We start from the raw sequence: 72,089 nt of genomic DNA, 5'->3' as shown, positions 1-72,089 counted from the left end.
TACAGTCAAATATGAATATCTATATGTGTATATATATTATTATACAAAATGAATTCAAGCTTTAATGTTGTTGTTGTTGTGTTGTTGTTGTTGTTGTTGATGCTGTTATTTATTAAACACCTCAGTACATGCCGGAGTTGTTGTGTCATTTCTATAGCCAGTGTTATTAACCCATTTTGGGCGGGAACCCCTTTTGGTGTTAGCATTATGTTATGCTTTAGCTATTGAAAAATAGCAGATCTACAAGCTCATAGCGCGCCACTCGCTAGGTGAGCGCGAGCTTGCAGGTCTGCTATTTTAGAAAAATCAAAGAACGACTGACATAGAAACATAGCTTTTTCAGAAAACTGTCAGGATGTAGAAGACGTTTTTAGAATCTGATCTCATGTCAAAATGGGTTTTTGACCTGGTTTTTGCACCACTCAGGCCTGCAGGTCCGGCTCCGCTGAACTCTTAACGCTGACGGAAACAGATGGACGGCTGGCTCCAGTGAGGTCCAGACAGTGTCCTTGGAACATGTACAGTATTGTGGAGCTGAGGGGGAATGTTAGGCTGGGCCTGACCTCGAACTTAAAAAAAAAACTCTTCTAAATCCTCCAGTTTTCTGAAATAAATATTTTCACGATTTTTCAAAAATAGAAGACCTACAAGCTCATAGCGCGCCACCGAGTGGCGCGCTATGAGCTTGTAGATCTGCTATTTTTCAATAGCTAAATTATAACATAATGTTTAAAACACCAAAAGGGGTTCCCGCCCAAAACGGGTTAAGTAATTTTGTTCACTAAAACTATGGCGAACAAAGTTCGCCGACTAACGTTTTTCAACTGACAAAAAAATAAATAAAAACTAAGCTATGATGACTAAAACTGAGACTAAATATATTGACAAGTTCATCGACAAAGCTAGACTACTGTAGAAGAGATCCAGCAGAAGTAAAAGACAAGTCATTTTTATGTTTGGTCGTGCTTGGGTGTTCGTGCTCTGAAAATAGCAGAATTACAAGCTCACAAGCAGAATTGTGCAAATCTTTGACTACATAATATATGAGCAAACATTTTTAACTTGAATCTTTGCTTCAGGGGTTCCCTGGAACAAAATATTTTGGAGATGGGAGGTCTGCGCCGTCAAATACATATAATTTGGGGGGGTCCTTTTGACATGAAAAAGTTTGAGCACCACTATATAGCAACATAAGCAACATTTTTAGAATCGGCCTCAGGTCTTAAGGGGTTAAAACGATCATGTGACCGAGGGGGCCTTGGGAAGGGACCTGATTTACAACCTCTGTGACCACGGAAGGGAGGGACCATAGACATATATACATAGACGCCCCTTCCGGCTCTGAGGCGTGTGTCAAAATTGAAGGCACTATTTTCCCGACATTCCTTGCGAAGAATAGCGGAAGCAAAGCGGAAGCTTGTCAAGCTTCCGCGTGCGTAACATAAGTCCCGGAAAAGACGCGCTGTGATTGGCCAGTAGTCACTTGAGTGACAGCGAGAGACATGGAGGATTCACATGAGTGACGTCACTCGGGCAGCGACGCAGTCGCATTCAGCAAATGCCTTCAGCACTTCTAAATAAGAAAGCTGCGGAGAACTGTTGCTTTGTGTTCACTCTTTTAATGTTTTCTGTTAGTAATCTAATCCCCCCTGGCTCTGATGTTGTATTGTTAATAACTTTGTTGTTTGTGTTTGTTTGTTTGTCTTGTTTTGTAATGTATATTGTCATGACTGTTATAAAGATTTGTTAAAAAAAAAAAAGCCTTCAGCACTGCACTTCCGCCTTCATTGGGATACACGTCGCTCCAATGAACTGCAGCGGCAAATGAGGCGTCTATGTATATATGTCTATGGGAGGGACAGCCAATTCCAGGGCTCAAGACAATGCTACCCTCTTGTGGTCATATAAGAAACAACACTACACACTAGACAGTAGACTAGAGTGTGGTTGAAATCAAGTCATATTGCAGAGTAGGAATCTCTCTCTCTGTGTCTGTCCTCCTAAGTAAAATGCTGTTCCGTGCCAGTGCTCTCATCGTCGGTCACACTTCTCTCTAGAACAGGAGTCCCCAACGTTTCTCAGGCCAAGGACCCCTTAGCTGAGAGGGAGATGAAGCAGAGACCACCCCCACTGCATTGTGTTGTGTTTAGGTTTATTAGGTTTATTTATTTAGCACAAAAAATAGACAATAACATATCGAAGAACAAAAATACAATGCAAGGAAAGGAAGAAGCCAGCTGGCTTATTTGGAATCCTTTCCTGTATGGAAGAGGGAATTGATTTAAACAGATTAAAAGTGCATTAAGAACAATACAAAAGTCTACAAGTTGGCAAAGGGGGGCAGCTGTGCAATAAAGAAACAAAAACACAGACTGCACAAAAAAGGGAAATAAACAATACAACAACAAACACACAAAAGAAAATATAACACATCAAAGTAAATCATGTAATCTACAGAGAGGAAGAAATAAGATATGTCTTTAGATGTTATATTATATAGAATATTGGCAAGGATAATGAGGATTTAAGTGAAGCATCTAGGGAATTCCATAGACGAGGGCCTCTAAATTTGATGAAAGATTGATGTTTGGAAGTGTGACAATAGTGTAATTCAAAATCATCTCTTTGCCTTGTGGGGTAGGAGTGAATGTCAGAAGTAACATGGGAAAAAATGTGAAAAGAAGAGGGAATGTCTTGTTTGCATTTTTGAGTGGTGTAAACCACTCCTACAACTGGCTTTTGTGTGCAGAAAAAATGAGCATGGTTGCTATGTTCAAAATAATTTCTGACGTAATTAAATCACACCCGGGTGAACTGGATGACCGTAGCAACCATGCTAATTTTTTCTGCACAAAAAAAGCCAGTTGTGAAATCACATCCGGGTGTGATTTCATTACGTCAGATCAGAGCTGATCAGGCTATATAATACCTTACCTTATATAATACCTCACATCGGACAAAAACTCCAGCTGAATCAACTTCATGGTCACAAATCATCACATCAGAAGACGACCCTACCTAGCCAAAGATCATGCTATATAAAACCTTACACCACTCAGTTCACACGGGTGTGATTTTTTAAATGTAAACAGGTCTGAAAAACGTTTACTTTATAGTGAATATTTAATAAAGAGCGGGGCAGACGGCTCATACCGATTTGAATGTGAAATCATCCTCAGAAACCTTTTTTGAATGATCAGTAATTTAGTGAGATATGTTGAATATGTAGCAGCCCAGACAATATTACAGTAATTAATATGAGGGAAAATTAAGCTATAATAGAGTGTTAAATGACATGAAGGAAGAACAAATGGGCAGATTGTTCTCAATATACCAAGCATCTTCATAGACTTCATACATACAGTATCAATGTGTTGTTTCCAATTTAAATGTTGCAGATTAGTATAACTTTAAATTACTATAATTTAAACATAGACTTATTTGAAGCAGCACTGTCATCAGTGTATGTTGGAGTCATACACTGGCAGAAATAGTAACCACTTGAACCATCAATACTTAGTAAACTGTACTTGGTCTGTTCCCTCCTCACCAAACCTCTTTGCAAAATAATGGCGATTTAGAATGCCAATTTACAAGCAAGAATATTCCTTTACAGCGACGTACAACGCCTCGCAGCGTGAGGCGTTGTAGAGCTTGTATAGATCGGCTATTTTTCGGCTAAAGTTCTCCTCAGAATTCTAGGGGAACGCTAGGGATGCTCAAGTGGTTAAATGTCAAGGTTAAGTTATTCTCAATCTGTCGTAATGGAAACTACTATTCTGTGACACATGCAAGGGGGACGTACATTTAAGGTTCTATCTATAAAGCAATGTAATTCAGGGGTGCCTTGGATGAAAAGGTTATTTACAGGCATGACCTGAGCCAGTTTGAGAACCACACTGCTCTAGACCAGTGGTTTTCAACCCTTTTCATATCAAGGCCCATTATTTATTCTGCATTTGAGCCAAAAAACACCATTTGAAGAGATTTAGCCTCTCAGACCCAAAACTAAAGAATCTTTTGTTGTCGTTGGATAATACTTTGTCTACAATTCCATGCTTTTTTTGGCAAACGTTGACCAAAATAACAATTATTTTACATTCTCTAATTGTGTAGACTTCTTGTAAATGATCGTAATGCAGATGTTTAACAATAATGTAACTCTTGAGAGTGTAAAATGAAACCAAATGGACCGGTACAAGTCCATTTGGTTTAATTTGACACTGTCGAGAGTTTTGGGAACCCCTTTTGGTGTTTTAAACATTATGTTATAATTTAGCTATTGAAAAATAGCAGATCTACAAGCTCATAGCGCGCCACTGAGTGGCGCGCTACGAGCTTGTAGGTCTGCTATTTTTGAAAAATCGTGAAAATATTTATTTCAGAAAACTGGAGGATTTAGAAGAATTTCGAGGTCAGGCCAAAATGAAATTCTTCCAGGGGCCACAAGGGGGCGCTCCGCGGGCCGCAAATGGCCCGCGGGCCGCCTATTGGAGAACCCTTAACTGAAACATACACTAATAATAAATACACTAATATAAACAGGTAGGTTAATTACTTTATTCTTTTTTTGTGTGTGTTTGTTGTTATTGTACTTTTTTTAGGCCCTCTTACAACTGAGTCACTAAGACTTGGGTTGGACATCATTTTGACCAGCAGATGGTGATATTGAGCTGTCATCAGTATTAATGGCTTACATTTCTCTTTTCAAACGTGGCACCTGCTGCATGCATGGCTGCCTGCAGTATTAATTTGGAGAATCTCATGAATTACCATAGCTAGAACAAACCTATCATTCATATATACAGTTGGGTGCCACCGATATTGTCCCTTATCATTTGACCCATTTAGGCCTGACCTCAAAATTTTAAAAAATCCTTCTAAATCCTCCAGTTTTCTGAAATAAATATTTTCACGATTTTTCAAAAATAGCAGACCTACAAAGCTCATAGCGCGCCACTCGGTGGCGCGCTATGAGCTTGTAGATCTGCTATTTTTCAATAGCTAAATTATAATGTTTAAAACACCAAAAGGGGTTCCCGCCCAAAATGGGTTAACTGTCCTTTTGCGCAGATCACGCAAACCTCAGCAAAAAGAAAAGGACAATATCGATGGCCTCCAACTGTATACAGTAATTACAAGTTGTGTACATGGCAACAATACTGTGCACCAGCCCTACTGCCCGGCTTCTAATGACATAACGTGAGAAAACAAAATCTCCCAGACAGCATTTCTTTAGATTCTGCCTCCAATAATGAGCTCAGAAAACAGAAAGGGCCAAGGCTCTGACCAGACTATGGTTGTGACTGACAGACAAATAACAACGGGTTCCACCCATTAACCACTTCAACGGGCGTCTCGCCCGTTCTCTGAGGCAAAAACATTTGGTGAAATCAGTAGATCTACAGGCTCATCACAACGCATCGTGACATAATATTATTGTGAGCTTGTAGATCAGCTTTTTGGAGAGAAAAAAGAGAGACCTAAAATAAGTACAGTATGGGTTAATGATGCATGGAGTTACAGATGGTTTGACAGTTTACAGACTAGATTTTACAATCTAGTCAGTGTAATATGGCATAGTGATTACATCTGTATCGTTGTTTTTACAGACATACAGTACTCCTGTTTTTTTCTTCACAAACTAATACGCTATATTGACAAGCCTATATATGTTGGATCAGTGGTATAACTGTATAAATACTGTATAAGCCTAAATACTGTATATGGACATTAAGGCCTATTTAAGAGTGGACCCTGTTTTAAACAAGTGTAATGATTAATCATGGTGTCGTCCACAGTAATAGTTTTTGTATTGACTTGAAATGCACCCATTCTGCATACTGTGAAATGAAAATTTCAATCAATCAATCACATATTGGTCGGATTCAAATCGGCGGTTCTGGACAAATTAATATCCAAACTACCCTTGAGCTACCCTTGAGTCTTTGCCACTGCGTACACAGAGTTGAAGTCAGTCGGTCCCATATGATAATACACATGGCCATCTATGGGCAATTGGGCACAGCGGTCAGATTATGTGTCTCTGGACAACCGGATCTCCTATATATTATGCCTGTCTTGTCTCACCTAATGCACCTTGTGATTACTGTTACTTTGAGTCACCTGGGACCTGTTTGCCCCAGCCAATCCCTGTGTTGTGTTGATTGTCTTTGAGTTCCACCTGTGTCTTGTTTAGTTCCCTCAACTTCCCTGTCTATATAAACCTGTTTGTTCTGAGAATGCAGGTTGACTCCTGTATATTTAACCCATGGTTGCAGTCATTAGTTGCACCATAAGTTTTGAATCATGGACTGGAGAGGAAAAGCTTAGTTTGTCACTTCACAACTTGGACTCAAGAGTTTTCCTGCATTTGGGTCAAGCTTACAAAAAACTAACAATCGTCCCATGTAAAATATGATATATTGCTTTAAATGCCATCTAAAAAACACTTGTGTGAAGTGAGGGGAGCCCACCGGGGCTGCCACGTCGTGTCACTGCTTAAAGCAAACATTAAAAGTCAGTAGACTTGGCTGCCACATGACATCATGTCTGAAAGCCAGACGTGGGAGGGGATAGCGCCCCTCAAACAATGTCATCCTACACTATGTCGAGTGTCGACCAATGTAGAAACTATTTGAAAAATGCCTTGCTACACTATCGCATGTGTATGTCCTTACAGGTACGTGGGCGTACAATTTACAATTTAGGCATTTAGCAGACACTCAATCCAGAGCGATTTACAGTAAGCAAGAACAAAAAACATAAAAATAGTCATCATGAATCCTACATGGAATATCTATCTAAGGAAACTGTATACACTATAGAGTGATATGTGTACATAAAGTGTTATTTAAGTTACATATTTGAGACTATGCCTGTAGGTCGGAGGTCGAGGCTAGGACAAGTACTACAGCAAGTGCTATGGGCTAAGATGGAGTCTGAAGAGGTGTGTTTTCAGACTGCGGCAGAAGATTGGGAGTGAATCTGCAGTTCTGATTGCAATGGGAAGTACATTCCATAGTTTTGGAGCCAGAAGGGAGAAGAGTCTGGGAGACATGTGGAGCGTTGTCCCGGCGTTTTTTAGCGAAGGTACTTCCAGCTTCCCTGCTGATTCCCTGGTTGATCTGAGTGCTCGGGAGGGCTTGTAGCGTGCGATCAGACTTGCAAGATATGGCAGTGCCATACCTTTGGCTGCTTTGAATGCCAGTATCAGAGTTTTGTACTTTTGTGCGGGCAGCGACCGGGAGCCAATGGAGGGAGCGGAAAAGGGGAGTGCTGTGACGTGAGAATGTTGGCTGGTTAAAAACCAGACGAGCTGCGGCATTTTGGATCAATTGGAGAGGCTTAAGTACGCATGCCAGTAGGCCAGTAAGGAGGGAGTTACAATCAAGTTTTGACATGACTGATGTCTGGATAAGGAGCTGGGCTGACTCCTGGGTGAGGAAGGGTCTGATTCGCTCTGAACGAGAGCTGACTGTCCAGGACAACGCCAAGATTCCTGGCTGTTGGGACAAACGTTACCCAGGCGTAGTCTATGGAAATAGTTAGCTCCCGCAGGCGGCAGGACTTAGCCACAAAATAAATGTGCAGGGGTGCAAGCAGGTACTGGCGATCTAGCCAGATGTATGGAGGATGGAGATGACTGGAGAAGCTGCTGGAGGGCTGGTCCAAAGATGACCTAGACTAGAGAAATTCTGTTAATTGGCGCTCAGCCTCACAGTCACAACTCACATTTTACCCATTGATACCGGGAAAGCAGTCATTTTAGATTTCTTTGGCTGTGTCACTTTTGTGCCACGCAATGAACTTGTGAAAGTGAAAATTTGTGCAAATAATTCAACGTGTATATTTTCAAAGCAAACATTTTTAACTCAAATCTTTGCTTCTTGGGGTCCCTGGAACAAAATATTTTGAGAGGTGAAATATTTTCAACAATCTATAAAACAATATGTTTTTTGCCTGCTGGCAGTGTGCACAAGAAAGTTGGCACTGCTTGGCCTAGTGGTTTATTGGGAGATTAGCTCCGGACGGACAGATGCAGCGCACGCACGTGCGCGCGCACACACACACACACACACACACACACACACACACACACACACACACACACACACACACACACACACACACACACACATGATTCCTAAGTTCATTTCAAAGAATGTAGCCATTTAACATAATTTGTCCGCTTGCTTGACAAACTCCATTAGTCAACTGGAAATCTTTAATTCTATTACATTACTGCTACTTGGAAGGCATCATTCATCAATCATAGGCCGAAGCTTCATCCAAGAACAAACAACCTACATCCTAATATACTGCTAATGACCTGGAAAGAGCACTCATTATGGTCATGGCATCCAGATGACTTTTGGCTCCCTCTCCTCTGTATCTCAAAACAAACCCCTGGCTGCTTGTCGTCACGTATTGTGTTAAAGCAACTCGAGCCAGCACCATGTTGAGCATAAATATTTTCCGTACGGCCATGGCGAGGAGAAGGGACATGCAAATAGCCGGTCATTTCAGAAATGCCCATATACAGGCACCGAGTGGTCTGCTAGGCCATCAAGGGGGGAAATCGAAGGGGGGAAGTGTGGGTACAGTGGGAAAATAAAAACGACGTGTTTGTGTGTGTGTGTGTGTGTGTGTGTGTGTGTGTGTGTGTGTGTGTGTGTGTGTGTGTGTGTGTGTGTGTGTGTGTGTGTGTGTGTGTGTATATTTTTTTTGCTACTTTTAAACTTGAATCCTGAAAAGTAACATTTTGGGATACCCGACACGGATGATTTAATAGCATTCAGACCTCTTCAACCAATGCATTTAATGCAATGTCACCCATTTTTTCACCCACGCAGTGTCAATTATCTAATGTAATCATGGGCGCTATACACTTCCTCTGCCTTATCTAATGTAATCCTGGGCGCTATACACTTCCTCTGCCAACCTGGGAAGTGGCAGCGGACTGACCTCATGCTTACTTCTATGCATGCTGCTTCTTTTCACCTGACAGGGAGGAGTTTCCCCGGCCGGACGTAGCGTGTGGAAGGAACACGTTATTCCGACCAGTTCCTTTCCCCTCCATCAGGCGCCCCGGCGGAGGTAGGGGGAGGTATAGAGACCAGGATTACTGCATGTTTTTTGTGAGGGTACAGTTCCGTGACCACGGAGAGAAAAGGTCCGTTTCTCAATGGATTTGTCATCTAGGAGGGTTATTAAACAAATTGAGCCCCCATGTAATTCGCAAAAATGCAGGGGAAATTCATGAGAGCCTCAAATCTATATGGCCACCATCAAAAACATGTTAAGGCACAATAAGACAAAATGACCTAAAATGTATTCTGCTTTCAGTAGCATGTGACGTGTCAAACTAGGGGGCACAAAAAACACTCCTTGGGCTAAAAACAGCCATAGCTGTCATCACAAGCTGCCGGGCGTGGCTGCACTAATAACTTTGGGGCGTGCCCGTCTAGAGTTTGAATGGACAGGTATCAGTCAAAAGGGAGACATCGAAGAGGAAGAACGGGTGGGGTTTGAGTTGCTGGCCGGCTCCATATATGCAGATCTAGGTGATGATCCAGTCTTCTCCATGTATAGCTATCCAGTTTGATGAGGTCTGTGTCGTGATCTTCATATATGGAGACGGCCATATATGGTGGTGTGACGTCACGAGGCGTGACCATATATGGAATTGGAGGCGTGTGACGAACAAATGGGAGATGCAGGTTTTCATAGTAAACTGCGACCTAACAGTCACAATAATCTGATCATTATTATACGTGCGGATATGTAGGCCTATCTTTTAAGATACAGTCTGTATTTCTAGGCGGCCTTGTATTTTCGGATTCTTTGGTAAATCTGTACTTTTCTGGGATCAGCTTTTGCTTGGTAACGATCATGTTTTTGAGTGGTGCAACCACTCCGAACAGCAATGTCTGTGACGTTAACCTATGTTTGTGACTATGTTTGTGTGTGACTCATGTGTGACTCATGAGTACCAGTAGGGGCGCTGTTGTGCCAGAAACAGAGAGAGAGAGAGAGATAGTGCTGCACTGTTGCCTGCTAATGAGAGAGAGAGAGGGGGGGGGAAGGGGAGTCACTCAGTTCACACGGGTGTGATTTTTTTTTAGAACACAGTTCTTATAAAAGTCATTTTTTGATTTGGAAAATGTCTATGTCCCTGAGGGTTGTATTGTGGCTTTGACGTCAGGACTTTGGTTACTCTGTGATGTGGTTCAGTTTCGCCCTCTGGGACTCATTAGGGGAATCGAGGAAGATTCAGAGAAAAGACCAGGTTTGCTTTGGACTCCAGCCAGCAGAAGACAGAACAATAGTGAATGAAAAGTTGGCTAAAAGACAGACACGGACAAGATAATGTGTTCTCACTTGTTTGTTTCCAACGCCTCTGTGGGGATGAATCTAAAATAGCTCAATAACTCTCGTACAGTACCATGTTTTTGAAAAAACTAAATAACAAGATGAATACACTTGTCTTATAGTGTATTTGAGAAGACATTAAACCCTTGGAGAAACAATCAGTTGAGATCAGTGTCAGACAATTTCGACTAATCTAGACAGTCTTGTGCTGCCCTGCAGGTTTAAAGGGCAATAAGTAAATACAAAGCCTTGGTTTATGTTATGCTTACTGTATATAGCTTGGATTTATTAAACTACAAAGTAACTAAAGTTGCAACTCCTTAAGTTGTATGTAATGTAGCCTATTTTTGAGTGGTGCAAACCACTCCAATGACCAGCTTTGTCTGTATGTTTGTGTACCTGTGTACGTGTCCGTGCAATGTTTGTGTACCTGTGTACGTGTCCGTGCACAGGTGAGCATGGTTGCTATGGTTAGTGTGTGACGTCACTCAGTGCACCACTCAGTTCACACGGGTGTGATTTTTACTGAATATTTTAACAATTGTAATTTGACTTTATAGTTTTTCAGTACTGTAGCTGTAATAGAATACAATCACACAGATTAGAATTGAATAACAAGCGCCTGGACCTGTACAAAGCTTAAGTGTAGTAGTAACACGTTTTTGGACACTGATTTATTTGTGTATCCCAAATGTCAAATTAGCCTTTGTGTGGTAAACTATTACCTCAAGAACAGATATACAATTAGATTTCAAGGATTTATATTTAAAAAAAAAGAAGATGTCTCTGCTTTCTGTTCCCAGACAGTGTTTTTGGTGAAAACAAGCTATATTCATTCCAGTAATTAAAGAACGGAACATCGTGGTGACACACCTTTTTCCCTGATGAAAGCAGAGACTCATCTCTTTATATACGCGGTCATGGAGCGAAATATTCTGTGGGTCTTGAAAGATTAGTAAAAAATGCTCAAAAACATATAAATAGAAAAGAGGTGAATTGTGATATAGTATGGAAGAGTTAAAGGTACCCCCAAGTAAAGGTTCTAACTGAGTATACTATATTTTGTAATTTAATTGATATGATTCGGGTTTTTTGTGTTTTATTTTGTTTTATTTTCTGTGTTTGTGAAACTAAACTCTGGCAGTTAATAACATCCAGCACCCTCCCATATCCATACCTACCCTCAGCCAGACCTAAACCATGCCTCTCTAAACTACCCTCAACCACACCTATCTTGTACCATGGACCATGGACTAAACACAGCTGTCTCTGACTGCTTATGCAACGAATATTTTCCTGTAAACTGCGGGTCAAAGTGCTAACATTACAGATCTGACGGTGTCAGGGACGGATTAACCCCCACCTGGGCCGCTAATTCTCGCAGGGCCCCCATAGCGTGCGTGCGTGAGACATTTTCGTGTTTTTATCATCTTTTTTACCTAAATTTAACAAAATCAATGGCCAATGAAGGGCCCCAGATGCCCTTTTCAGGGTGTCAAACCTAGTACCGCACGGTCCAATTTCCCCGAAGGGCCCCTGAGAGCCAAGGGCCCCTGGGCCACGGCCCCACTGGCCCAATGGCTAATTTGTCCCTGGACGGTGTACAGTACATACAACAACAATATGGAAGGCAACATTATCGCCTCTGTCGGGTGGAAACCTCTTGTCAAAAACTGTTACTTTTCAGGATTCCCCAGGATTCCCCCCCCCCCTCTCTCTCTCTCTCTCTCTCTCTCTCTCATTAGCAGGCAACAGTGCAATACTCTCTCTCTGTCTCTGGCACAACAGCGCCCCTACTGGTACTCATGAGTCACACATGAGTCACACACATTAACACGAGTCACATAGGTGAACACGGACATTGCTGTTCCTTGGAGTGGTTGCACCACTCAAAAACTGTAGATCTACAAGCTACTTTTGATGCTTTTGTGTGATGCTGTAGAGTCTGCTGGGAGTCCCGCTCCCCCTCCCTCTCTCTTTCTGCAGGATTCCTGCACTGTCTGCACGCACTTTAAAAGCGTGCGCGCGCGCGTGTGTGTGTGTTTGGCCGTTTCTGAGCCTATGCATGTCATTTTATTTTTCGTGTGGTGTATTTTTATTTATTTTCTGTAATTGTGGGCTCGTTAAAGTGAGTAATCCGAATGTATAATGTTTACTTGCATGGTGTCATTTTATTCTTTATTTTATTCCAAAAAAATATTGTGAATCATGTCATGTGAAAGCTCATATATATATATAGGTCTACTTAACTTTCATGTGTGCTCTGAAATAAACGGGGTGCTAATTGGCTCTTCAAAGAGGAATACATCTCTATCTTCTCTGCCTGCACCTGTGTTGCTTTTTTATGTTGGGCATTTTCTTTTTTTTTGGGGGGGGGGGGGCGAAATAGGGCGTTAGCATTTGTTTTGAATTTGAAACAAGGCAGTCCTGGCACCGCAGGGCGATGTGAAGTCATCGTTGGAGTTGCATACCGACAGGCCTGGAATCGTAAATCATCATGACGTCCTTATTAATTGTCATTGTCAACATGCAACATCACACAACACAACATCACACTGTCAGTACCTGCTATTGTACCCATCAGTACCATCATAGTACTTATACGCTAGCCTACTTTGTTTTGTATTGTAGTATGGCATGAAATTGATAAATAGACGCAATAGGGTGTGCACATGCATAAAGTGAGTGGCAAAGTGAGTTTAACGTTGTTTATCTCCATATATGGACAGACAGACAGACAGACAGACAGACAGACAGACAGAGATTCAATGCATTTACTTAGATGTGGCTGCGTGCGTGCGTGTGACACACACACACACACACACACACACACTTGGTCTATTCATTTATTAATTAGATTATTCATTTATTTATGTTTGTTTGTTGTGTGTGTGTGTGTGTGTGTGTGTGTGTGTGTGTGTGTGTGTGTGTGTGTGTGTGTGTGTGTGTGTGTGTGTGTGTGTGTGCGTGCGTGCGTGCGTGCGTGCGTGCGTGCGTGCGTGCGTGCGTGCGTGTGTGTGTGTGTGTGTGTGTGTGTGTGTGTGTGTGTGTGTGTGTGTGTGTGTGCGTGTGTGTGTTTGTTTGTTTGTTTGTTTGTTGTTTGTTGTTTGTTAACAACATTATCTCCGTCAACGCTGCTTGTAGGCTTGGCCAGTTGGAAAAGGAAGGAGTCGGAGGCGGCCTTCCTTGATCATTTTCAATGAAACTCGTCGTCACTGCGTTGGAGTGAAGTTCCAATCGTGTTGTCCCGAGTCCCCTTGAGCCCCCCCCCCCCTCCCTCCCTACATTATTGAAATGGGCGGTCTGGAAAGACTCGCTGTTGTGTGCTTGTGTGTACGCGCGCGCGCGTGTGCGTGTGTGTGTGAGTGTGTGAGTGACTGTTTGCCCCAACTGACAGCGCTTCATGCTCTCAGTGTGACACGAGCGGACCGTTATTATTGCTGTTGACTGGAGGAGGCAATCATAACTACAAGCAATCACTGCTTCTTTCTTTCGTGTGATTAATTGATTGATCACTTCGGCGGTAGGAGAATTAATTAACGCAACAACAACAAACAAACAGCCGAGAGAGAAGATGGGGAAAGTGGAAGGAGGGATGAAATGTGTCAAATACCTTTTGTTCGTCTTCAACTTCATATTCTGGGTAAGTGCGCACGTGTGCTGCATTATCATGATGATGCTGATTGTACGAAATTAATATAGGCCTAGTGCAATGTGCATGAATGAAGTGCAGAAAGAGCAAGTGCATGCCGTCCATCATCCTCTCTCTGTAAGGCAGCTCCAATCGGATTCAGAACCCAAAGCTTTAGAGCTCCGAGATGAGTTAGTTGAGTGATGAGTTGAACATGAAAAAAGGCGATTTAAACGCTTGTTTTCAATTCAACCCGTTGGTTACATTTAATTGCTTGGCCGCTAAACATGTAAAACATCTGAGAGCAAGGGGGAATATCCTTACTTTTTGAATACGATGTGCGGAAAAGGGTAAAAAATCTACGAATACGATATTGGCCAAATATTGGCCGGTGTCGTCATCCAACTGCCGGCAGGCGAGGCATCCCACGCTGTAGGACCTGACCTCATCTCAGCGGAGAAATCTACCTCTGCTCTGCAAGTCTGCATGCATGTGCTCTCTCTCACACACACACACAGAGAGAGAGAGAGAGGACCACGCGTTCTTCCACCTGCCGCAATGAGTGATATACATAACATACTTGCAGACAATGTTTACATTGTCGCCGACTTGTCGGGTTCTTTATTTAGCAGCACGCGGCGGCTGTCTTGGATCTGTGTGGCGCGGAAAGGGTGACAGCCAGGCCAGGCCCAGAGACTAGAGGAGAGGAGAGGCTGAGTTTTTGGCTCGCAGAGCTCAAATCAGATTTTCCACAAGAGGAAAAATCCGCCCCTTCTTTCCCTCACTCTCCTGGTCGAAGCGTGTTTTTGAAAGGAAGGCTGGAGTGAGAGAGAGAGAGAGAGAGAGAGAGAGGAAAAGTGCATGGAAACATAGCCCAGCAGCACTTGGCTCTCCACTCATTAAACGACATTTCAGAAATGAATGACCGATAAAACTATTAGTTATACCTCGGCCCTTCAAACGGGAACCATGGGAATTCTTTGGTATTGCAACAACTGCTGCCTACCCCTGGGCCACTATAGATATAGTGCTGCTGCCTGTCTTAACAAACAGCTCTATTAATGATTAGGTAGGCTATACCAGTGGTGGAAGAAGTACTGACATATTTGACTCAAGTATTGAGGCTACTCAATTCAATACTCACTCAATTAATGCCACTATATACTACTCTGTTTACAAGTAAAAGGCCAGAATTCAAAATGTACTTGAGTAAAAGTATTGGCATCAAGACATACTTGCAGAATGTCTCATTTCAAAAGTTAAATTAGTGACTGGCTATTTTCAAGTAGCCTGAAATGGTTAATGTATGTTTTGTAATAATACTACTAGTAAATAATCAACATCTACAAAGTAACTAAAGTTTTCAAATAATTGTTAGTAGTGGAGTAAAAAGTACAATATTTGCCTCTGAGATGTAGTGGAGTAGAAGTAAAAGTATTGGAAATTGGAAATATGCCAGTAAAGTTTTAAAAATAAGAAGTAGGCCTACAGTATAGGCCTACAGCTTTTATGTCAAAAGGACATCCACATTAAATGATTCTTGTCAGGGACCCCCATACAAGCTGTGCATTGTTCACACTTTTCAAAATCAATTCAAATTGATCTACAAGCTCACAACATGCCAACATGAGTGAGCTTGTAGATCGTCTATTTTTAGAGATGTTATGGTTAAAGTAAGGACGCTGATTTTGATGGTATATTAATTCATTTTGCTGGGGACCCACTGGAACCCCCTCAATGACCCCCTTGGGGGTCCCCTGACCCCACTTTGAGAACCACTGCTCTATCAGGGGCCGGGGACACTGTCAGGTGGATGTGAAAGGTGTGTGTGTGTGTGTGTGTGTGTGCGTGTGTGCGTGCGTGCGTGCGTGCGTGCGTGCGTGCGCGCGCCAGTATGTACAACAGAGTTGTTGTTGCACAGTATGTACAGTAGCTCCAGTATATATCTTTTATATATCTACAGTATATTTATTTTTGAGGGGCACTAGCCCCCCTCCTATGCCCAGCTTTGAGTGTTTTTTGTCGGCGACGGATTTAGAAGGCATTTTTAGAATCGGCCTCTGGTCGAAATGGTTAAGTTGTGGGTAAGGTGTATGTCACACACAGATGCACTAGTGCACATGTGCTCTTTGCTATCGTATTCTATTGACACCATCACTCCGAAAGCTCTGCACAGATCTCAGTGTCCATTGGTTTAAATTAAATCAGGGAGGTAGTCCATGCACCCAGTGGCGCCGTCAGGACGTAAAAAGTGGGGGGGTCATTATTATAATTCTTTTGGGGGGGGACGTCATGACTCACATTGTTGTGTCTTAGCCCGTCTGACACCTTGATCGAGTTGAGGTTAAGAGCAACAGCAGTTACTGCACGTACGTATGCAGCCAATACACGAGTATTGAGCAGCAAAATGGAAACGGTGCTAGACCATGGCATGCACCAGCACCGGTCGGGGAAAATAGATACTGTAGACCAGGCATCCCCCGAGTGCAGGGACATTCAGACCCAAATGACCCCCCCTCCAGCGCCTATCCATGCACCCCCATCCAATAGGGAATGCAAGGCTGACGTCACGGTAGGCTGTCACGCCTACCGGCGCCATTGTGATTGTGATGGCCTACAAGTCCTACTACATATTAGATCTGCATCAAGTGTATAAAGTTGGTGTTTGAGTGTTTAGTGCAGAGTGCTAGAGCTCTTTCAGTTCGCCAAAATGGGATTATTAAGCCTACTTGAGTAGCCTACTGTTGTGTGAAATACAACAAGTAGGCTTCTCACCATAAACAAGGTCAGAATAAAGGGGATACAATAGATAATGGACTAACAACGTTTCACCGGCGCATTCATCTCACTGCCACCTGAGTGTGACTCTCTCTCTCTCGCTATATTATGGATATATAACTATTCTCTCCCTCTCTCTCTCTCTCTCTCTGTCTCTCTCTCTCTCTCTCTCTCTTTCTCTCTCTCATATATGACTGAAGTTTAGCCTCTCCTTACATCGCAAACCTGTTCTCTCACTCTCTCTGTGTCTTTTTGTGTGTGTGTGCGTGCGTGCGTGTGCGTGTGTCCGTGAGAGAGAGAGAAAGAGTGTGAGCACTCCTGTGAGTGGCTGTGCACTCTCCTGTCTGTGCCGTCTGCGTTCTGTGTGCCACTGTGCTGCTCTCTCACTCTCGCTCCTCTGAAGGGAAGTTCCTTTGTGTGTGCGTGAGACTTTCCAACACAGCATCTGCCCAGTGGATCAGGCGCTGAGTGGCGTGAATGGCTCCATTGTGACACCAGGACAATGGCATAACTTCAGTCTGCTACGCTACCCCTGCCCGGCTGAGCAGAGCCCACTGGAGCGACCCACGCCGGCCCGTAGCCACCCGGACCCCCCCCCTCCTCCTTCCCCTCACCAGGATTATGCTATGCTAACATTAGCGCGGCAACAACCACCCAAGGGTGGGTGGTGGTGGGTGTGGGAGAGAGGTGTAGTTGAGGGAAAGGGGAAAGGGAGGGTTGACCGATGCACATGAGCTAACACTGTAGCATAGACCAGGCTACATGGTAAATGGTGCATTTATAATATATAGCGCTTTTATCCAATTCGCTTTACATAGATTGTGCATTACATTCACACACCGATGGCGGAGGAAACCATGCAGGTCACCAACCTGCTCATCGGGAGCAATTAGGGGTACAGAGTCTTGCTCAAGGACACTTCGACACTAAATGTGACAATATTGACACTAACATGACATCTAAAGGGAAGGCGAGGACAGCAGCCACTCTGGCTGAGGGAAACAAGGGTCAGTGGGAGATTGAGGGGATATCCACAGTGGCTGAATGCGTCGTCGACCGCGCATGTTTAAGCACCCGCGCGCGTGCGTTGTTAAGGCAAAAGGGAGACAGTTGGCTGGGGGAACCACCTGACCTAGATAAAAGGGAAAATAGATGGGTATGGATAGTGTGGGATATCAGGTGACCGCGTATACACAACAGAGCAATGGCGGTGTATTGTTCCTAGTATATGGTCTCTTCCGTCCACATCAAGCAGACCCCTCGACCTCGCCACCGATACCTGTCAGACGGTCACACTCACAAAGACAAAACCCCTCCTCCTCCGCCGTTCGGCAGTCCACATACTGTGTATAGCATCGAATGAAGGCCTTCAAGGTTGGACTGTCCGTAAAGTAAACCCTCTGCATGCTGTTGCCTGCGGTTTATGCGTGGTTGCGTTGCACGTGGGTGTAGCGCACAGAAAACTGCAAGTATCCAACTCAGGCTTAAGTGTTCATGATGTGTGGGTGGACAGACGTGGTGTGGGCTGCACTTTACTTGTCATCTGATCTGAGCCTCTGCTCTTTCAGCCGCAAGCGAACACTGATCCCCCCCCCAACCCCCACTGCCCATCCCATCGCGCCCTCCTGACCCCCCTCTCTCCTAATCACTTCATCTCTGTCTCAGCCGTCCGTCCCCCCAGCCCAACCCCACCCCACCCTACCCGCTGCTGGGATAATGAGACAGGGTGCGGGGGGGGTGGGGGGGTGAGGAGGGACAGATATGGTTCCCGTCAAATCCGCTCTGCGAGCGAGCCCTCCTGACATGGCAGGACTTCTGTATGTCGTTCATCATGCCCGGCCTAAGGCCCCTACTGTAAACTGTCAACAGATGAGAGACTTCACACAACCAAACCACACACACACACACACACACACACACACACTCAACTCACACAGAGGAGCAGAGACAATATGCTCTTACATTTGACAGACTCAGATATGTGTTCAAGAGCAGTAGCAGAAGTAGTTTTTGCCACGTGGAAAAATGATGGCCAGTGTGGTGTCTGGTCTTATACCTTCAGCAGCACACACGCAACATTTTGTCCTTCAACACAATGTTTCTCCTGTGTTTACAAATGCTTTAAATTTCCCGTCACTTGGTCACTGGTATCTTGATATAGTGAAATTCCTCCCGGACTCTGTTTCTATAACTGTCACTGACATAATCCAGGCAAAGGCTTGTGTGTACATTCATCTCAACAGCAGTCAACACCAAGGGTTTGTCTGAACTGTGCTAGTATGATTCTCTAGTAGTTAAACTAATGAAATGAAAAATATGTTTTTCACTTTAGATCATATCCGTGGTCATCATAGGGCATACCCAACCTTGCTGACAACATGCTGCGTGATGACATATGTCTTCTCTCATGAATATAAATTAATCTTAATTTCATTCATCCGTTTGATTCCCATAGACGCACGTTCATTCAAACACACCTGATTTTAATTACAGAGTCAATTTAAAGCATAAATAACAATGCTTATTTCTAAAGAATAGTGTGTAACAGCCTCGTCTATTTATTATTTTAATGTTGAATTTCATAATGCCATATTTCGAATCTTTATCTTACCTTTCGATATGCCATAACATTTATATAATGATATCAAATATGCTGCAGGGCCTGGTACTCATCCCTGAGGAATGCCCCGACAGTATATGTCTACTACATCCTCCCCATGCTCCCTCCCACCCTGCTATCCTCCACCACACTACAACACAATGGGGTTAACCCCACCCATAATAATTACCTTGCTCCTATTTTGCCTTTCACTCTTTCCCTAAGATGACACTAAAGCGTTCCCCCTTTCCCTATTCTGAAATTAAGCCTGTTTCTAACTCCCTAAAACACCCACTCCACCCGCTAATTAGTGTGCATGCGTCTTCAATGTGTATATGTGAAATTCATACAATGATAGCCTAGCCAATACCATAGCTCTATCATTATTAATCCATAATTAGTCCATTATAACGGGTTTGCTCTCACCAAGTAAGAAGTATTTGCATGAGGCCCTAGCCGCTGGGATAACGGAACAATCCCTATCCTCATGGAAATTCTCTTAAAAAAGCAGCCTTTTTTAACTGCACTGTTAAAAACGTAGGGGCTTTACACTGTAAAGGAACCTCAATAAAGCCATGGACCCAGAGAGTTCCATCTAATCCATGTCCATGCAAATAACCAGACTTATAAAGTAACCTCAGAGCAGTTGGGAGAGAGAGCAGGCAAATGAAGACATGTGTACTACACACACCCTCGTCACGGCAAACTCTGCTATTCTCATTTCCATCAACGTTATTCGAGTCGACGCATATAGGCGCCGGTGAGGAGGTCATTTGGGTCTGAATGTCCCCACACTATTGGGGAATTATTATTATTTTTCTTCCCGACCGACGCTCGTGGTCTCTCTAGCACCGTTTGTTGCGCAATTGTCATTGTGTATTGGCTGCCGCTGCTTGCCTCGCTGCAATGACCATTCTGGCTATACCTACAGTTGGGTGCCACCGATATTGTCCCTTATCATTTGACCCATTTAGGCCTGACCTCAAAATTTTAAAAAATCCTTCTAAATCCTCCAGTTTTCTGAAATAAATATTTTCACGATTTTTCAAAAATAGCAGACCTACAAGCTTGTAGCGCTATGAGCTTGTAGATCTGCTATTTTTCAATAGCTAAATTATAACAATGTTTAAAACACCAAAAGGGGTTCCCGCCCAAAATGGGTTAACTGTCCTTTTGCGCAGATCACGCAAACCTCAGCAAAAAGAAAAGGACAATATCGATGGCCTCCAACTGTATACATGCAGTAACTGCAGTTGCTCTCTAGTCTCAACTCTCGATCTCGAATATTGTCCCCCCCCACTGTTACGTCACGACGGCGCCACTGATTCGAGGAGTGCAAAGGCTGGCAGATTGTTTTTCTTTGTCACCGAACAAGATGCCACGCAGACTATACTCCGTAGAGTTCTTTGTCACCGACAACACAAAAAGACGTTTGGTCTCCCCCCTTATATTATCCTAATGACTTTGGTCTCTTATTCTCTCGTTTCTTCGCTCCCTTCCCTCTTTCATTCTCTCCTCCATTGTTGCATCTCTGTTCCCCTCCTATTGTGTGCCAACAGCGTAGGATCACAAGGACACAGTGGGCCTTTGTCCCCCTTGAGGGTGAGGTACGTGGGGACTGGGGAGAGAGGGGGTGCAATGGAGTAGAGAGGAGGGGTGAAACAAACAGGCGGAGGTGGAGGCTTGGAGCTGAAGGAGGAGGGTGTAGTAGTGAGTTAGGAGATAGAGAGAGGCAGCAGGGGAGTTGGGTGGTGTAGGGTGGGGGTGGGGTGGGGTGTGTCTGTCTGCATGGTGTCAGTCGGGGGATATAATGGCGACAGGCAGGCAAAGTGGTGGTGGAGTGAAACAAGAGGGGAAGGTAAAATATAGTAATGGAGGCTAATGGGACCGTTGGGAGAACCGTGGGGGTCTCTGTGGTGCTGTCACTGAGGTGAGGATGTACTTAGCACGGCGGCTGCTTGCTGCGCTTTGGGATTTTAGCCCAGCCACCAGGCAGGCAGTAACCTGTGTGCTCTGGTGAGAGGTTGAAGTTTGGCGTTGTTGGTATAGCAGCAGGGAGGATCTGTCCAGACATCACCCGTTCTGCAGTCCTTTAATATACAGATCGATACTAGACTTTGTTTTTTTATCCACATGAACCCTATAGCGTCCCTGTTTACTTTCAGTAAAAATAGTTGATCTACAAGCTCACAATGTGTTGCAAAGTGGTGCGTCGTGAGTTTGTGGATCAGGTATTTTTGACGAAGATATTTGGTGTTGATAGAAAAAAAGAAAAAGAAAAAAAAAGGAGCAGACCTGCTATTATAGAGCCCTGGGGGTTTAAGTGGTTAAAAGCATCCACAATAGTACTTGGGATTGGCCGAAAGCAGGAACAGCCCTCAACCTTATTCAGTTATCATAAACCACCTGCTCCTCCATATACTCACCACCAGACACACACGCATGCACGCGCGCACACGCACACACACACACACACACACACACACACACACACACACACACACACACACACACACACACACACACACACACACACACACACACGTATGCACTATTCACCCTGCCTCCACCCTCCTTCATTTGCCCGCTGCACCACCGTCCGGCACGCCATCAGGTGTTCCGGACAAATACCAGCGTTAACTGGATCCAGAGTTTTGTTCTCTGGCCCGGCCAGCAGGTCCAGTCCGTCTGCACAGTGCATACCCCGCAGCCAGGCCCGGCCAGCAGGTCCAGTCCGTCTGCACAGTGCATACCCCCGCAGCCTTCAGTCGGTCATGCTTTTCAACTCTGGATGGACTGGCTAATGCGGCATCTCCCCCACCTGCTCGGCTGTCCCATACATCATGGTCCATGACACTAAATCCTCCGGTTCTGGAGGAGGCCTGCCTCCAATGCCCCGTCGTGTTCTCATGCTTTACTGCCTGGCTACTGGCTCGTCTTCAGGACCATGCGCCGAGTAAAATATTGACTATGAGTTCCTTTGGACCTGCAGGAGAGGAGAGAAGAGGAGGAGAGGAGAGAAGTAGAAGAGGAGAGGAGAGAAGAGGAGGAGAGGAGAGAAGTAGAAGAGGAGAGGAGAGAAGAGGAGGAGAGGAGAGGAATGGAAGAGGAGGGGAGGGGAGAGGAGAGGAGAGGAGAGGAGAGGAGAGGAGAGGAATGGAAGAGGAGGGGAGGGGAGAGGAGAGGAGAGGAGGGGAGGGGAGGGGAGAGGAGAGGAGAGGAGAGGAGAGGAGAGGAGAGGAGAGGAGAGGAGAGGAGAGGAGGGGAGAGAATGAGAGAAATCAGAAGATAAGGCCAGAGAGAGTTGAAGTAAAGGAGAATGGAAGAGAAAGGATGGAAACAGGAAGCGCTGTAGAGCTCTCAAAATGGAAAGAAATATAAAACAGCTTTACAATGTCAACAGATTATTTTAACAGCGCGTAGCGTAGTAGGTGAGGGGCACGTCGTACATGCTGCACACAAGTAAACATTCGCAGGCTGACTGCATAAATACTGAAAAGTAGGACAGAAGGCGACCATGTGACATGAAGCACTGTCACCCAAATGCTCTCTCTCTCTCTGTCTCTCTCCCTAGATCTCTCCATTTGGATGAATCATTTCATTTTCTGCACACGCACACACATTAAACAGGGTGTTGTTTGGTCGCTCTAGCTGCCCTGAACCTCTTCAGACTGGATTATCCTCAGGGGGCATGATGGGAACAGCTCGCTGATCACTAATACCTCTCAGCATTGATCTGTTATATATAGTGGAGACAGTCCGTGGGCCTTATTCAGCAAGCCTCTGTGTCCCCGAGAGAATCTCATGTCTCAAGCCGTCGTCTGACATTCGCGGTCGGTCGTCTCGGGCTACACGGCTAGAGGCCGAAAAACATTTGCTTCAAGGTCCATCGATCAGTCTCTATAAGATCATATATACTGGCCTGGTTTTAGCAGACGTTGTCCTCGTCAGGGGCACATTGCAATGTCATGTGGTTGGGTGGTGGATCTTGTGTGTTTAAAATTGCGCTGGGACGTATTGGCGTAGTGCCCTTAAAAAGTCTGTAGCCTATACCAAAATTTGGTATAGGCTACAGACTTTTTAATGCACCGTAGGGCCCGGTTTTGACAAGCCTGAAGGTTGTGGTAACAATTTGCGCGAAACTTCAAAGTGATCTGTAATGGTTTTGAGTGTTTGGACAACAGACGAGTGATGTAGTTCCCTCAGAGTCCTTATTTGACTTAAGCAGGTCTTATTGAAAATAGTATTGCTTAAGTGGAAAGGGCAGAGGGCCAGTGTGGAAACTCCATGCCGCCACCGGTTACTTTTATGTGGAAAGAAAAACTTTTAGAGAGAGCGGGAGAGACTCAAACAGGAATCCTGCAGGCTCTCTCTCTCTCTCTCTCTCTCTATAGGCCTGAATAAGATGTTCCTTCCACTGTGCTTGTTTTTAGATGAATAGATTGCAGCCCTTTATGATCAAAGCTTCATTCAAATTAACCGCAGTCCCAGCACGCGCTGACAGACATGCTCTATGGGAAACATGACATTTTATTATGAAACCCCACACACATTTTTCACAGTGCTATTAATCAATGAATTCATTATAACAGCTAATTCCAGAGATTGCGTCCTCAAAATGCATCGTCCGCTTCTCCTCGGTGGCTAGAGCAATTGATCTGAATTTGAACACAGGCAGTGATCATTAGCTGTCATTAGCTAACCTCATAACTCCATTTTTGAAAGTAGTAAAAAAAAACATTGGACAAAACCTCTTAACTCCATTGGACCCTCAAACTGTCTGCTAAAACAGCTAACTCCACCACCTCTCTCCTTCTCATGCAAGTAATTGAATGCCACAGACGAATAACAGTCTAAGTCCACACTATTGATCCATAATGTATAAATGATAGATAAGGGGTCAGGACAACGAGGCCTTTTCGTGGAGGGGTCAGTGACAATAGCTAAAGTCACAACACCAACTTTGATGAGGCAGTATTGCATAGTTTAAAAAATAAACTTAAAAACGTATATTTTTCATTTCCTGAAAAATGAACATTTTGGAGTTATGATGAGGTTTCCTCCGGACAGCAGAGATATACATATACGTGATGTCACCGTATATTGTCCAATCATATGAAGGCAATTATATGCAGGGGCGTGTAATCGTTGTCCAATCAGACGATAGAACAAAAACATACTTTTGGTATGTCCCCGCACGGGTATATGGACTAGTTTAATAAATTCCTGTTTTTCTGTATAATTAACTCACTCACTGTGGTTCTGTGTGTGTAGTTGATGGGTTCTCTGGTGCTGGCGGTGGGACTATGGCTGCGCTTCGACCCGGAGACGGTCTCTCTGCTCAACGGCGACGGCGCTCCTGACACCTTCTTCATTGGTGAGTATCAAAGCACACCTCGGCCAGATTGACTGTTGTATTTTCGGTACAACACCATCCTTCGTACAACAAAGTATAAAATAGGGCTTCAGTGCTTAACCCCAGTGGTCGTTATAAGACATGAGACCGATGCAGAAATCATCCATTGAGAAAGTGCTGAAAGTGATATACATATTAAAAGATTTCAAGGAGATAATCGATTATGACCACAGTTAGTTGACCTCAACTGTGACTCCTGACATGATCGGACACACTCATGTCCGACCCCTGTTTTATATGATCCAGTTAGGAACGGCGCATTATCGCAGAGAAACGTCCTTACAGTTGGAGGCCATCGATATTGTCGTTTTCTTTTTGCAGAGTTTTGCGTGATCTGCGCAAAAGGACAGTTAACCCATTTTGGGCGGGAACCCCTTTTGGTGTTTTAAACATTATGTTATAATTTAGCTATTGAAAAATAGCAGATCTACAAGCTCATAGCGCGCCACCGAGTGGCGCACTACGAGCTTGTAGGTCTGCTATTTTTGAAAAATCGTGAAAATATTCATTTCAGAAAACTGGAGGATTTAGAAGAATTTTTAAAAATGTTGAGGTCAGGCCTAAATGGGTCAAATGATAAGGGACAATATCGTTGGCACCCAACTGTATGTGTTCCTCGCTCCTCTCCTTTATCGTTCTTTGTGTTCCCATGCATGCATGCATGCATCGATTGGCGGCAAAACAAGGCTTATTCATGCTCCAGTTTTTGATGAGGTGACCACCGTCCGAAACGGTGTTCAGTAAAAACAGAGAGATGTGTTTGGGTGAGCGGTGAGTCGTTTATCACCGAAACGGTGTTCTGTAAAAAAAGAGAGTCGTTTACCACCAAAACGGTGTTCAGTAAAAACAGAGAGATGTGTTTGGGTGAGCAGTGAGTCGTTTATCACCGAAACGGTGTTCAGTAAAAACAGAGAGATGTGTTTGGGTGAGCGGTGAGTCGTTTAATATCACCGAAACGGTGTTCAGTAAAAACAGAGAGATGTGTTTGGCTGAGCGGTGAGTCGTTTACCACCGAAACGGTGTTCAGTAAAAACAGAGAGATGCGTTTGGGTGAGCGGTGAGTCGTTTATCACCGAAACGGTGTTCAGTAAAAACAGAGAGATGTGTTTGGCTGAGCGGTGAGTCGTTTACCACCGAAACGGTGTTCAGTAAAAACAGAGAGATGCGTTTGGGTGAGCGGTGAGTCGTTTATCACCGAAACGGTGTTCAGTAAAAACAGAAAGATGTGTTTGGGTGAGCGGTGAGTCGTTTACCACCGAAACGGTGTTCAGTAAAAACAGAGAGATGTGTTTGGGTGAGCGGTGAGTCGTTTATACCACCGAAACGGTGTTCAGTAAAAACAGAGAGATGTGTTTGGGTGAGCGGTGAGTCGTTTACCACCGAAACGGTGTTCAGTAAAAACAGAGAGATGTGTTTGGGTGAGCGGTGAGTCGTTTACCACCGAAACGGTGTTCAGTAAAAACAGAGAGATGCGTTTGGGTGAGCGGTGAGTCGTTTATCACCGAAACGGTGTTCAGTAAAAACAGAGAGATGTGTTTGGGTGAGCGGTGAGTCGTTTACCACCGAAACGGTGTTCAGTAAAAACAGAGAGATGCGTTTTGGGTGAGCGGTGAGTCGTTTATCACCGAAACGGTGTTCAGTAAAAACAGAGAGATGTGTTTGGGTGAGCGGTGAGTCGTTTACCACCGAAACGGTGTTCAGTAAAAACAGAGAGATGTGTTTGGCTGAGCGGTGAGTCGTTTATCACCGAAACGGTGTTCAGTAAAAACAGAGAGATGTGTTTGGGTGAGCGGTGAGTCGTTTACCACCGAAACGGTGTTCAGTAAAAACAGAGAGATGTGTTTGGGTGAGCGGTGAGTCGTTTACCACCGCGGCGTGACGTCAAGTTGTTGGTGGTATGAATAGAACGAAGGGAATATTCCTCACAGTATATGGTCTCATCCCATGCAGTGTGCGCGTGTGTGTGCTTGTGTGCACGCGTGCGTGCGTGCGCGTGTCGTGCACGTGTGTGCATGTGTCATTATGATGAGTTAGTAGGCTCTATGGCATTATACAAACAGGATGGGTGTCTCAACGTGCAGATAAATGTTGCATGTCTGTGTTGATCATGACTTCAGTTCAGTTCTTCCACTGTGGGTGTGGCTCTGAACCAACGGCAGGAAAACTAAATACGTGCAGGGAGAGACCACAGCGGCACTAAACACCTTTCAATCATTCACACACACACACACACACACACACACACACACACACACACACACACACACACACACACACACACACACGTGCGTGCGTGCACACACACACACACACACACACACACACACACACACACACACACACACACACACACACACACACACACCACCCAGCTGGAAAGTGCGAGTGGAGAGAAAGAGAGAGAGAGGGAAAAGAGTGCAGCGTCCGTTAGGAACCGTGCCATTTCTCTATTCTCGTTGTGTTTTCTAGTGGTGTTTGTTGGTTGTTGTGTTCCTGAGATCTTTGTGTATTCCTTGTATCTTAGTTCACCTACAGTATATACCTTTATGTTATGTCTCCTGGTTTCCTCTTGTTGCTTCTGTTCCCTGTCTTGTCTCACCAGTCCTGTGATTAGCCTAGATGTTATGCACCTGTCATTTTAGTTCTATAGCCTATCCACCCCACGAAAAAAGGGCTCCATGTGTTTGATCTGTCGTACTAATAGTCCAACAGGCATTAGTCCGACACACTATCACAAACCCTAACCTAACCCTAACCTAGCTCTGGTCCATAGCATTCTACTGCTTCTACGATTCTGCCCTGCAGTATAAGGCTATGGGACTTTCAGTTTTAAATCTCAAATCGAAATCAGACCAGCCTCTCCTCTTTAGCGTATTTTAAAAGAACGTTTTTGCTACTCACCAAAACAAAGGCGGGTTGTGTCATTAGAAAGCCTACTTTCCGTAGTGGACGCACTCTGAGCCCCCCACCACACGTATAAACGGTACTTTTTGGCCAGAAAGGGATTTTTTTTCACCGGAGGAAAAATATTCTCTATGAGGCAATTCTCTGGGCAGTATCGGTAGAGGGCGCATTGGAGTAACTAAAAGTATTTTTTCCCCGGTGGAAACAAAATCCCCTTTTGGCCAAAAAGTACCGTTTTTACGTGTGGTGGGGTGCTTAGAGTGCTTCCACTAAGGAAAGTAGGCTTTCTAATGACACAATCCGTCTTTGTATTGGTGAGTAGGTCAAACGTTCGTGAGATTTCCACTAAAGAGGAGAGGCTGGTCTGATTTCGATTTGAGATTTAAAACTGAAAGTCCCATAGCCTTATACTGCAGGGCAGAATCGTAGAAGCAGTAGAAGGCTATGGACCAGAGCTAACCCTAACCTCACAGGGAAGCCGGGTGAGTCTTAAAGGTATATTCAGTGATTTCGCTTCATTCAAATATCACTTAATTTTTATTTGTATTTGGATAATCCTCCCTATTATAGAGTATGCTGACCATATAAGGAGTTCCTCCCTGTCCCCAGTGAGCCCCTGGGGTCAAAAAACCCTAGTTTCAGTTTTGGTGGCGGGTGGCAAAGCCTTTATCCAATCAGGATGAGAGGGGCCTTCCTCCAATCATGTGTGGGGGCGGGCCATGGTGCACATGCTGTTGCACTTCCCCCCACTGTAGAGCGTGTGCATGTGCACATTTTGTTACCGGGGCGGACTGGGTGGTTTTCCAAATCACCCAAATCACTGAATGCTCCTTTAACCGGCCACGCATGTGTCGGACTGTTGCATGTCGGAATGTTAGTATACGTCGGACCAGTGTATACGCCCCCCACGAAGAGAGGGGCTGGAAGGAGTGCCACGGAGCGATCCGTTGTGTTCTCATTGTAGGCCGACGAGGATTTACTATGCTCTGCCTATACCGGGTCCAAACTCGAACGGGCCTGAGGTGCCTCAAGCAAACTGTGCAACGTTAGGTATAGAAAACTGGGTAGCATCAAAGGTCAGACAACAAGGTCAGACCATGCGGGCATCACTCACTCTATAGCTGCTAGAGTGATCTGCTACTTCGGTGGCAGCTAATGGGCATCCAGATGAATAAAGAATAAAGCCCATGCAATACTAATGGTTCCCAAAGGTTTGCCCCGGACTCAAACTGGTGAAAATAGCTGATCTACTTAAGCCGCCGCGTTGTGAGCTTGTAGATGTGCTATGTTCACTACTTCTTAAACATTTGTTTTCTAATTTGTGGAATTTCTTTGATTTATCTTTGATTTCTTCATGAAATTACTGGCAAAAAAATAAAGGAAAATAAATAATTGAATTTGTTTTTAATTCATGGAAAATGTTGCTTTCTAAAAAAAAAACTAAAAACATATACACATAGCTTATAGCTAAAAATCTAAAGTGACTCTCCCAGATGGAATTGGGCTATAGCCAGAGAGCTGTCTGTAAATCCATCCTACTGTACTAGTACCACAACCACTCCCAGCTGTCTGTCTGCCTGACAGCATCTGATAGTGTCAGTTATGTTAATCGCTCTGCATTAATGCTAAAGTTAGACCTCCTCATCCCCTGCTTAATACTTGATGTCTGAGTTCAGCCAGTTCACCATCTTCTTCTGTGATGGATGGATGGGTGGATGGATGGATTAATGGATGGATGGATGGATGGATGGATGGGCCTGTTAACGTTGTAGTAACTTCATTATCTGTGCATGCTGCGCATTGCTGTGCAGGATGTGTGTGTGAGAGAGAGAGAGAGAGAGAGAGAGAGAGAGAGAGAGTGTGTTTGCGTGTGTGTTTGCGTGCGTGCGTGCGTGCGTGCGTGCGTGCGTGCGTGCGTGCGTGCGTGTGCACTGTCCACGCTGTATGTGTATAATGGTTGTTTGTGTCCAAGCGAGGGCTTAGATGTCTATGTGGTTTCAGCTGAAAGGGAAGTGGTCTTGGTCAGGGTCCTCAGAGAGAGAGGAGCTATACACATGGCTTTGACAGGCAGAGCCATCACCCACCCCTCATACAGCTCTGCCTTGGGAAGCACATCTGAGAGCACTCAGCTCTCTTACCATAGCTGTCTGACTCCTGTGGCATTAACCCATTAACTCCAGTTTTCTGAAATAAATATTTTCACGATTTTTCGAAAATAGCAGACCTACAAGCTCGTAGCGCGCCACTCGGTGGCGCGCTATGAGCTTGTAGATCTGCTATTTTTCAATAGCTAAATTATAACATAATGTTTAAAACACCAAAAGGGGTTCCCACACAAAATGGGTTAAGACCATTTTGACCATTTGGCTATGAAAACATAGCAGATAGACAAGCTCATAGAGAGTCATAGCGCATATACTTCTTTTTGTAATCGTGAAGATTTGTGCACTTTTGTAAAGCAATCATTTTTAAAGGTATATTCAGTGATTTCACTTAATTCAAATATCACTTATTCTTTCTTATTTTCTTGGATAATCCTCCCTACTATAAAGTGCGCTGACCATATAAGGAGTTCCTCCCTGTCCCCAGTTAACCCCTGGGGTCAAAAAACCCTAGTTTCGGTTTGGGCTTTGGGTGGCAAAGCCTTCATCCAATCAGGATGAGAGGGGCCTTCCTCCAATCATGATCGAATGGGGCGGGCCTTGGTGCACGTGCTGTTGGTCTGTTGTACTTCCCCCACTGTAGAGCGTGTGCATGTGCACATCTTGTTACCGGGTGGACCGTTTTTTTCCCCCAAATCACCCAAATCACTGAATGCTCCTAAAATCTATATCTAAAATCTATATCTGGGGGGGGGGTCCCTGGAACAACATATTTTGAGATGAGGGATCTGCGGCCAAATACAGAGGTCCTTGACATGAAATGGTTTGAGCACCACTGATATATAGAAAGAAACAGAGACATGTTGTAGAATCAGTCTGAGCTCTAAATGGGTTAAGCCTATAGTAGTTGCCTGAAAATAAAGTTATTTTATGTTAACATGCACTGCAATACATTCATTGTAAAAATGGCTCAAATATCTTTGTGTATTTTAAATTATTACACTACAAAACAATGCATAACTATTCTACACGTTAAAGCTTTTAAGGTTTTAAATGTCACATTAGTACCGTAGCTTCATAAGTTCATAGCTAAATCTTAGTCTTCTTTATCCATAAAATTAAAAGGAATTAAGAAGAAAAAAAAGCCGTGTGATGTTTATCGCTATAGGCTGTCAGTCTGTCTGTCAGTTACTGGGATGAGATAAGCTCACCGGAAACGTACGTCAACAGTTGTAGGAAGAATTTTAACTATTTTAAATGTCCAGCGAAACTAAAGTGAGAAGCAATGTGATGCTTCTCACCAGGATTGTCAGCATTGTTGGAAGCAGTTTGTACTTGCAATGTAGAAATACTCTATTCTTACTCTAACCCTTTTGGTGTTAGCATTATGTTGTGCTTTAGCTATTGAAAAATAGCAGATCTACAAGCTCATAGCGCGCCACCGAGTGGCGCGCTACGAGCTTGTAGGTCTGCTATTTTTGAAAAATCGAAGAACGACTGACATAGAAACATAGCTTTTTCAGAAAACTGTCAGGATGTAGAAGACATTTTTATGTGTTTACAGACAATATTTATATATAGGGTCGTCATTCACATCGATAGCTGCAGGCGTGTGTCGCACAGAGAGCGCACATTAACGGAGAATGTTTTTTAGCAGAGCCAGAGATCGCTTCCTCCGTGGCGTAACTAAAAACTCCCCTTCTTCCACACAATGACAGGAGTGGCAGGAGTTTTCACAGCTCTGGGGTCATCCATTATAGACGCTATACGCCATGAAATCAAGCTCTGCAGCGACAAGAACATCTTTGTGTCGATTTTTTTTTTTTTAAAAAGGCCCTGTATTGCTTTGTCTTTGTCTGTCTGTCTCTCTCCATTTCACCCAAGAGGCCACGATCACCTGGGGAGACGATATGCACTCTCTAACCCCTATCCTCTGCAGAGCCTTTTGCCTAGCAACAGGCCCCACCTGTGTGTGCACATGTGTGTGTCTGTGTGCGTGTGCGTATACACCCAGGTGAACCTGTCAGCTGAGTATAGGTATACCCTACAGATACCCTGCAAAAGCTAAGAGACTCTTTGGTTGTACAGTTTGTAGCAAAGCAAAGCAAAGCAAAGTTACTATATTTAACCAGGGTAACTGGACTAAGCATCAGATACTTGTTTACAGCCAGGCCCTGCTCATAGAACATTTCATGGTAGTGGTTCAATGCCTTGCTCAAGGGCACTTCAGCAAAGCTTGTACATAAGTTACGAGACCTTTTGGTTGCACTGCTTGTGGCAAAAGCTTGTAAATATCTAAGACCCACACAGAAGAAAACCCTTTACCTAATACCTATACGTTTTGTGGTAAAACTTTCTTTCTTTTTCTGCCTTGATCAGCTTACAGCTTACAGCTTATGCGTGGCGTATGTGTGATTGTGTTGTCTACTCTGCTGGAGTGTCATGCTATATTCCAGTTGTTATACTGTGTATTCTGGTCATTCAAATTGTGGTCATTAAAACTAATTCCAAATGAGGGTGTTGCAAACATAAAGCCCTGATGGCGCCAATGTTTGGAATTTGTTCATCTCAAAGACAGTCACGCTACAGAAATAGCCCAGTCAGACAAATGTCAAATGTCTCCTGCGGCCTAGGCTCTAACCAGCCACCCCTTTAAAGTGGAGATGGTCTGTAGATTCTTTAGTCCACTGATTTATTGTGTTCTTTTTTCTGTCCGACTCCTTTTACAGTTACAGTACAATCCTGTGCTGCCCTCTTCTGGTCTGGTGATGAAATAACATGTTGGATGAAGCAACAGTGTAGTGCTGCTGTGTTGGGAGCACTGTTACCATATTTTGCGGGAGAAATAAGCAGCCAGGTCTATGGCTTCGTACACACATATCAGACGAACATGCTCTGTGCTGTCCGTGTTTCATGGCCGCCTCAATGCTTTTCCAATGGAAGTCACGTGGTTTGACCAAACAGTTGTGTGTGATGGGGGGAGGGGGGGGCAATCAAACACAAGTGTTTGGTCAAACCACGTGACTTCCATTGGAAAAGCATTGGGGCGGCCATGAAACACAGGCAGAGCACAGCACAGTTGTTCTTTATGTGTGTACGAAGCCTATGAAAACAAGCCCAAAAGACAAAAGAAGTGACTATAGGCCACATGAAACACATTAAACCTGTATACCATTTGAATATATAGCCAATATACCCATGTCTTTCTGCAGGCGTGTACATCCTCATAGGAGCTGGTAGTCTGGTCATGTTGGTGGGCTTCTTTGGCTGCTGTGGAGCCGTTCGAGAATCCCAGTGTCTGCTGGGGTCGGTAAGTCCAAACACCACATGACACATACAGTTGGGTGCCACCGCTATTGTCCCTTATCATTTGACCCATTTAGGCCTGACCTCAACATTTTAAAAAATCCTTTTAAATCCTCCAGTTTTCTGAAATAAATATTTTCACGATTTTTAAAAAATAGCAGACCTACAAGCTCGTAGCGCGCCACTCGGTGGCGCGCTATGAGCTTGTAGATCTGCTATTTTTCAATAGCTAAATTATAACAATGTTTAAAACACCAAAAGGGGTTCCCGCCCAAAATGGGTTAACTGTCCTTTTGCACAGATCACGCAAACCTCAGCAAAAAGAAAAGGACAATATCGATGGCCTCCAACTGTACGCACGCGCGCACGCATGCACTCACGCACGCACGCACCAGGAGATAACCACATTTACATTTCATATTCAACTCGTCGTTATTAGGATCCATTTACCGGATCAGAAATGTGTGAAAAGTGCTTTGTTCTTTGTGCCTATTTTTCAGTTCTTTGCCTGTCTATTAATCATCTTTGGAGCGGAGGTGGCAGCCGGGGTTTTTGGATTCTTGAACAAAGAAAAGGTAGAAGAATGATGTTATTCATACTAAATGTATAATGCACACTTTAGAGCAACTCAATACGTTAGGAAATCCTTTCTAGGACTCCACCTAGAGCTGCAACTATCGATTATCTTCATAGCGATTGTGCTATTGATAACTTTTTTGGATAATTGAATAATCGAGAAGTGCTACAAATGAACACAAAAAAAGAATATTTTTTTTAAAATAATTGATTACATCGATTAGTCTTAATATGAACTTGAGCCCTATTGTGTACTCTGTTGTACAGCGGTGTGGCTTAAAATATAGCAGATCTACAAGTACACAACACGTTGCATCATGATGCATACCGTACAGTACATCTAATGTAGATGTACTTTAGTACATCTAACATACTGTACTGTAGTACATCTAATGTAGATGTAAAAATGCATACATTTTCGATAACATAATAATTTAATTCAAATCTATCGTGTTATAATGGATTAACCCATTTTGGGCGGGAACCCCTTTTGGTGTTAGCATTATGTTATGCTTTAGCTATTGAAAAATTAAAAAATAGCAGATCTACAAGCTCATAGAGAGCTTGCAGGTCTGCTATTTTTGAAAAATCGAAGAACGACTGACATAGAAACATAGCTTTTTCAGAAAACTGTCAGGATGTAGAAGACATTTTTAGAATCTGATCTCAGGTCAAAATGGGTTAAATCGATTAGTTCGATCAGCTGTTGCAGCCATAATAATGCCATCCATTCTATCTCGCAGATCATCGAAGATGTCCAGAACTTCTACAAGGAAAGCTATGCGTCATCTAATGATAATAGCACAATGCTCAACTCCTACCACAGTGTGGTAAGTTTTGGGGAACTAAAAACAAACACGGTCAATTCAAGGGCTTTATGTGCATCTGGCAATATTATTGTCCACTCATTTTGTATGTCCATGGCAAAAATGTAATTTTGACAAAAATGGCCACCGCAAGTCAGCATGGTGATGACCCCTGTAAATGCAAAACATAGAAAGTTTGAGCAAAGCTTTAACCACAAAACGTACAAGTAAAGGTCTTGCCCTCACACATCAGATATTGAAGCCTTTTCTACAAAATGTACAAGTGTTTTGTTCATGTGCCACATGGTGTGCTCTGTCTGTCCTATGTGTGCTGTAGCTGAACTGCTGCGGAACCAAAGAAAGCCCCTGTCCCACTACTGATTCGCCATCAGAAACCAAGGTGAGACCTTCTAGAGAACAACACGTAACTCTGCAACGTTACAAACCACCCCTAGTTTGCGTTAGGGCAGTGGTTCTCAACCTTTTCAGACCGTGAACCCCTGAAATAAGCATAATATTTTAACTGGGGACCCCCCCACCCTGACAAGTACTTGGAATTGATAAATAGTGCTTTTATCCAAAGCGCTTTACATAGATTGTGCATTACATTCACCCAGTCACACACACATTCGTGGAGGAAACCATGCAATGCACCAACCTGCACATCGGGAGCAATTAGAGGTTTAAAGTCTTGCTCAAGGACACTTCGACACTACAGCAACTCTGGGGGAGCCCGGGATCGAACTTGTTTCCCATTCGGCCGCTCTACCAGCCACTCTACCCCTGATCCACTGCCGCCCGAATTGTAGGAGTTGAGGCATTTACATTTAGTTTGAACTCGGCCCCACAGATAAATATTGTGAACATACCAGATCTACAAGCTCACAATGCTCTGCAAGCGTTGTGAGCTCGTATTTGTCTATATTAAAAAACCTTGTTGTAATCTCTAAACTGGACCCTCGTCTGGTTCTGACAGACAGGTAGTGTGTGCAGGCTGGGTGGTGTGTGATAATCCGGTTGAAGTATTCCTTCGGTACGGCGACTGCGGCAACGGGCCCAGGAGAACAATAACGCGACACGAGACAGTATCACGCTAAAGGTTCACAAAGTTTATTACACAAACAGGAACATATATAGTGCTGGATCATAATGACGTGACAATAAGATATGAGACATAGAAACGTGACATGATAATGACCTTGCTGGCGCTGAGATGTCTCTCGTAGCCTATCCATAAAGTATGCTACAGTACAGGCAGTACACAATACATATCAAGTACACTGTATCTCAAGTTCAAGTACACAGACTAAGATGTACATGGGCAACTCATAATATAACAAACATATTTGGCGGTTTGACCTGCGTTCATCCGGTTCTAACGAACCACCCAGTTCTTCCTGCTAATGAAAGAAGAAAGCACACAGGAGGTGTGGGGCCATCGCTCTTATTAACTGCTAAATTTGTTTATTTTATTTACTGAGGCCACATCATCAGAGCTCACTGTACATTGTTTTTCTTGCAGGACTGCGAATCAGGCATCGAGGAGTTCTTCAACACTAAACTCTACATCATTGGTTACGTGGGCATTGGTATTGCCGGAGTCATGGTGAGTCTGCAGTCTGCATGTGAGAAGTACTGTAATACTACAATTTATCTTCTATCTTCAGACTCAACATTACTTCTCATATATGAGTGAAACTGCCAGGATCGTTTGTTTATTTTTGGAACACTCTTATTTGACTCGAAAAAAAGTCTATGGGAATTCAGAGTGGGGGGAAAAACACGACCCAGGTAGGATGTATAAATCATGTCAGTAGAAGAGAAAACTAGTTAAGAGCTGTGAAATTAAGTGTGAAATTAAAAATGAAATAAAAAATAAATTGTTGTGAAATAAAAATAAATTGTTGTTAAATTAAATTAAATTAAATTAAATTAAATTAAATTAAATTAAATTAAATTAAATTAAATTAAATTAAATTAAATTAAATTAAATTAAATTAAATTAAATTAAATTAAATTAAATTAAATTAAATTAAATTAAATTAAATTAAATTAAATTAAATATTGATGCTGTTCTTAAGTAGAGTAGAAGAGCAAAGTAGAAGAGCTGTACAGTGTGATATTGATGCTGTTCCTAAGTGTGTCCATTCTCCGTCCACCAGGTCATCGGGATGATCTTCAGCATGGTGCTGTGCTGTGCCATTCGCAACAGCAGAGAGGTCATTTAAAACCTCCACCCCCGCCCTGGCCTCCACCTCTGACCCTTGAACCCTCAACCCCCCCCAAAAAAACACCCCTGAAGCCTTGAGATCAAATCCCCTGCAGCACCATTATTTTAACCGATTTCCAACCACCTAGAAGTGCAGGAAGCAAACCACTATGGTGCTTTCATCACTGACCAATTGAACCCTATACAGTATATAGTGTACTTCAGATGACCAGAGTCCCCCCCCCCCCCCCCTCCCAAGGGCCCACCACTAGGTCCCCTCCTCTTTCACCAAATGTTCGCCTTTTATGACATGCACAGGATAAGGATGCTAGGGTTCAGTTACGGAACACAAGCACACACGTTATATTTTTACTAGCAAGGACACAGGCTCAACCGCTGCCTGCCGTTTCGTTTCGCCCTATTTGACTTTGTTTATCATCCTCAATATTATAATATCGTCACAGTCAATATCAAGGTATTTGGGCCAAATTATTGTGTTTTGGTTTTGTCCATTTCGACCATCAGTCCTAGTCCACGGCCAAACGGGCCAATAATCAAACTCTCTCTCTCTCTCTCTCTCTCTCTCTCTCCCTCCCTCTCTCTCTCTCTCTCTCTCTCTCTCTCTCTCTCCCCCCCTCTCTCTCTCTCTCTCTCTCTCTCTCTCTCTCTCTCTCTCTCTCTCTCTCCCTCCCTCTCATCTCTCTCTCTCTCTCTCTCTCTCTCTCTCTCTCTCTCTCTCTCTCTCCCTCTCCCTCTCTCTGGCACTGGCCCTGCGCGTTTGTTGTCCACTTCACTAAATATAACATGTAGCACCGAGGGGGTCTTCCAACATAGCCTTGACACTGACCCCTCCAGCAGCATGCATGCAGGGTCTGTCAGAATCAGGACCTTTTAGCTGCGTGACAAAGGGCGGTGAGTGATGGTTCGCGTTGAGTCGCGTGCGTGGAGAACACGATAACACCAGGCGGTATCACGCGACACATTCGGAAGTTTGACCCATTTTGACCTGAGATCAGATCTAAAAATGTCTTCTACATCCTGACAGTTTTCTGAAAAAGCTATGTTTCAATGTCAGTCGTTCTTCGATTTTTCAAAAATAGCAGACCTACAAGCTCGTAGCGCGCCACTCGGTGGCGCGCTATGAGCTTGTAGATCTGCTATTTTTCAATAGCTAAAGCATAACATAATGCTAACACCAAAAGGGGTTCCCACCCAAAATGGGTTACGGTAATACACACGCAGAGAAATATATACAGTAGTGGACTGAGTACTGGACACATGGCGTGACCAGAAGATATGAAAACAAGGACAAGAACAGAATGGACATGAATGGACCATACCATCGTGTATCATCGTGCAAAGACGTCAGTCTCTCTGATAAAGTAGCCGATGGTCATTGTATTATGGATATATCAATATGGTAGACGAGGTTCAAGCAGCTAAAAGGTCATAATTCATGACGGTCTTTGGATGCCGCAGCAAATGTAGCCTGTGATACTCCTGGGACGAAAGCAGCTGACAGCGGCATACCACACACACACACACACACACACACACACACACACACACACACACACACAAATATTATGTCATGCGACACCGAGAGGACACTCCAATACGTTGTCTGGAATCCACCAGAGACATCCGATTGGTGGACGGATACCGAAAACTCAGATTATGTGTCCACCATGCTCTCTCTATCTCTCTCTCTCTCTCTCTCTCTCTCTCTCATACTGTACAATTAGTGTTCATCATCTCACTGTGTACAGTACAGTCAACACTGCTTGCTTCCTATAAGAACTGGCGTCGGTGTCTCCAGGCTCATTAGATCTTTCTCTTTTTCACACACCACCTTTATCTGCTGAAGGGTGGGGGTCCCTCAGGGGGGGGGGGGGGGGGGGGTGCTTGCTTGTGTTATGTAAGAGAATGACAGTACTGTACATTCAGACCCCCGGATACATTTACAGACCGTACAGAGACAGTCATCTGTCCTCAGTCATATGTCACCGCAGTCAAAAAAGGCTTCTGTTCTGTCAAAACTTTACATCTCTTTTAACCAACACGAACCCTATAGCTATAACGTCCCTATTCTGGGCATGTCATAATAACCTGAACATTCAAAGACAAAAATATGAGATATACAAGTTCCAACAGTGCGATGTGCGTGTATATCGTGCTATTCTTTCAATCTAAGAGAGTTGGTGTTAGAGGAGAGCGGAAAAAGGAGGGGACCAATTATTATAGAGCCTGCGGTCAATGGAAGTGGTTAAAGTCAGTGAGGACTGAGGACTGTCCCTGTGCCTTATCTTATATCACTAGATCACCCACAGATATACAGTACGTCTCACCGGCCTGGCTGTAAGGCCCCATCCTGACGACAACGGCGTTATCGGATGGTTGAAAAATGCAACAAAGTGAAAAACCCTCCTTCCAGAGTGGAAATCTTTGAAAACGCACCCGCCTTGCGTCTTCCGTGTAAACTCCGTGCAACGCAGGGCAATCTGCAAAGCACGCAAACGTTGTGGCTCACGTCGTCTCACGGTGCAGAGCTGTAGAACCACGCTGCTTTGGTTGAATGTAAACAACACACTGCTTTTGGCACGCGTGACTGGTCTGTCTGGCAGCGCGTCACTCCGTCTAAACGCAGAATATGAAGTGAGAATGCAACGACCGTTGTCATCTAAACCAGTGGTTCTGAAAGGGTGGTCCGGGGACCCTCAGGGGTCATTGAGGATCCCTCTCAATCCTCCAGTTTTCTGAAATAAATATTTTCACGATTTAAAAAAAATAGCAGACCTACAAGCTCGTAGCGCGCCACTCGGTGGCGCGCTACGAGCTTGTAGATCTGCTATTTTTCAATAGCTAAATTATAACATAATGTTTAAAACACCAAAAGGGGTTCCCGCCCAAAATGGGTTAAGAACCAAATGGACCCTTATGGGTCTGTAACTCAGAGAGTGTACGAATAGAATGGAACCAAATGGACCCGTTGGGGTTAAATGTTAAATTAACATTGATTTTACAATATCAATGGCATTAAATGGGGGATTGTAGGCTAGCCTAATCCATGTCAAACTGAGCGGCCCTTGAAATTAAAATGGTTGAGAATCACTGCTAGGGCCGTAGAAATCTTCTCTTATCCCTTGTCGTCCATGCATGGCGTATCTTTTCAAATGGGGCTCCGCGGCCTAATGAGAGCCAATTTGCGGGTCGTTGACATGAAAGAGTTTGAGAACCACTGGTCCAATCATGACCTGCAGAAGTGACACCTGTGTCCCTTTCACCTCGTCAACTTAAAGGGACACTTCACCCTTTTTGCAAAAAAAGATATGTTAATGACATTTAGAAGATTTAGAACACTTTCCTGGGGTCTTTATGTGTGTAATATGTGGTTTTAGATATTTTAGATTTTAGCAGTGAGCCCAGTGTCTCTGATGTCATAGACACTGGGCTCACTTACTTCCTGGACTACATGTTGTCTCAGTTAAGACAGCCCTCCCCTATCCACAAGGAGGTGCAGTGCACCAGAGCATTGTTTGAATTGTAGTCCAGGAAGGAAGTGAGCCCAGTGTCCATGACATCAGAGACACTGGGCTCACTGCTAAAATCTAAAATATCTAAAACCACATATTACACACATAAAGACCCCCAGTAAACTGTTCTAAATCTTCTAAACGTCATTAACATATATTTTTTTGCAAAAAGGGTGAAGTGTCCCTTTAAATAGACATAACAAGACTGGTCAGATGACGTACTGTGAGCAACTAGTCGGCAATTCCATTCAGATGGTCAAGTGCAGTACAGTGCATCTGTACAGCAACGCAGTCATCTCATTTATTTCATTAGACCTACTGTTACACTGACCAGAGCAATGGTTCTCAACCTGTGGGCCGGTCCCCTCAGGAATATATACTGTATATATGTCCAGATGACAGTGAAGTGACAATTTAAGGACTTTTAAGAATTTATTTTCTTCTTTTTTTTATCCCACGATTTTTGTAACACATTTTTTTTTACCCATGAAGTGCCAATTGTCTAATGTAATCCTGGGTGCCCCCCCCCCCCCCCTCTGCCAACCTGGGGAGAGCAACGGACTGACCTCATGCTATCTTCAGTTCATGAGGAGTTCAAGCCGCTTCTTTTCACCTGCCAGGGGAGAGACCTTTTTAATTCCCCATGAAGAAAAAAGGAAAAGCAAAAAAGGCCATTGTTGCACCAAAAGTAATCAGCAAAGTATAAAACCTGGTCAAACATTGTCCAAATTGTCAAATAATATAAGAAAGAGGCAACGGTTGTGAAAATAGCATGGTCTACGAGCTTGTAGATCGGCTATTTTCACAATATGTAGTCGAGTCAAACAAATGTAATGCTTCAACTACTACAATTCCAAGTGCTTAGAAGGGTCGGCGGGTTCCCCAGTTCACATAATTATGACTATTTGGGGGGGGGGGGGGGGGGGGGGGGGGCTGAAAAGGTTGAGAACCACTGCATGGGCTAGAGCAGAGCAAGAGACTATTTGTGGACCATGGGTCACCATCGACCGTGCAGGTTCCACCAGTTCCACCAGTCTATTCCTGGGGTCAGCAGGACTCCACTATGTAAATAAATACGTGTGCATTTTTGTAGTTGTGTACTTTATCTGTGACTGTAGTAAGTTTTTAACATGCTGCGTGTGTGTGTGTGTGTGTGTGTGTGTGTGTGTGTGTGTGTGTGTGTGTGTGTGTGTGTGTGTGTGTGTGTGTGTGTGTGTGTGTGTGGTTGCAGGCTTGCAGTAGCTGTACAGTGTTGGTAGTTGTGACCGTCGTTTAGTCAAAGCCGTGTTCCACACATTTTTCTTAACGTGCCTTTATTTTATAACAAGCTAATTTCAAACAAACAGCCAGTCGGAATGTAGTCTTCTTTGTAGCAAATAAATAAAATAAATAAAAACCCTGAAAGGTGAGTAGCTGTACATAATGTTTGTAGAATACGTCGGACTGCATTTTAAGTGCACAGCAAAAAGAAAAGAAAAAAAAGAGTGTTCGTTTAACTCTGTTAAAATGGGCCCTTTTACTGTGTAGCACAAGTGGATGACTTGCCGATGTTACTTGGGCAAGGAGTAGTTCACCCAAAAGATTACGTGTTTTCTATCAATTATACACACCTCATGAAGCCTAGAATTCATGGAGATTCCTAAGCCAATAATTTGATGACCGGCAGAAAGATTCTATATGTCTGCGGTTGAATTATGGCTTAGGAATGCGACAAAGAAATAGATGTAGAGGAATGGAGGAGACCATGGTGTTTTTTTTTGGTTGAGATGCATCCCATTTTGCCCATGCAACACAAGGGAGAGGGGAACTTTCAACTACTAGTAGCTCAATGGTCATTTCAACATCTCTGTAGAATTGAGTGAAGGTGTTTGTAAGCCGAACTTAGATATGGGTCAGCGGTTTCTGCTCAAAGGGATGTTTTGATGCCAGCAGCGCCGCTGTTAACGACAAGTGACAAATCCACAGAGTTGGTACCGTGTTTCCTGTGTTCAATTTGTTTTTAAAAAAAGAATGGCGTTTTGTACTGTATACACCTAAAGAACAAGAATCTGTGTGACAGACAGTTGAGTTGTTTGTTATTGATTTGTGTGTTAATTTATTTTAATGGCATTCCAAGCTTCTCAGGAAGATAGATGTTTGACAACTAATAAAGTTTTTAAAAGTTCAACATGGTTCACTGTGTTCTGTTTGGTCCCAAACATCAGGGGTGGAAAGTAACTAAGTTCATGTAGTCAAGGAGTACAATTTTGAGGTATTTCCAATATTCAATACTTTTAGCTTACTTCTACTCCACTACATCTCAGAGGCAAATATTATTCTCCAATAGTAGCTGCCCTCTTTACCATACTTAATTTTTTTGTTTCTTTCCTTGTGTAAGAGGTATTTGTAACATGACAAAAATTATCTGAGCAAAACTTACCAATGAACACAGACGAAAATGTGTTGCTGCAGTTTATGCATACGTGCTAGAATCAGGGCCGGATCAACACCTCTTAGGGCCCCTGGGCACTGAAGCTCGAAGGGCCCCCCTTCACTCGCGCGCAACATTTTTGCTGTTTCGGAGCCGTTTTGGGGCAGTTTTATGCCGTTATATTGGCCTATTTCCGGTCGCCTACCCCCCCAGAGTGACAGCCAATCTAGCGCATTGTTGCTGCGCTTTACACACAATTGCACTTTTCAGCTGCCCTTCTCACCAACAATAAACACCATTTATTTCATTCGGATTAGCAGAGAAATGTTCTGTGGAGCTAAAAAAAAAGAAAGAAAAAAAACGTTTTTTTTTTTAAGGGGCCCCTGGTGCCCAAGGGCACGTGCCCAAAGTGCCCATATGGTAGATCCGGCCCTGGCTAGAATTAATTATATTGCTGTATTGGGGGATGTTTTTGTTGAAATACCTTACCTGAACATTCTGCTGCTGCTGCTGTTTCGATTCCATGCCATCTGCGGGATTAGGATGTAGTCTTGTTCCATGTTTAGTAGCATGACAGGGGTTTGTCAGAGTTTCACCTTTCTGTGTTTGAGCGCAGCAGACAGCTGCATGCTGCATGCCATGCAGCAGAGTAAGTTTACACCCACACTGCAGTACGTGCGTGGCACCAGCACTGCACATTACATTATGTCTTAAGTTCTGCATATTATGCGTGGAGAGACATATGGCAACGGCTTTAAATATTGCATCAGAAAATCTACTCTATTGTCTAGCTCCAACAACCCATGATTTACAGTACATGACTTACATAATCACAGTGCCTGAGGATAGAAATGCTAAATATTCCGGAATGTGTGTCATGGTACAGACACATTGCTGCAGACATATACATAAACACAACGACAACAAAAGCTGTTGGTTACATTTGTTTATTCAGGATTTATGTACATGCATAATCCTATAATTAAAGGAGCATTCAGTGATTTGGGTGATTTGGAGAAAAAAAACGGTCCACCCGGTAACAAGTTGTGCACATGCACGCGCTCTACAGTGGGGGAAGTACAACAGACCAACAACACGTGCACCAATGCCCGCCCCACTCGATCATGATTGGAGGAAGGCCCCTCTCATCCTGATTGGATGAAGGCTTTGCCACCCAAAGCCCAAACCGAAACTAGGGTTTTTTGACCCCAGGGGCTCACTGGGGACAGGGAGGAACTCCTTATATGGTCAGCACACTTTATAGTAGGGAGGATTATCCAAAAAATAAGAAAAAATAAGTGATATTTGAATTAAGTGAATCACTGAATATACCTTTAAATATTCCATTTGCAAGTAAAAATCTTGAGGGTCGTTTCCCCCCCCCCCCCCACAGTCAGGCTTAATGCTCAACAAAAAGGGTCCCCAGACATCGAATGCTACCCAGAAAACCACCCCGGGTATAACATTGTAACTGCCACAGCTTAGTACAGTGATGTTTGTGTTAACATGGACTACCAGTGTATCGTTGACAGTTGACAACAAAACTGGAATAACCCATTTTGGGCGGGAACCCCTTTTGGTGTAAGCATTATGTTATGCTTTAGCTATTGAAAAATAGCAGATCTACAAGCTCATAGCGCGCCACCGAGTGGCGCGCTACGAGCTTGTAGGTCTGCTATTTTTGAAAAATCGAAGAACGACTGACATAGAAACATAGCTTTTTCAGAAAACTGTCAGGATGTAGAAGACATTTTTAGAATCTGATCTCAGGTCAAAACTGGAATAAACACAGAACACTTATAGGATGTGTTGTGCTTGGTCCCAAAAGCACGGCTCAAAAAGGAAAAAGCCTCAGTCATCTCCCTATCTTGCATGCCTTCAACTTTTCATCTTTCACTGACATGAAACATTCCGGATGACTCGAGTGAAGCAGCAAACAGAGAATATTACAGCGGCTTGATCGTAGAGAATGTTAATTCTCCACAATCGGCTCCATAAGGGCTTTAAAGGCCCTCTTCAGACCGTGCCAGTGTTGATTATACAACATTAACTGTGCAGCGTTTTCAAAGACAAGATTTGTATTAAAACCCACACGAACCCTAGCAGCCCTATTCAAACATCGTGAGCTTGTAGATCAGCTATTCCCTGTGAATAGATACTGTATGTTGAAAAAAGGAGCGTACCGAGTTTAGAACCCTGAGAGACCCAGGCCAACTCAGTACAGTATACAGTTGGAGGCTGTCGATATTGTCCTTTTCTTTTTGCTGAGGTTTGCGTGATCTGCGCAAAAGGACAGTTAACCCATTTTGGGCGGGAACCCCTTTTGGTGTTTTAAACATTAAGTTATAATTTAGCTATTGAAAAATAGCAGATCTACAAGCTCATAGCGCACCACCGAGTGGCGCGCTACGAGCTTGTAGGTCTGCTATTTTTGAAAAATCGTGAAAATATTTATTTCAGAAAACTGGAGGATTTAGAAGGATTTTTTAAAATTTTGAGGTCAGGCCTAAATGGGTCAAATGATAAGGGACAATATCGGTGGCACCCAACTGTAGGGTTTAAGTTGCTTCCATGATATGATGCTGTATTTATAGACCTGGGTAACTATACAGTACACTACAGGCATCAGGGTCGTGCAGAGAGCACTGAGGGGGCAGGTGCCCGAACCCCAGAAAATGCCACGCGAGCACCAATTTTTGGGGTGGTCACATCAGAAATGTAGTACATTGGATGTCTAATGGCGCAATAACTTGTCCCATGTCATTGGAAAGTAAAATAAGAAATACATTCTAATTTCCATGTAAACATTAAATAAAATATATAATATTTTTAGCGGCCACAGATGTTGGGGACGACGACTTTGAGACAGGGAGGGGGGGGGGCTCCCTCCCTCTGCACGTGCCTGACATGCATGATATGATGTTGTATTTATAGACCTGGGTAACTGCATGCATCAGGGACTAGGTAGAGTGAGGAAGACTCATTATGAGAGCATGAAACATCATCCCTATAGAGACAGCATGCGACAATACAGCAGTGTTGATTTCATCAACTACCTTTTTTCACTGACGAAAACAAAGTAAAAAAAACTAAGCCATGATGACGAAGACTAAGACTAAATGTATTTGCCAACACATACAAACTAGAATGTCAGGGAGGGACTAGTGTAGAAGAGATCCAGTGGAACTAAAAGACAAGTCATTTTATGTTTGGTTGCGCTCGGGTGTTTGTTTTTAACCATTTTTGGGGAATCAGCTGTTGATACGATTTCAAAGAAGTCTTGCCTACATAAATAAATATGAATAAAAAAACAATATACTGTACAAAGAAATAGGCTGCATCAAATAGCCCAGTATTATACACATAATAACCCTTTAAAACAGGATTGGAGGATGTATGTTGTTCACGCAAAGTTCTTTCGTAGCCTCTGCTGCTGTCCTTCAGATATGATATCTGCACCTCCTCGCTCTTCTCTAACACTTGGTGATACTCATCATGGAGTGTTGCCAATATGGAAGAAGCAGCTGGAAGCAATCAGAGGTTAGAGATCCTGTGAGAGCTACAGTAAGGGATATACAGGGCTTCTAGGGGGCGAAGGAAGGCTCGGGAGTGGAGATGGTTTGGTTTGGGTCTACTCTACAGGAGAGGACTAACTCAGAGAGATACGGTGGAAGAGGTCGTATACAATCAGGTCCCTCATTGAGGGAAAATGAAGGGGAGCTTTTAAGAGGGCGAATGGACACTTGTTATATCTCCTTCCCTCTTTCCATCCAATCATTTCCCTGAAAACCCACGTTTTAAAAATGAAATGACATCTACTGTACACTTGGTCCCCATTTTTCCGAGTACCTCCGATAATATATTAGAAACAGGACGTCGGCACAGCCCCCGGGACGTTACTCTGTAGCTGCCTGTGACTTAAGGAGGAGGTGGAAGGACTAAGTATATAAGCTGGTCTTAAGCAGAGTAGATGTTGCTAGGCGTGTATTCCAGCAGGAACTCCCCCACTCCCGCAGAGTAGACCACCTGGGCGATGCCAAAGAGAGGGGCGATGACCAGAGCCCTGCAGGTGGCTCCCTTCATGAACGCCCCTGGACCCTCCTTCCTCATGATCTTACTGCAGGGGAGGACAGAGTTAAACGGTTAGCAAACTATTTGTCTGCATTCAAAAACAGAAATGAGGGCCACTGTATACGTCATAGTAAAAAGTGGCTGCCACATGATGTCACAGGGGCCGGGGCACACAGAAAGCCAGGCGTTGGAGGGGCTAGCCCCTCAAAAAAACAAACAAAACAAACAACTTTGGAACTTGTTAAGGGTTCAAACACGTATTTTTCTCTGTAGATGCAGCTGTGAGTTATGTTTATACTTGGATGCATGCCGTGGCCCGTGACACGGACCAAGAATAGGTCTGCTGTACATGTGCAGGGTCATATAGTGCAGCGTCAAAATTGCAAAGCGTTGTGAGATTGTAGTGCTGCTACTTTCGGTGACCTAGCTGGCACACAACTACAAGTAAGCATACAAATCGGGCTTTAGTATTACCTGATGCAGTCCACCACTCCTTTGTAGGTCTCCTCATTTGCCCCTTTTTTGAGGGATTGTAGCCTTGTCTTCACCACTGCACAACAGAAGAGGACAGAGCTTTAACTGCAAGAACTGAATCGCAGAAGCCCACAATAGCATTTTCAACTCAATAGCATTTTCAACACACAATAGCATTTTTCAACTCAATGGAAGTGGAACCGTACGTTGGCCAGATCTTGGCCGAGCCACTTACCGTCACATGGGCTGACCGCCACTGCCGCGGTGCATCCGGCCGCCAGTCCTGACAGGAAGGACCAATAGAAGGGCACGGTGGGGTCTTCCGCAGAGTGACGACCCAGCTGTTGCAGGTGAGCGAACAGCGGGAAGTACACCATGGAGAATGGGATATCCCTAGAAATGCACATATAAAGAAAAGAAGGTACTCGCACACTGTGGGCTCCGATGCTCGTGAAGTGCCTTTATTTGCACAAAAAATTTACTGTGACGTTTCGAGTGCAATGCTCTTCCTCATATCCCTAGAAATGGCCAACGATATGCTTAATGTCACATCACAAGTTTATAGGTGAAATGAATTTGAAGCTCCCAATGATTGCAGTTACAAAATATAGTCATTGGAAGGTCCAATCTGCTCAGTTCAAGGTTGTTGTATGCATGACTTTGAGGACATTACCGCATAATGGTTAATGTTTTTGGGCCTAAAAGTGGTAATTGTTTTGGCCGAGCCGAGTGTCGAGACGGCCCAGTTAGGGCCAGCGGCCTTAATTTTCAGGCCCGTTGAGAACTGTTACACATAAGTGCGATGGTGGTCCTATATCATTTAACTTTGTCACCTCATTAGCGTGGCTCCCAAGCCTCTGTACAGTCCTGACACTCCCTTGGTCCTCAACAGTTCTCGGGTGATCTGCGTGGCTGACACTCTGATCACTTGGTTGGCGTTGTAGGAGCGACTGAGGACAGCACTGGTTCCCCCCATCTTTAGAGCGGGCACCAAACTGGGCATCACCCTCTGCTGGGCCACTGGCAGAGATACAGAGATGCAGTATTATTGTGACTGTCTGAAAACTGCATGGAACGTGCAGAGTAATGGTTTACACTACAGGACACTGAGCGCACTGCCAATACAAACTAATAGGCGAGTGCGCTCCCGGTGCGCATTTCCGAACGCACCCATTATTGGATACAGGTGATGGATACAGGAGAGAGTTTACAAACTTAACCAGTTTGGTTACATGCTCTCGGAGTTAAATTAAAAGGAGCACTTCACACACATTTTCACCCTTATCTTCATATAAGTGATTCTCATAAATGCTTCTGTCTATTCACTCTGTGTCTCAGAGGTTGGCTGTGGACGTCAATTCAGATATACTAATGACATTATCATTCTGTTATCGACACAAGAAGAACGGTCCCGATGTGCAAATTGGTCGTCCGACCAGTGTATAGGGGGTGAGAAATGTTTTGCTCAGGATAGCTGGCACTCGACAGCACACACTTTTATCTGGAAATGATTGATTAGAGCTCTTGGGGCCGCCACCGAAAGAATCTCGACTTATTCTCAAACTTGAAATGAGTCAGAGGCCCCGCTCGTGGAATGCCCATGTGCCCAGCGGGCCACTTTTGGTAAGAGGAACTGGCGCTGCAGGTGCTGTGGTTTCCATTAGCGTGGAATCCCCACCGATTATGTCATTAGTAGGCAGGTTTTTTAAAGATGGAGTGCCGTGATTTTTGTCTTTTTTCCCAGTTTTTCATGTGTTTATGAGGTGACGTGGCGTGTGCAATATTACTTCCCTTTGTATTTTGGGTGTAGTAACACATTTGGGACACCTTGACAGTCAAACGTGGCAATGAAAAAAACAGTGATATAGTGACATCACAATATCCTCCCCTCCCCCTTCATACAACAACATATGTGAGTTCAGGTGCATCGCCAGACAACCACCAGGCAAACCAGGCATACTTAATGAACTGGTAGGTGTGTCCAGTTGTCCACATAAAAACAACATTTAACAAATACTGTACACTTTTTGGAAAAAAATCTTCCTCTTTATATAACAATATTACCTGATGATGTGGGTGGGGAAAAAAATCACGGCACTCCATTTTTAACTATTCACAGTCCACCTCTGACACGCAGAGCGAGTAGGAAGAAAAGGTATATGCCTATACCGTCTTACCATTAGTATTAGTGAGGGCCAATTATATGAAGATGAGGTTGAACATTCATGGGTGAAGTGCTATCTTAACAGTAACACAGTAACACAGGCAGGCTATGTACATAGATAGATAGATACATACATAGCCTGCCTGCATCCTGGAGCTGGATCTTCAGCATCTCCATGGGCGTGGTCACAATGACCTGGCACATCCCTGCACCGCAGCCGGCCAGCATCTGTTTTCCCACCGTCAGTCGGCCACTGAAACCATGAACACAAACATTTTAAATTCCGCAATAAATTAATAATGCATTGTTCTCTCTTACAGTTTCAAATGGATACATTAACCCGTTAAAACCAGGAAAGCATCCGTGTCATTTTTTATTTTAGTTATACATTGGTTGACTATTCAAAAATCTTGAAATGTGTTCAAATACTGAATATACCGTATATATATACTTTTAAAGCAAACATTTTTAATTCAAATCTTTGCTTCTGGGGGCTTCCTATAGAACAAAACAATTTCAGATGGGGGGTCCGGGGCCAAATACATATCATTTTGGGGGTCTTTGACATGAAGAAAGTTGAGCATCACTGATATTATACAGTAGCAACATACGTATTTTCAGAAAACAGTTAGGATTTAGTAGACATTTTGTAGAATCGGGTCCTCAGGTCTTGATGGGTTGAATACATTTGTTCTCTCTTAGAGTCTTAAGTTAATACTTGAGGGTTTTTACTGCATTCAACTTGTTTCAATGTGAGAATCTGTCCATTTCCACTGACCCGTCTTTACTCAGCTGGTGGCGGAAGAAGTCATTGGCGGCCAGTTTGATGGCCTTCTCGGGTGTTACCAAGGTGAGGTTCACAGCAGCTCCTACAATAACAACAATAAACAATGACACAAGGAGTTAAGTGACAGTCTCGAACATTTAACACACCACATACATTTAGTATTTTGGTATTTTATTTTGTAGAGTGTTCTTGGGTTTCTGGTATTTTTAGTAGTGTGTTTCCTGTCTGCCCTTGTTGTTGTTGTTGCCTGCCTTGTCTCACCCACCCTGTGATGATTCATCTTCACCTGTGTGTGTCCTGTAACTTAGCCCCAGCCTATCTCGTGTTTGATTGTCATTTGAGTGGCACCTGTGTCTAGTTAATTCCCTGTGTATAAATGTTTGTTTCAGCGAGTGTTGCCACTTTCAGATTCATGTGCCTCTTTTGTTCAAGTTTTTTTGTTTTGGTGCCTGTCTGCCTGCGTCCAGGTCAAACTTTGAAACCCCCCTATTGATTGATTGATTGAAGTATTTATTAACAGCATATCGTCGCCCATAATCCATCTCGCCCCCGTTTTTTTTTCCGCCGACCTCACGCTGACCGCTAGGTGCGGCGGTTCTTGTATTCTTAATTTTGTTTTACTGAGAATAAGGTTACAAATAAGTTTAGGACCACCATTGTTGAACAAGAACCAGGCACCACCACTGTCATCGAACAAGGACAAGTCACCGCCACTGTTGAACAAGAACCAGGCACCACCACAGACTCAGAGTCTGTCACTGTTCCAGTTTTTGTTTTGTTTTAGTATTAGTTGACTAATCCTCCCACTGCATCCTTATGCCTTTTTAGTTGTAATAAGTTACGTTCAGTTCATGTCGGTTGGCATCGTGTCCAGTGGCAGCCTCTCGCTGTCGCCCCCAAGTGGAGAGCCAGGGTACTTTACACATTTTGCTGGGAGACTCAAATATGTTTATTTTGGAAAGGATGCAACAGGATTCTGTTTGGCTCCTTTTTTTTCTTTTTAGCAGCTGTTGTCAAAGCAAAATGCTATGCTAAAAATACTAATGTACTCAATAACTGTTCGTGTATGAATAAATTGGTTCAACGTGAAAAAAAAAACAAAGAAATAATACAACAGAATAAAATTGTGTGAAGAAAAGAAAAATGGAACAGCTTGGGTTAAAACAACATTCAGATTAAACCAGTATGCAATGGCAGAAGGAAAAACGAGGGTTGTGGATGAAATGCACAACAGTCTAGGCCATGGAAACAAAGGTTTTTAGTCTAGACTTAAATGTGTCGAGGGAAGGGAGAGGAAGTCGTAGTTAACTCCTAGGTTAAGGTTATCTATTTTAAACATTTATGTGCATGTATAAAACATGATGAATTAATGCATTTTGGGGCTGCGTCCTTTGGCAAGCCTCCATGGAACATGAGCAAACACAACACACACGCCGCGCACATAGCTTCAGGGCCTACAGTGGCATTCATTCACAGCACAATATGATCATTTAACACGGAATCACAGTAGCCCAACCCACATAACTAGTTTCGTCCCACACGTCGGAGCACATGCACACACATCAAACCAGGGTCACTCCATTGTGTTCATGTCGAGTGCCATTCATACCCGCTTAGCCTACATGCTGTGGCATGTTTCAGCACAAGGATTAAGTTTGTTGGAAGCATAAACGGATTGCATCACAGATCTGCCTGTTATACAACGAACGCCAGGTTTATCTTGGGTCACGATCACTCGAGCAAAGGGAGACTATAAGGTCTTCTTGGCCAATTTGGCAAAGGCAATTACCCTGCTAAGTGGATGCTACGTGTATAGGCTACCGTGTGAAATGAGAACGATAGTATAGGCCTACTACACAAAGAAACCCACCCTTGCTTTGTGCTCTGTCCAAGAGTGGAGGGCCAAGCAAGGACGCTTTTATGAGCTTTACAACCTGTTTATTCTTGTTTTTGCTTATCTATCTATCTATCTATCTATCTATCTATCTATCTATCTATCTATCTATATACACATACAGTATATGGGTAGTGTTCAGTAAGTACAGTAGTCTTACCTCTGTACATGCCGAAGTAGCCTTCAGATTGAACTGTCTTCAGAAGGCAATCCATCCTGAGAAAAACACCTTTGAATGTTACATGTAATCTCGCAATGAATTACAGTCAGCACACGATCATATTGTAGGCTACATGAATTAAGTGGTAAACCTTTTAACAAACAACTTTTTTCTTTTAGACAAAAAATATCCCATTTTGGGCGCGCGCCACCGAGTGGCGCGCTACGAGCTTGTAGGTCTGCTATTTTTGAAAAATCGAAGAACGACTGACATAGAAACAGCTTTTTCAGAAAACTGTCATTTTCAAACATTTTTAGAATCTGATCTTATTTCAAAATGGGTTATACTGAGCACATTTATTGTGGCTTGAATGTGTGTATGTGACGTGTGTGGTCTCACATGTTCTTGTAGAGCTGCTGGCCGCTGCGCTGGTTCTGCAGCCGGGTCTTGGCCAGGTCGATGGGGAACACACAGGTGACTCCCACCATGCCTGCGATCCCTCCATTGATCAGTTTGGCCGGGAGGCTGTTTCAATATAGACATGGGGTGCAAAATTATTCCTATTCATCCGAGCATAACGGGTCCATTTGGTTACATTTGTAGGCTACACTCTCTGAGTCACATTGACACTCAGGATCACTTAACACACTTGTGTGCGACTTTAGCTATTTTTTTATTTGAATCCTGGGATTTTTTCCACCCGACAGACATAATGGGTAATGTTAATATATTCACGAATGATTTTGAATGTGCAAAAATGTGAGAGGAAAAAGTCGAAAGGGATCAAGTTGAACAACGTTTGACTTTAACAGACTTCAACAGTGACTGACTGGTGACTGCCTTGGGAATCTGCAGGGTCCCAAAATAACCACAGTCTGATCATGCAAGTATCACTCTCAGAGGCAACACTCATCCTACCCAGTGGTCGAAAGTATCTACATTATTATTATTATTATCAAGTACTGTATTCAAGTACAAATTTGAAGTATCTTTTGTTTTGTTTTTGAGTATTTTCAATGCTTTTACTTCTGTTCCACTATACATCTCAGAGGCAAATATTGTAATTTTTTACTCCACTACAAACTTCAGTTACTAATTACTTTGTGGATTTGAGTTATTAAACATACGTTAACCACTCAACCGAAAGCTGAAGTGAAATGGGACATTCTGCATGCTGAGTACTTCCTACTTTTGGTATGCTTTGTACATTTTGATACTTTTACTCAAGTACATTTTGAATTCCAGACTTTTACTTGTTACACAGTATTTCTAAATTGCAGAATTGATACTTTTCACTTAAGTAAGAGTACTTTTTCCACCACTCCACACACACGCACAAACAGATGCACACACACACACACGCACGCATGCGCACACACGCGCACACACACACACACACACACACACACACACACACACACACACACACACACACACACACACACACACACACACACACACACACACACACACACACACACACACACACACACACACAGAGAGAGAGAGATGGGATGGAAGGGTCAAACAGGCCTGTTTTGTATAGAATCACATATAACATCCGGATCATCATGCAGAACTGAGCAGGCTCATTCCCATTCTACCTGACAATGTCTGATTTGTACTCAGTTACAAAGTAGATCTACACGCTCACAATGCATCACGCTGCGATGCATTGTGAGCTTGTAGATCTGCTATTTTCATGTGCGCGACACTGGAACGCCAAGTGTCGGAAGTACAGGGTTCCTACCTGATCTGCTGTTGCTGGGCCATGATGTTTAATTCTTGATACACGCAAGCGAGATGGTTCAGAAATCAGAATAGAGGGCCGTAGGGGCAGCTAGAGCAGGCAGCCTGAGAGTCCCTGGGTAGACACCGAGAAGGCAAGAAGCAGAGAGACACACGGGGTCATATATATAGGCAGGCACTGGCAGGCCCGGCCCTGCGGAGCCACGGTAAAGTTACACCTCATTCCACACCCACCCACTGTACTACCCACCCACTACTACCAGCCAAAAGGACTGAGGACATGGGTGTCGCTCACACAAATCACACTCCCTAATGACTAGCAAGCATGCACGTTCATGTTATTGGATCGGTTTTAAATACCGCGCAGCAATCCATCGTCCTTTAATGTGATCTATTGAAAAGGCATGACCCAGCCTGATGCGATCGTTTAAAATAATATTCTAGACTAGTAGAGCAGTGAAAAAACTCCCAACACTCCCGAGTAGAGATGCAAACCGACATCACAAATGTTACGGAGCGTACGCTCCATGAATGCAAATTGGCATGACAAAATCATAAATGTTTAACTGATTTCAACTGAGCAGCTCAAGAGGACTGCACGTGGTCATTTGTTAAAACAACAGCTATCTGCAGACATGGAGTGTGCACAGAATAATTCTTCCTACTTCTGGGCCCTTTCCCTACTGAAAAGGCCTTTGCAAGTTACATAAGAGTGTCTTTGAATGTGTTTCACAAAGACAAGTCTCAAGTCTGGGATGTGTTGTACAAGTTGGCAGGAACTTCTCACCAACCTGTCCTGCAAGTTCAGTTTAAAGTTTCTGGAACGCCTTGCCCGAGGAGGGTAAGGCGTTCATCATAATAGATCAGGTGACACCCTGCTAGGGTGGCGATTGGCTCTTGTCTCAGACCTTCCCCGAGGTGATTGGTGGAGTGACGATCAGTGGAGTGACGCCCTGATCAGGTGACACCCTGCTAGGGTGGCGATTGGCTCTTGTCTCAGACCTTCCCCCGAGGTGATTGGTGGAGTGACGAGCACTCAGCATGTGACCTCTACAATGAGCTTCCTCCCACTGAAGGAAATGCCACGATCAGCCGATATATAACTCCCCACAACTGTAAAGACATTATCAGTCATGGTGTCTGTAGATTATTACATATATTTATCTCAAAATAATAATAACAATGCATAGTAAAATTCTACTGCCACTGAAACTATATAGAATTTTTTGTTTAAACCCTGTTGAATGTTGCAGACAGTGCTGGTTGGAGGGTGGAGTCGGAGGTGATCAGGGAAAGGGGAGACACCTGGCCACTGTCTCCCCACAGACTATATAAAAGACCTGCCCTGGCCATAGGTGCATTTCATCTTTACATCTGGACCATGTTGCTGCCTGGGGCATGGCCCCACAGAGAGCATTAATTGTTTAATTTGGTAGTTTCCCTTGTGTTTGCATTGATGTAGTCATGTTTAGCAGTATATCCCTGCTTTACTGTTTGCACTTTTGTTATCATTATATTTTTGAGGGGCAGTAGCCCCAGCTAACACAAACTTTGGTCTGAAGTTTAGACCAGTGAAACAATAGTTTAGACTCTAAACCATTGTTTCTCAAACTCCTAACGGACACTTGCACGTCTTTAACTCTGTGAGACCCAGGTCAGGTGGTGGCCTCCTGGTGGTGCTATAATAGGCCAATTTGAAAAGGGTGCCATTTCTTCTTACGCATGGCAATTGAATGATTTGAGGCATTTTGTTCCAAAAATGTGTTTTGCAAAAATCCACCTGTTGGTGGCGCCATAACAGGCCAATGTGAAAAGGGTGGGATATTCCTTATTCCTCAGCCCAGTAGGAAAGTCTGTGAAAGATTCCACCTAAATTGCACGCTGCGTTCATGATTTGAGGGTTTTTGTTCAAATGGGCCAATCCTGCAAACTTTGAAAGCCAATGTTAGCCAATTCGGATGGAATATGAAATATCGGACAGATCCGTCTTGAACACATGACTATAGAGATACTGTGTAAAGATTAGCGGGATTTTTGGACAGAATCTGGAGGAGTAATATCCAAAAATCACACCCGTGTGAAGTGAGGGGCGCTAATATATTAAAGTCTAACACGGACGGACGAACGGACACACAGTGCAAAACATACTCTCTCCCCATGCCTTCAGCCTGGTGGAGACAAAAGGTGGGGGAGAGTAGTCTGAATTGGGTTCTGGAGCAGTGCCCCACCTCATACATCGGACTCAACTGCCAGCCGTGAACGATTCCAAGTTGGTGGGACCACATCTACTAGAGATGCTGTGAAAGTGCACCATCTAGCTTCTCCTGTGAGAATTATCCCACATTGACCAGTAATTTCTGTGCTTACACTCGCCCTTATCAGGTGACACCCTGCTAGGGTGGCGATTGGCTCTTGTCTCAGACCTTCCCCGAGGTGATTGGTGGAGTGACGAGCACTCAGCATGTGACCTCTACAATGAGCTTCCTCCCACTGAAGGAAATGCCCTGATCAGCCGATATATAACTCCCCACAACTGTAAAGACATTATCAGTCATGGTGTCTGTAGATTATTACATATTTTATCTCAAAATAATAATAACAATGCATAGTAAATTTCTACTGCCGCTGAAATTATATAGAATTTTTTGTTTAAATCCTGTTGAATGTTGTGACGGCCCCTGGGGCTGTTCTGTGTTGCAGACAGTGCTGGTTGGAGGGTGGAGTCGGAGGTGATCAGGGGAATGGGAGACACCTGGCCACTGTCTCCCCACAGACTATATAAAAGACCTGCCCTGGCCATAGGTGCATTTCATCTTTACATCTGGACCATGATGCTGCCTGGGGCATGGACCCACAGAGAGCATTCATTGTTTCATTTGGTAGTTTCCCTTGTGTTTGCATTGATGTAGTCATGTTTAGCAGTATATCCCTGCTTTACTGTTTGCACTTTTGTTATCATTATTATATTTTGAGGGGCAGTAGCCCCAGCTAACACAAACTTTGGTCTAAAGTTTAGACCAGTGAAACAATGGTTTAGAGAGCTAGAATCTAGCTCCTAGGATGACCCGAGGCCCACCACTTAAAAACCACATGCTACGGTGCCCAAATCTGAATTTAGGTGCTCAAATGAACTCAAACTGAAGCAATTCAGTAAAGGCCAACACTTCCTCCTGGGGTCATTTTAGGGGCTGGGACCTCCAGTAAAAGGCCTAAATACTCTCCAAGAGTTGGGGAACAACATATCAAGAGAGTGGAGTGGTAGGCCCTTGGATTGACCCAGGACCAGTGATTAAATGTACCCCACTGAAAAATAGCAGATCTACAAGCTCGTAGCGTGGCACTCGGTGCTGCACTACGAGCTTGTAGATCTGCCCAAAGTTGAAGGGCTTCAACCTTGGGTACTGGGTAGCTGAAGTTGAAGCTCTGCCCTTCAACTTTGGGCACTTTTACATGTAGGCTGACCCAAAGTTGAAACAGTTGCAAGGGGGACATCTTTGGGCATGGGGTCCTCATCGTTGGATATGTTGTTCCCACAACCAAGAAGAGTATTTTACCCTTTACTGGAGGTCCTAGGCCCTAAAATGACCCATGAGGAAGCGCTGACCTTTACTGAATTGCTTCAGTTTCAGTTCATTTGACCACCTAACTTCAGATTTGGGCATTAATTACACCATTGCTTCAGTTTCAGTTCATTTGACAACCTTCTTTCAACTTTGGGCACTTTTACATGTAGGCTGACCCAAAGTTGAAACAGTTGCCAGGGGGACATCTTTGGGCCTGGGGTCCTCATCATTGGATATGTTGTTCCCACAACCGAGAAGAGTATTTTACCCTTTACTGGAGGTCCTAGGCCCTAAAATGACCCCATGAGGAAGCGTTGACCTTTACTGAATTGCTTCAGTTTCAGGTAATTTGACCACCTAACTTCAGATTTGGGCACCCTAACGTGTGGTCTTTAAGTGGTGGGCCTGTGGTCATCTTAGTGGCTAGGAGGTCCAGTGAAAGGCCTACATACTCTCCCAAGACGGAGGAACAACATTTTACAATCTGGGAACCCTAGGCCTTTGTATGGCTACAGTGCGACTGGTTCAATCCTACCCTAAATCTAGGCCTAAGACGTGACACCTCAAAGTGGGGTACATTGCATCCACTGGTCAATCCAAGGGCCTACCACTCCACTCTCTTGATATGTTCTTTCCCAACTCTTGGAGAGTATGTAGGCCTTTCCCCAGGGAAAGTGCTACATTGTAGGACTAGTAGCATGCCAAAGTTTGTGCTATTGCCATTGAGAATGCATTGGGCGTTTAAGTTAAATAACTCAGAAACTACAAATCATTTCAAAGTAAAAAGTTCCATTATTTGTCTTCACAGTAAGCTGAATTATAAAATGTGTGAATGGAGTTTCTAGGTGAAAGTGATTTTGTACGTGCCATTGAGCCCCATTATAAATTTATCAAATTTGAAAGCACTATATATTTCTAAAACTATGAAACATTTCAAAGATTCCATTTCAGGCAAACATGTCCACTGTAAGATGAACCTAAATAGGTTTGAATGGGGTTTCTATAGGTGTAAGTATGTAGGACTAGTAGCATGCCAAAGTTTGTGCTATTGCCATTGAGAATGCATGGTGTTTAAGTTAAATAACTCAGAAACTACAAATCATTTCAAAGTAAAAAGTTCCAGCATGTGTCTCCACAGTAAGCTGAATTATAACATGTGTGAATAGAGTTTCTAGGTGAAAGTAATTTTTTGACGTGCCATAGAGCTGCCATTGAGCCCCATTATAAATTTCTCAAATTTGAAAGCACTATATTTCTAAAACTATGAAACATTTCAAAGATTTCTTTTCAGGCAAACATGTCCACCGTAAGATGAACCTAAATAGGGTTGAATGGGGTTTCTAGGTGTAAGTATGTAGGACTAGTAGCATGCCAAAGTTTGTGCTATTGCCATTGAGAATGCATTGGGCGTTTAAGTTAAATACGGGGAGGAAATATGACAGCAAACTGCCTGTCATATTTTCTCCCTATTCCAAAGTCCCCCCAGGTACATTATATATTTAAACTATTTTCAGCAATGGTACACTTATTTTTTCAGTGGGTAGATCTTGTTGAGCTGGTCATTTTGAATGTAGATCTCACGTCATAAATGTGTGGGCACCCCTGGTTTAGACTCTAAACCATTGTTTCTCAAACTCCTAACGGACACTTGCACGTCTTTAACTCTGTGAGACCTGTGCCCTCTCGGGGCACAGGTCTCAACCAGGCCAGGTCAGGTTGTGGCCTCCTGGTGGCGCTATAATAGGCCAATGTGAAAAGGGTGTCATTTCTTCTTACGCATGGCAATTGAATGATTTGAGGCATTTTGTTCCAAAAATGTGTTTTGCGAAATCCACCTGTTGGTGGCGCTATAACAGGCCAATGTGAAAAGGGTGGGATATATTCCTCAGCCCAGTAGGAAAGTCTGTGAAAGATTCCACCTAAATTGCACGCTGCGTTCATGATTTGAGTTTTTGTTCAAATGGGCCAATCCTGCAAACTTTGAAAGCCAATGTTAGCCAATTCAGATGGAATATGAAATATCGGACAGATCCGTCTTGAACACATGACTATAGAGATACTGTGTAAAGATTAGCGGGATTTTTGGACAGAATCTGGAGGAGTAATATCCAAAAATCACACCCGTGTGAAGTGAGGGGCGCTAATATATTAAAGTCTAACTCGGACGGACGGACGAACGGACACAGTGCAAAACATACTCTCTCCCCATGCCTTCGGCCTGGTGGAGACAAAAGGTGGGGGGAGAGTAGTCTGAATTGGGTTCTGGAGCAGTGCCCCACCTCATACATCGGACTCAACTGCCAGCCGTGAACGATTCCAAGTCGGTGGGACCACATCCACTAGAGATGCTGTGAAAGTGCACCATCTAGCTTCTCCTGTGAGAATTATCCCGCATTGACCAGTAATTTCTGCGCTTACACTCGCCCTGATCAGGTGACACCCTGCTAGGGTGGCGATTGGCTCTTGTCTCAGACCTTCCCCGAGGTGATTGGTGGAGTGACGAGCACTCAGCATGTGACCTCTACAATGAGCTTCCTCCCACTGAAGATAAGGCCACGATCAGCCGATATATAACTCCCCACAACTGTAAAGACATTATCAGTCATGGTGTCTGTAGATTATTACATATATTTATCTCAAAATAATAATAACAATGCATAGTAAAATTCTACTGCCACTGAAACTATATAGAATTTTTTTGTTTAAACCCTGTTGAATGTTGCAGACAGTGCTGTTTGGAGGGTGGAGTCGGAGGTGATCAGGGGAATGGGAGACACCTGGCCACTGTCTCCCCACAGACTATTATAAAAGACCTGCCCTGGCCATAGGTGCATTTCATCTTTACATCTGGACCATGTTGCTGCCTGGGGCATTTGGTAGATTCCCTTGTGTTTGCATTGATGTAGTCATGTTTAGCAGTATATCCCTGCTTTACTGTTTTCACTTTTGTTATCATTATATTTTTGAGGGGCAGTAGCCCCAGCTAACACAAACTTTGGTCTAAAGTTTAGACCAGTGAAACAATGGTTTAGACTCTAAACCATTGTTTCTCAAACTCCTAACGGACACTTGCACGTCTTTAACTCTGTGAGACCTGTGCCCTCTTGGGGCACAGGTCTCCACCAGGCCAGGTCAGGTTGTGGCCTCCTGGTGGCGCTATAATAGGCCAATGTGAAAAGGGTGCCATTTCTTCTTACGCATGGCAATTGAATGATTTGAGGCATTTTGTTCCGAAAATGTGTTTTGCAAAACTCCACCTGTTGGTGGCGCTATAATAGGCCAATGTGAAAAGGGTGGGATATATTCCTCAGCCCAGTAGGAAAGTCCGTGAAAGATTCCACGTAAATTGCAAGCTGCGTTCATGATGTTAGGATTTTTGTTCAAATGTTAGCCAATTCGGATGGAATATGAAATATCGGACAGATCCGTCTTGAACACATGACTATAGAGATACTGTGTAAAGATTTGGGGGATTTTTGGACAGAATCTGGAGGAGTAATATCCACAAATCACACCTGTGTGAAGTGAGGGGCGCTAATATATTAAAGTCTAACTTAGTTAGACTTAGTTTCTTCCACCACGATATAGTTACTTAAACTTTCCACCAGTGATTTTAAGTGAGCTGTAAGTGAGCAGGATTTAGTTTAGTTAGTTACTTAGGATTCTTATAGGGATTTTAGGCTTAGGGCGTTTTTAATATAACTGTATTTTTCTGTGGCCATTTTAGAGTGTCCCGCCCCCTGTATTAGTTCAATAAAGTTCCCTATCCTTCTTTTGTAACCCCCCCAACATCCTGTTTCTGTTTCAGTCCTTCCCTGTGTTTTTAGCTATTTATGCTCTTTTTACCTGGTTGTCTCCACCAGGCCGAAGGCATGGGGAGAGAGTATGTTTTGCACTCCGTCCGTCCGTCCGTGTGTCCGTCCGTCCGTCCGTCCGTCCGTCCGTCCGTGTGTCCGTCTGTGAACAGCTAATCTCTGGCACCATTAACCCGGTCGCTGCCACATTTCTCACACACACTCCCTGGATGCCAACGATGAACCTCTGCCCCCAAATTTCCAGACCGGCCTGTTATAGCGCCACCAGGAGGCCGCTTTGTGCAAAACAAGTTTTTGGACAGTACACCTACAGATTTTGTCCAAACATCACGCAAATTGGTACACAGTCTCTCTAGAGCCATTCAACGAAACGGGTCTTTCAGATTTCTCAGACTCCATCCTGATTGGCTAAGATTGGCTTCCAAAGTTTGCAGGAGTGCTCAGTTTCAAACAAAATGCTGCAAATCATGAACACATCGTGTGATTGCCGTTAAATTGCGCACGCACATTCCCACCAGGCCGAGGAAGAAATGCCATGTGAACATTTTCAATTCTCAGCCTCATGGTGGCGCTAGAACTGGCCGAAAAGGGTTTTTACCTCCAACTGCACGGATTTGTGGATAACTTTGTATGCCAACTCCCTAGAGGCCAAGGAAAAACCTTTGCCTGGAATTTTTCACATCTGCTCTTTATAGCGCCACCAGGAGGCCGACATAATGTAAAATACATTTTCTAATATTACTCCTTCAGATGTTATCCAAATTTCACGCAAATCGGTACACATGCTCTCCATAGTCATGTGATCAAGACGGGTTTGTTTGATTTCTCAAAATCCACCTTCATTGCCTACGATTGGCTTCTAAACTTTTCAGGAGTAGCCCGCTTTGTATCTGTTTTGTACAAAACTACTCAACGCAGCGTCCGATTGCGGTGAAACTGTGCATGCATATTCCCACTATAGGCTGAGGAAGAAATGCCACTTGACAGTTTTCAAATCAGCCTCATGGTGGCGCTACAACAGGCCAAGCCGTGTCACACACACACACACACACACACACACACACACACACACACACACGATTATATTACTCCTAAACATTTTGCCAAACATCACACACGCTCCTATCCTCCTGGTGGAGACCTGTGCCCAGAAGGGCACTTTTTCTAGTGTTAGACTTGAACCTGTGTTGACCTGGCAAGACCTAAGTGTCAGAGTTCCCTTTTCTCTACTTTTAATCAAAGGGTGGTGTAGTTGGGTACAAACTTTTTATTTTTAATACTTTATGGAGTATCACAGTTAACTTTTAAAACAGTGCACTTTAAATAATGTTTCTATGTTCTCTTAAAGAGTTGTTTTTATAATTAATAGTTTCTTGTGACTGAGTCGGCCACAAGTCCTCCCTCTTCACAGAGCTCCCAACCCACCCCGTCACACTTGGATAAAGTCCTCCCTCTTCACAGAGCTCCCAACCCACCCCGTCACACTTGGATAAAGTCCTCCCTCTTCACAGAGCTCCCAACCCACCCCGTCACACGTGGATAAAGTCCTCCCTCTTCACAGAGCTCCCAACCCACCCCGTCACACTTGGATAAAGTCCTCCCTCTTCACAGAGCTCCCAACCCACCCCGTCACACGTGGATAAAGTCCTCCCTCTTCACAGAGCTCCCAACCCACCCCGTCACACTTGGATAAAGTCCTCCCTCTTCACAGAGCTCCCAACCCACCCCGTCACACTTGGATAAAGTCCTCCCTCTTCACAGAGCTCCCAACCCACCCCTTCACACTTGGATAAAGTCCTCCCTCTTCACAGAGCTCCCAACCCACCCCGTCACACTTGGATAAAGTCCTCCCTCTTCACAGAGCTCCCAACCCACCCCGTCACACTTGGATAAAGTCCTCCCTCTTCACAGAGCTCCCAACCCACCCCGTCACACGTGGATAAAGTCCTCCCTCTTCACAGAGCTCCCAACCCACCCCGTCACACGTGGATAAAGTCCTCCCTCTTCACAGAGCTCCCAACCCACCCCGTCACACTTGGATAAAGTCCTCCCTCTTCACAGAGCTCCCAACCCACCCCGTCACACGTGGATAAAGTCCTCCCTCTTCACAGAGCTCCCAACCCACCCCGTCACACTTGGATAAAGTCCTCCCTCTTCACAGAGCTCCCAACCCACCCCGTCACACGTGGATAAAGTCCTCCCTCTTCACAGAGCTCCCAATCCACCCCATCACACTTGGATAAAGTCCTCCCTCTTCACAGAGCTCCCAACCCACCCCGTCACACTTGGATAAAGTCCTCCCTCTTCACAGAGCTCCCAACCCACCCCGTCACACGTGGATAAAGTCCTCCCTCTTCACAGAGCTCCCAACCCACCCCGTCACACGTGGATAAAGTCCTCCCTCTTCACAGAGCTCCCAACCCACCCCGTCACACTTGGATAAAGTCCTCCCTCTTCACAGAGCTCCCAACCCACCCCGTCACACTTGGATAAAGTCCTCCCTCTTCACAGAGCTCCCAACCCACCCCGTCACACGTGGATAAAGTCCTCCCTCTTCACAGAGCTCCCAACCCACCCCGTCACACTTGGATAAAGTCCTCCCTCTTCACAGAGCTCCCAACCCACCCCGTCACACGTGGATAAAGTCCTCCCTCTTCACAGAGCTCCCAGTCCCAACCCACCCCGTCACACTTGGATAAAGTCCTCCCTCTTCACAGAGCTCCCAACCCACCCCGTCACACGTGGATAAAGTCCTCCCTCTTCACAGAGCTCCCAACCCACCCGTAGGTCACGTGATTTCAGGGAATCAAGACATTTATTCTACAACGGTTATCGGCTGGATTCTTCAGAGTCGTAAACAGAGTAAATGCGTGACAGCTGAGCATGTTTTAAAGATAACGGACTATTTATGTCCACGTTATCAGTATATGGCCAAAGCCAGGCTAATACAACCCTGTTATCTGGTCAGGAGTGTGCAAAGAGTAGCCTGACCCAGAACAAACCAATTAAGGTTACAAACCTAAACTTTCACTTTCAGCTTTTATTGCATTTGATCCATTTCTGAGAAATGGGCTGACTGTTGTGAAGTTGTGTGTGTGTGTGTGTGTGTGTGTGTGTGTGTGTGTGTGTGTGTGTGTGTGTGTGTGTGTGTGTGTGTGTGTGTGAGTTGAGTTTATTTCGAACATTATTTGAAATCAAATACATTAAAACAAAACTGAAACAAAAAAGAAAATACTCCAACAATGTCCGAAAAGGAGTAGGGTGAAGTATAAAACGTATTAAACCCCTACCCCCCCTTTAGCTTTTACCCATATAACTTAAAAATATATATACATGTATACACACATATGATGAAATATATATACATGTATACACACATATGATGAAATATATATACATGTATACAGTGTATACATGTATATATATTTCATCATATGTGTTTACAACAACCCAATTTATTGTTGAAATAGAGCAAATAAAAACAATCTTGGCAATAACAGAAATAAAACTGGTAAAACCGGTACTTTAATTTACACAAAAAAAAAACATCCTCCTAAATATAATCATTTTGTATGAGCTCCTAAAGTGGTTAATGTTTGGACTGAGTTGCACCTCCTTACTCAGTCCGTTCCACAGTTGAACTCCACAAACTGAGATGCACATACTCTTCGATTTTAACTTAACACAGTTTACTTTGAAATGAAGTTCTCGTCTTCAATTATAACCCCCCTCTCTATCACTGAACATTTTTTGTACATTACCTGGTAAAAGGTTTTTTCTTGCTCTTGTCGTATCTGATAGACACGAGACACTCTAAAAAACTCTAGTTCCACTTAACCAAAATACTGGGAGAGCATTGAGAGAATTGTGAGACGGCACAGACAGAGTGAGATGTTCCTTGATGTTTATTCGGAGTACACAGCACAGCATAGCAGGTTAAATGCACACGCCAGCCAGAGTGGCCTGACGTGCTCCACACATGGGCTGATGCCCCGAACTGACAAAGAGTCACATTTTGATTCACCTTTTAAGCAGTTTACAGAGTGTAGGGTGTCAACAGAAATATGCATACATTTTAGTGACAAGTCCTTTGATCAATCAGTCTGTTCCAGTGGTGGAAAAAGTACTCAATTGTTTTACTTAAGTAAAAGTACCAATACTGCCATTTAGAACTACTTCGTTACAAGTAAAAGTACGGAATTGAAAATGTACTTGAGTAAAAGTACAAAAGTATCGGCATCAAAATGTACTTAAAGTACTAAAAGTGAAAGTATTCATATTGCAGAATGTCCCATTTCACAAGTTCAAAATGTGTAGAAAATCTATTGAAAAGAGCCGATCTACAAGCTCACAATGCATCGCAACGCGACGCATTGTGAGCTTGTAGATCGGCTCTTGTCAAATGGCCAAAATGTATAGGGTTGAAGTGGTTAATGTATGTTTTCTAATCAAAATTAAAAATTAAAAGTAACTAGTAACTCAAGTTTTCAAATAATTGTAGTGGAGTAAAAGTAAAAATTTTGGCTCCGAGATGTAGTGGAGTACAAGTAAAAGTATTGGAAATTGGAAATACTCAAGTAAAGTACAAATACCTCAAAATTGTACTTAAGTACAGTACTTAAGTAAAAGTACTTAATTACTTTCCACCACTGGTCTGTTCCTTCATGTCAACAAACTCCTTTTGTCATACAAATAGCTACAGGAAGGCACATAGCAAATGGCAAGGCCCTCACCACATGGGACCGGGTGTGGGAAAGACAGTCACAGACACCTCCGTTCTTGAATATCAAAGACAGCAGACAGACGAATTGACTAGTGCAATTAAGCCAGCCAGCTAGTCTGACCTAATGAATAACAGATCACCATATGCTATGCCCAAGAACATGAGATATTGTAAGAATTATGGATTCCAATATTCCACACTCTAAACATGATTAGTGCAGTCTTGTATTCAACAAGGTCCATTAACTTCATGATATGTGATTGTAAAAATAGTCTATTAGTGTGATCCAGATATCCTGCCTTGTTAACTATTCTGATTCTGCTTTTTTTTGCAGGATGCATAGTGGTTTTAGATTACTTTTATAGGTGTTTCCCCAAATTTATACACAGTAATTGAGATATGGTAGGACAAGCGAGCAATATAACATATGTAGTGATTTATGATCCAAAATGTGTTTGGTTTTCCCTAGAACTGCAATGCTCTGTGCAAGCTTTGTTCTTACATAGCTTATATGGGGTTTCCAGCAGATTTTGTAGTTCAGTAATACACCCAGAAATGTATTTTCATATACTCTTTCAATGTTAACATTTTCTATAGTCAACTGTACTTGCATGTGTATCTATTGTACGGTTTGCAAATAACATAAGCTTAGTGTGTGTCCATGCGTACATGTGAGTGAGCGAGAGAGGGAGAGACAGATACTAAAAGAGGTTGTGTGTGTGTGTGTGTGTGTGTGTGTGTGTGTGTGTGTGTGTGTGTGTGTGTGTGTGTGTGTGTGTGTGTGTGTGTGTGTGTGTGTGTGTGTGTGTGTGTGTGTGTGTGTGTGTGTGTGTGTGTGTGTGTAGAAAGGCTGGCAAAGTGTGCCACCCTATATCTATATCACATGACCTGCAGTACAAAGGTTGGATTGTTTGTGAAGAGGGAGGACATCCTATATATACCTCTAGAAACCTCACCATAACACCACTCTCCTGCCGAAGGACACTCTCCATCTCCTGTAGAAACCTCACCATAACACCACTCTCCTGCTGAAGGACACTCTCCATCTCCTGTAGAAACCTCACCATAACACCACTCTCCTGCTGAAGGACACTCACCATCTCCTGTAGAAACCTCACCATAACACCACTCTGCTTCTGAAGGACACTCACTCACCATCTCTGGAACTCAGGTATGTTGCATACACACTGTCTACTGTCAGGCGACTATTTATCTAACTAACAACTTATTTAGCAGAATGTTTAACTTGAGATGGGTCTAATTGGTGTCTGCCTCCAGGAATGCTATTACAAGTGTGTGCACTGTTCACATGTGCACACATGTATCTCTGATCAAGTGTGAGTCTAGTAACCAAACATTGTATCTTGTCTCTGTCTCACAACAGGCCGGTTTGGAGGTGCTTGACTCGATAGCTCTGACTGCAACACTGACATACGTCACCTTTGTAACAGGTATGCAGCTTTGTGAACTGAGCCTCTCCACGTGGTACACATTCGACACTAAATAACACTCTGTGGTTAATCGGGTGTATTATGGGGTATATTAAAATACGCTTCTAAAGGCTTTGGGGATATGCTAATTATTGATTAATTAATGATGAATTGATTATTGATAACATCATTGATGGAATAAACGGTTATAGTTGATGAGCGGCTTTTTTATTTATTTATCTGGGAATCTTAAAATCCCTCCGTAATGTCTAACATAAAAAAAATCTACATTTTGCCTTATATACAGAAAGAATACAAAATGCATACATTATATTCCTTAATCCAATATGTATTTGACCATTTGAGATGCAGGGCCAGGCGACGGCAAACAGAGTAACTTCCTACTTCCATCACAGGTGTTACAGATGATACTAATTAAGGCTCTGTCTGACTATTCCATTTAGTGTGCAGTATGTGTGGTTCTATTCCATTTAGTGTGCAGTATGTGTGGTTCTATTCCATTTAGTGTGCAGTATGTGTGGTTCTCAAACCTTTTAATTTAAGGACCCCCATAAATCTGAGAGTGTACAAGATAAATGGATAAAGGATAAACTAAATAAATGGATAAAGGATAAACTAAAGGGTCCATTTGGTCCCATTTGTACTCTCAGAGTTACACACCCGTACCCGGGTCCATTTGGAACCCACTCAAGGACACTTTGAGTCCCACTGAGTGTTTCCAGTGAGCCAACATGCACAGTATCATCGGTAACACCTGTGAAGGTGTTAAATGTAGCACTATGAGATTTGAAAGAATGGAAAGTGCTTTTATAAATAAAAATGCATTATTATAATTAGCAGTATATAGTCACACATCATCCCCATCATCTTCATCTGTGCTTTGCAGACCAGAAGGTGGAGACATCATGTCGTGGTCACTTATACAAGCCGGCGTAGGCGCGTTTAAAGACCTTACCGGAGATCACGAAGGGGCAAAATCAGACTACCACGCCGCCGATACAACCAGGAAGGAAGTGGCTGCTGTGGCTCCCGCGTTGGGGGGAATAGCAGGTGCTTGGGTGGGGAAAATAGCAGATAACATATCTGCTATTTGTGGGGGGGGGGGGGGCAGATGGACTATCAGGTGAAGCAAAAGGAGTGTTGGTAGGAGTGGAGGTAGGCATTGCTGTACGTGAAGGCCTCAATGAGCTTAAGGAAAAATGAAAAATGAAAAAAAGATAAATGTCCAAGCATTTAATGTGTTGGTCAATGTTTTATACAAATGCTTTAACATTATGGAAATGAACCTGAACATTGGATGGTGTGAAAATAAGTCATGAGGGACATAAAGTCACAAGTTGGATTTGGGGGAATAATGAATAATATGGGAGTGATTTAAAATGTATACATTTTGGTGGAAACAGGCTAGTGTTATTATTATTATTATTATTATACATAACACTGTATTGGTGGAGTCAGACATTATAGCATGCATTACAGCTATGCATTGTCTTGGGTTAGAGTTAGGGCTAACCCCAACCCTAACCCATGCATTACAGCTATGCATTGTCTTGGGTTAGGGTTAGGGCTAACCCAAGACAATGCATAGCTGTAATGCATGGGTTAGGGTTTTACAGCTATGCATTGTCTTGTCATGTCCTGTATTTGTTGTTACTGACAGAGCTGTGTAACATTTATTTGCCTCTTCTCTTGGCCAGTGCACACTTGTAAAAGAGACTATGGTCTCAATGTGATTTTACTGGTTAAATAAAGGTTAAATAAATAAAAATAAATAGCCAGAATGTTTGCTCTGGTTCCATCCACATTATGGTAATTACATGTATTTTACTGCATTTGTTCTCATATACTTTGTTTATTTACTGCATTTTGTTTGAGTCATATTTTACTATATGGTCAATGTACTTGTTATGCTAAACTGTCTGCAATTAAAGCACGATAACAATTACAAATGATTGACTTTGCCACTATTCTTCACGTCAAGGTATTCCATTTCTCTGGTGAATAAATGATGTTACTCGTGGACCGTGGTCAGCTGTAAACTGTCTGGGATTCTGAAAGATCGGTTGGAGAGATATAAATCAGCATCCTTTATATACAATTATACTTACTGTTTTCACTGCCAATATGGAACATTCTGTGATTTCAAATTCAACCAGTGGATGTAACATATTAACATAATATTTATTTCTTGGCAACTGCAACAACAGATATCTAAATCTACAGTTGATGTAGGCCTGTCGAACCCATTTTGGGGTGAGGGCCGCATTGGTCAAAAGGTCACTTGATGTGGGCCAGAACCAGTTGCGGACCCGCGCTCACACGTATTCACTCATACAGCATTGTTTTTCAGTCTGTTTTCTCAGTCATATATATATATATAATATATATATATATATGGAAGACTACTATTAACAAACAATGCAATAAGGGGCCCCAATAAAACATTTGAAAGAACAATTCAATTTGAAGTGAGGATATTACCTGTCTAGTAACATTATGCAGACCTACTTTCAGCATCAAACTCAGACAATTGAATTAACTCAGTTTAGTCTTTTTATTGAATTTCACAGAATAATGAAATATTCAGAAAATGTCAATAAAAACACTCAATGCTTCATGTATGCATAATCAATTTAAAAAAGGGGGGGAAATAATAACCCAACCGAAAAGGCCTGAGCCTTTCAAAACATCACAAAATTACTTCATGCTGTTTCCAGACACTTGCCATGTGAGAGTTCAATTGTCTGAGAGAGACTCGGGGGGGGGAGAGAGAGAGAGGGAGGACCCACCACACACACTCACACACACTTGTCTTTAACGCTTTATTTTTTTCTGCTATGAGAGGGAGAGAGAGGGAGGGACACACACACACACACACACACACATTCCTGGTACTCAGCTGTTCATTGTTAAGCAATTAACACTTTGTGTGCCCACACACCACTTAAAAAAAAAAACCCCAGAGTGCCCACGTTTTACATTCATTTTTTTTGACATGTTAAAAAAAAAAAAAAAAACAAGTCCAGTGTAATCTTTCTTCTTAGCCATTGCTAATCCACCAATTAAAAAAAATCCACGTTAGTCAACTATTAGCCGCAATTTCCAACACCTAGATTTTTGTTTAAATAATGGGATGAATCTAGAGTTGCAAAACCCTAGAGTGACATCCCTAGATTCATCCAATTTGCATTTGACTTCCATTGGAAATGCATTGGGGCTTTAGACTGCAGTCACATAAAGTCAGATCCGATTCAAATCCGACACACACACACACACACACACACACACACACACACACACACACACACACACACACACAAGAGTCATTACTGTATTTTTTTGGACCCACATTAATGAATGAAATAAAAAAGAACACCCCCGCAGTAGGCTACAATAAGTACCACAGACGAAAAACAGTCTAAGTCCAAATTTAATTCTGACCCCTCCACGAAGGACTCGTTGTCCTGAACCCTTATCTATCATTTATACATTATGGATCAATAGTGTGGACTTAGACTGTTATTCGTCTGTGGCTTTATTGCACAAATGAACCTCAGCTGCGTGGATCTCAGCTGATTTCATTCCACAGTGGCAAGGCGCACAAAGTGATGCCTTTCATCATATTAACATTTAAATATTAAAACGGCGGAAGTAAACACATATGTTTAGCTGTACATTAGCTATCCAACTTCATTTAAATTTGCCATTGTTTAATATGTTGATAAGAGCATGGGATGGTAACAAGACAACTCACCCCTTTTGCCACTTTTGGTGAGTTGTCAGGACAACTCACCAGGGGTGAGATGTCTTCACTTTCGGGGGTGAGATGTCTTCACTTTCGGCCACTTTCGGGGTGAGTTGTCTTCACTTTCGGGGTGAGTTGTCTGACTGAATATAGTCTATTTTCAGAACTTTACAACAACAACAATTTCTACAATAATATATAAGTAAAATTAAAGGACAACTTTAGTTTTTTTCAACCAAGGTTCATGTTTTAGGTTGTTATTAGACAAAGTAAAAGATTAGTGTTATTTTTTTTTCATTTGCTGTTTTCTTTCGTTTTAGGGATTTTAGCTGTTTTTGACAGGGGGGCGGGGGCATTCGAGCATGGGGCTAAATATGTATTTTTTTACAACATTTTATAGCGATTTATTTTTGTATTATTTACTATAGTCCTAATAAACCCCAGGAAATTACATCTGGCCACAAAAGATCACGAGATCTACTGAATGTGTCAAACTGACATAATGAGCCTATGACACACAGTGTGGCTTCCCCCCAGTAGGCTACCTTCATATTCAGTAGATCCTGTGATCTTTTGTGGCCAGATGTAATTTATTGGGGTCTAGTAGGACTAAAGTAAATGATAAAAAAATAAATCGCTATAAAACGTTGTAAAAAAAATACATATTTAGCCCCATGCTCGAATGCCCCCGCCCCCCTGTCAAAAACAGCTAAAATCCCTAAAACGAAAGAAAGCAGTGAAGTATAAAAACTCCAAAGAGAGACTGCTTTTCCCTCTATAAAGCCCATGAACAAACCTCTAATACTTAGGCAAAAGTACTCAGGATAAACGCGGAGGCAGACAGATGAA

At 43.4% G+C, this 72,089-nt stretch overlaps 3 protein-coding genes across 4 annotated transcripts in view; 2 read left to right on the top strand and 1 right to left on the bottom strand.

Annotated features, from left to right (window-relative positions):
* LOC306941686 (nerve growth factor-like) overlaps positions 1-130 on the top strand; it is a 64,960-nt gene extending 64,830 nt beyond the window's left edge. For both annotated transcript variants that reach the window (XM_079527286.1, XM_079527287.1), the window contains exon 3: positions 1-130. This exon is cut by the window's left edge and continues 1,477 nt beyond it. The gene's annotated coding sequence lies outside the window, so the exon portion shown is untranslated.
* A 13,634-nt stretch (positions 131-13,764) lies between these two features.
* LOC306938270 (CD9 antigen-like) lies at positions 13,765-37,357 on the top strand. Its single transcript, XM_079522358.1, has 8 exons — positions 13,765-14,017; positions 24,657-24,759; positions 33,017-33,114; positions 33,611-33,685; positions 34,430-34,516; positions 34,830-34,892; positions 36,015-36,098; positions 36,655-37,357. The coding sequence occupies exons 1-8, from the start codon at positions 13,949-13,951 to the stop codon at positions 36,718-36,720; spliced, it is 645 nt and encodes a 214-aa protein (XP_079378484.1). The 5' UTR covers positions 13,765-13,948; the 3' UTR covers positions 36,721-37,357.
* Positions 37,358-45,116: 7,759 nt separating this feature from the next.
* On the bottom strand, positions 45,117-54,771 carry LOC306917634 (mitochondrial glutamate carrier 1-like). Its single transcript, XM_079495931.1, has 10 exons — positions 54,735-54,771; positions 53,945-54,058; positions 52,594-52,719; positions 52,195-52,250; positions 50,132-50,222; positions 49,488-49,606; positions 48,023-48,209; positions 47,425-47,582; positions 47,190-47,265; positions 45,117-46,761 (listed from the first exon to the last, which is right to left on the bottom strand). The coding sequence occupies exons 2-10, from the start codon at positions 53,965-53,967 to the stop codon at positions 46,602-46,604; spliced, it is 996 nt and encodes a 331-aa protein (XP_079352057.1). The 5' UTR covers positions 53,968-54,058; positions 54,735-54,771; the 3' UTR covers positions 45,117-46,601.
* Positions 54,772-72,089: the final 17,318 nt, after the last annotated feature.

This window comes from Electrona antarctica, assembly GCF_951216825.1.
Source record: "Electrona antarctica genome assembly, chromosome: 2".
NCBI classification, from domain to species: Eukaryota; Metazoa; Chordata; class Actinopteri; order Myctophiformes; family Myctophidae; genus Electrona; species Electrona antarctica.
The sequence above is the reverse complement of the archived record's forward strand: the minus strand, read 5'-3'. Positions and strand labels throughout refer to the sequence as shown.

Excerpts from the sequence above, each read along its gene's own strand:
- LOC306938270 (XM_079522358.1), top strand. The coding sequence starts at position 13,949 with ATGGGGAAAGTGGAAGGAGGGATGAAATGTGTCAAATACCTTTTGTTC. Across the intron at positions 34,517-34,829 it reads TCAACTCCTACCACAGTGTG|CTGAACTGCTGCGGAACCAA; the intron begins GTAAGTTTTGGG and ends TGTGTGCTGTAG. Across the intron at positions 36,099-36,654 it reads TTGGTATTGCCGGAGTCATG|GTCATCGGGATGATCTTCAG; the intron begins GTGAGTCTGCAG and ends TCCGTCCACCAG.
- LOC306917634 (XM_079495931.1), bottom strand. The coding sequence starts at position 53,967 with ATGGCCCAGCAACAGCAGATCAG. Across the intron at positions 52,720-53,944 it reads GCCCAGCAACAGCAGATCAG|CCTCCCGGCCAAACTGATCA; the intron begins GTAGGAACCCTG and ends ATATTGAAACAG. Across the intron at positions 48,210-49,487 it reads CCAGGATGCAGGCAGGCTAT|TGGCCCAGCAGAGGGTGATG; the intron begins GTATGTATCTAT and ends TATCTCTGCCAG.